General features: G+C 42.5%; 1 protein-coding gene across 1 annotated transcript; it reads left to right on the top strand.

Annotated features, from left to right (window-relative positions):
* The first annotated feature begins 1661 nt into the window (after positions 1-1661).
* On the top strand, positions 1662-54632 carry LOC106604912 (ras-GEF domain-containing family member 1C). The gene is made up of 14 exons (XM_014200037.2): positions 1662-2292; positions 33220-33458; positions 33585-33707; positions 33909-34046; positions 34927-35151; positions 38278-38352; positions 40211-40309; positions 40939-41041; positions 41132-41211; positions 42297-42392; positions 42556-42651; positions 42757-42880; positions 44403-44475; positions 54420-54632. The coding sequence occupies exons 2-14, from the start codon at positions 33231-33233 to the stop codon at positions 54478-54480; spliced, it is 1521 nt and encodes a 506-aa protein (XP_014055512.2). The 5' UTR covers positions 1662-2292; positions 33220-33230; the 3' UTR covers positions 54481-54632.
* Positions 54633-64529: the final 9897 nt, after the last annotated feature.

The following is a 64529-nucleotide window of genomic DNA, read 5'->3' on the forward strand; positions in this document are numbered from 1 at the left end:
ATTGTGATACAGTGAATTATAACTGAAATAAACTGTCTGCAAACTATTTTTGAAAAAATTACTTGTGTCGTGCACAAAGTAGATGTCCTAACTGACTTGCCAAAACTATAGTTTGTTAACAAGAAGTTTGTGGAGTGGTTGAAAAACTAGTTTTAATTTCTCCAACCTAAGTGTATGTAATCTTCCGACTTCAACTGTAGCTGTGCAGCAACGCTTCCCATCCAACCTGACAGAGCTTGAGAGAATCTGCAGAGAAGAATGGGAGAAACTCCCCAAATACAGGTGTGTCAAGTGTAACCGATGTGAAATGGCTAGTTAGTTAGCGGTGGTGCGCACTAATAGCGTTTCAATTGGTGACGTCACTCGCTCTGCGACGTTAAGTAGTTGTTCCCCTTACCCTGCAAGGGCCGTGGCTTTTGTGGCGCGATGGGTAACGATGCTTCGTGGGTGTCAGTTGTTGATGTGCGCAGAGGGTCCCTGGTTCAAGCCCAGGTTGGGGCGAGGAGAGGGACGGAAGCTATACCGTTACACAAGCAGACTCAATGCTGTAATCACTGCCAAAGGTGCTTCAACGAAGTACTGAGTAAACAGTCTGAACACTCACGTAAATGTGATATTTATGTTTTTTATTTTAATAATTTTGCACAACATTTAGAAAACCTGTTTTTGCTTTGTCATTATGGGGTATTGAGTGTAGATTGATGAGGGAGGATTTAAAAAAAAAAAAAAATTTAGAATAAGGCTGTAACATAACATGTAGAAATATTCAAGGGGTCTGAACACTTCGAATGCACTGTAGTGCCTACAAAAATACACCATTACTATTGCTCTCTATAACAACATCCAACAATACCATTACAACCAACCCCAAGCCCTGGCACAAGAGAGGGTTTTAACCATCATACCGTTGTCATCCTTAATTGGGTTAATGTTATTAATTAACTTTTCTTTTTCTTTCTCAGCAGCATCTTTAAATGTCAAAGGCATATTAACATATTAAGGAGCTAGCATAGTGGGCTTCTCTGAGGGGTCATGGGTAGAGAGCTATGTATTAATTAATTGCACTGAGCCCTGCTCTGCTCTGCCATTCACATGGGAGTCGATGATGATTAGGAGAGGCCATCTTATTATATATTAGAACATTAGTCTGGGATAACCTTGTTGACTTGTAGTCTGAACTCAAAGATAAGCCTGAAACAGAAGATATTGAAATAGTAGTATTGCTTTTCTCGCACTTGCTCTCTCTCTTCAATAGGCTAGATGTGGAGGCTCATTTTACGTTACTTATTGCAGAGAAACAATGCCCTCTATTGAATCCTTTCCTCTTTATTACTGGGTGGTGTTTTCTACTGACTCAGTGGCAATATCAACACACACATGAACTCAATTTGACAACAGTGAATCATTGTCGAATCTGTAAATAATTCACGTGAAAATGAATTGTCATTAATTTATTAAAATGATTGCTCACAAATACAACGGCAAACTAAAATGAAAGTGAATGTTTTTTTATGAATGTGTTATGATACATTTTAATTAAAAATATATATTGGATTTGACCTATTCAATAGCATAATGCACAATATGAAGAGGATGAAAGAAATAGCTTTAGGCTGCATAGGCTACTGTAAAGAGAGGCGGGGATGAGGACTGGAGCATGTGGGTGTGTGTACTGAAAGAGAAAGACAGAGCGAGAGAGAGAGACTTGCAGGCGACTTGTTTGCTGAGGATATTGGATTTCTCTATTCATCGTCGTTAGTTCTTTCTCCTCTCTTCCAGCGCTCTGAGGACGTCTGATGTGCTGTCAATCCCTGTTGTAGCCTCTCACTCTCGTTTTGTCTGGCCGTGGACACCGACTGGACAGCCGTGATCTGTTCGAAACGTACATTACCACACCTTTATTGTGCGTTGAAGCCATTATCTGAATAGTGAAGGGACTACCCGCGAACCGAATAATTCCTGAATGGTTCAGTTGGACTGTTTTTTTACTAGTATTTTTGTTCGTATTTTTAGGTTCGGCATGTTGCTCCAGAATAAGTGTGTCTTAGAAGACCAAGACAAGTGAATGGCTATACCAATATCAGTGCTACTGTAAACCAAGTCATAGCCCAGAGTAGACCCTAACATCATTCGATTGTGGCTTTCTTGGACCTTACTTTTGTGAGTGGGTTGTGGGATAATATTTTTTTTTTTCTCCCACGGATCTTTGGATTAGCAGAACTGTTGAATTGATATAGGCTAATACACGTAATACCCACCAAGAAGAACGATGGGGAAGAGTGTCTAGTATTGGTAAGTGAAACGAGGTTACAACACCATAAACAGAATAATCGATTGAAATTTCACTCACGCCCACGTGCGTCTGTGCCTCATTGCGCCGCGTGCGTGTGTTTGATAATGACTTCACCTGACAAAAAATAGCTTTTGACATATTTCAATCTTTATGTTTATCCAGTCATCGAATGTGCATAAAAACTTCAACATGCTGTCAGATTGTTTTATTTTATTGACTGAAGCTTAAATCCACTTGTCGTTGTTGGTTGTAGGCTAATCTATATTGTTCATCTCTACACACAAACCTATGGTCATATAATTGTATTTGTAGTATTATGTAAAGTAGTTATTCTATAACCTACAGAACTATATTTTCTGTAGAGTGCTGTAAAAAGTTTACCAAAGGGGATATCATTCCAAACAGCATCCCATTGGAGGTGGGCGACACTGGTCACGTTGCCTCTACTACGATGTGGGCATCAAAAACCCCAGATAGCATGAGTTAGCGGTGTGTTTTAGCCAGAACCAGTAGGACTATAAGGCCAGAACACAGGAAAAACCTTGGTACAGGCTTATATGCTTACAAAACCAGCCTACTAGGGGGATTTTAGGGGCTTTATTGCGCCTAAAATTTAGTCAGCTGTCATATGCTAATCTAACCCAACGCCAACGTGCGCACCATACTAATAGAGAGAGAGAGAGAGAGAGAGAGTTCGGCAGGTGTCACAGGCATGAAAACAACCAAGATTCTGTGTCGCAGTCTGGAATACACAGCTATCCTAAATAATTTAAATTAATTTGTATTTAAATTACATGGCTTGTAGGCTAAATTTACCTTTCTTATCTAGCCTTTGTGTAATCATTAACCCACATGGGGAATGTAAACTCAGAACAGGACTATTTCTCCAAACAGGGTGCTGTTTTTCTCTCCTGTTTCACAGCCTGGATATGCACTAGTAGTAGGCTAAATGCTAAGTGCCAGTTCCTGGACTGACATGATTATTTAGTTAAAAATATAGTCTTTCAGTGTAGTGCAATGGGTTTGAGGTCTGTTCCAGTGATGTGCGGGTTGAGAGTCATGAAATACTGTGTGGATAATATGGCGGGTTGTATAAAAAGAAAACAATGCAGAAAAAATCTATAAATGTATCATTTTTGTACAATTCATATCTATAGGCTACTTTGAGGTTTTTCTTTCATTATTGGCCCCCACAATGAAAATGTGTGTGGGGGGGGCTGTGGATCGGACTCCGTCCGTCTGTTCGTCCGTCCATTAGTTCATACAGTCACGTGATATCTCAGAAAGCACTGGACGATTTTGAGGAAATTTGGGTGAATGATGCGTCTTGCCATAGAGATCCGGCATTTACAAAATTACAGTGATTGGCCCAAGGCAGGAGCTTGAGTAATTAACAAACATTTGTGAGTCACACTAGAGAGGAAAAGGCGAAGCGAGAGGGATCTTCTCCAGCAGGTGCTGTTATTTGTTGTTGTTTTATTTACTCACCAAGCGAGGAGTTTTTGTATGGAGGTCAATGAGAATGTCGAATATGGTTAACAAAAAATGTAATGGCTTATTTTCTATGTGTGGCTTATTTGTTTGAATAGAAGTTTTGTAATACTTAGGTTGTTACAAGTGTACTGATATGTAGGACATGTGACATCCCGGCAACAAAACAAAACAAAAAATGTATATCGGAGTTGGGCCTGTTGTTCACATGCGTATGGTCCCACCTAGAGCTGTTATGGTGACTGTATTACTGCCACACTGGTGGACACGAGTCATGACGGCAGTCAAATTCCACGTGACCATTTAGTCACGGTAACTAGGTTTCTCCAAGCTCTGAGGCCGCTCATGGCCATCAGTAGCCTATCAAACTTGCTAACTGCCTGGTACCCCACCCTATATTGTCCCTCTAATCAAACTGACATCAATGCAAACATAATCGAAAATCTAATCAAACACTTAATGAGAGCCGATGAGCTGATGTTGCGCAACATTTCTATAGGCAATGCAATTGCGTGAGAAAACAGAGTGATGGCTTCTATTAAAAAGAGGAGGATCCCATATAGGGTAGGCCTACTATATTTATTTCTCAACTTTCCTAATATTAAGCACATTGCTTCTCTTTAAAACAGGAGTATAGCCTACCTGGTTGCCATGAAAATGAACCACGGGAAAAGCGTCCTCCATTCGCTATTTAAGTGCAAAGATGACATGTATTTTTTTCCGCTGCCCCTGTTTCGAAACACGTGATAATGGTCCATTCTAAATCAAAACAAATTTCACACATATATTATTTAGTATATGTAAAGACAAGATTAAATTAACAATAGTGTGATAGTATTAGCCTATCATTTGTGAATTATATATTAAACCGAATGATGCACAGCTTAATGGCAAACTGCGCACACTTTTTTTCACACCTCATGTAGCCTAGCCCATAGGCCTATATGTTTTGATAAGGTTTGTAGTATCACAACTAAAGTGGACAAATAACTTCTTAAAATAAAGCACATTAATTCTCTTTACAACGGGTGTAGAGCCTAACTTGTATACAGTACATACGCAGCGCGGGATTTTCAAGTTTTGGGAAAATAATTTTTACCATAGAAACGCACCTTTATAGTAAAAGCATTACATGCATAATCACATTTGTGGTCCATTTTGTTTTGGGAATGGTGTTTTCCTGCTAATGGAACATACGTGCTTATTGCCTACTGCCTTGTGCACATTGCTGCACTTATAAGGTGAAGAAATAGCCTAATAGTTTATCAACATTTTAAGCTAAACGTTCTCATCTGTTGGGTCAGGCTCATTGCTTTAACAGGTTTTTGGTTGCTAGTGGTTATATTAATTTGGGATCTATCGTATCCCACATCTGTCTCAGAATATGTTTGGTATCTGTGCTATGGGGGATAGTAGAGTTACATAGGCTAGTGCTTTTGCTGTTCTTTAGGTCTACTCATCTTGTTGGCAAATGAAAAGTAAATGTGGACAGTTCTTCCAAGATCTTCAATATGCACCTCGGAATTGAATAAACCCTCGTGCAGTTGCGTCCCCGATGTATCGGTCTTCACTTGTAGTCTGTGAGAAAGACCGGATCACATGACTGAGAGCCACGTGCGTGAGAGGTGCTTCGACATGCAGCTTGGAGAAGGGAATTGTATTTATTATATTCAGTCCAAGGGCACAATAGCCACAAAAGTCATGGATTTTTTTAGGGGGCATTACCGCCACACAGAGAGAGACTGATGAAGTGTGTACAGCATGCGGGAAAAAAACAAAGCAGAATTCATGCCTTTCATGCAACTTTTTCATTAGATGCAAATCATCATTAGAGTCGTATCATGTAACCTTAGAATGTATTACAAATCGAAAACATAGAGCCTAACATTTGTATCACAACTAAAGTTACATAAATAGCTTAAAATTAAGCATATAGGAATACCTATTTCTTGGTTAACAGCTCAACACAGAATAGCCGCATGTGCGCACTCCCTCAAATCGTTTTGGAGAAAATATCCTTTCTGTTTTATTCAATTGTACAATTGTTCAATTGTATTCTTCATACTATAAAATAATGCCACGGCATGCTAAGCAAATCTTTTCTGCTAAATTAACTAGTGTAGCCCACAGCCATATGGCATAGCCAGATCAGGTCCTAACATAAGGACAACTCAAGAGTATGCTATTCTGTTATTCTGAGAAAAACTACATTTTCTTCATATCATGTTTCTTTAGACCTGTCTAAAATAAATAATGGGTTTATTGTTATGATGTAGGCTATATTACATGGATTTATTAGGCTTTTTCAAATATAGATGTTCCGTAGGTCTGCATCAGTGCCTTGTAGGCTATGCGTGGAAGCCAGGAGATGCTAAATGTGTTTATGTTAATTAACAGTCAGTTACCGTGAGACCGGCAGTTATTTGCTAGACAATCACCTGCTGACAAAATTTCATGACCTCCACAGCCCAAGACTCCACCTAATCTTGCCTCCCGACTTCCTTCTAGTCTGAGTACCAGTCTCTTTAGCTAACATTCCACTCCTTGCCACTCCTTGCCATTGATAAATAGCTTTGGCGCATGATATGGAGTACAGGGAGTGAATTAGCTAAAAAGACTGGTACCTAGGCTAACTGCCTTCCATTTTTATAGAAATTTATTTTCACTTCAGTATCTGGTCAATATAATGTATAATATGTGGTCACACGCAATAACTGAAATGTGGGTGGGGGGGGGGGCTGCATAATAAGTGAGGGACGACATGTTTACTGTTGCCTTGTTTTTATCTGGCATTTGTACATAAGGCTAAGCTTTAGGGCCTTACTGTACATGCGCCCAGGGCCGGATTAAGAAATCCGTTTTTTTTTTTACTCACGGTGATGGCCGTTGCGCTCGTCGTGGCAATAGCCTATATCAAGATGAGCTACTTAGAAAAACAGTGATGCTGTTAGCTACAAATTGGGAGTTGTTGAGAATTTTTTTTGTATTGGTTCTACAGACAGATTACTCTTCTCTTTTCAGTAGTTGGCATTTGCTTTCCAAACTGTACGTTTTCCCCGCAATTGTATTTTGAAATCTGCAATAAGCAGACCTACAGCTGTAACCAACCATATAAATATAATCCATAGATGGCAGTTCCCATTTAAATCAGGACTGGCATCCATTGCTAGTGTACCCATGAGTTTAACAGTCAAATTGTCAGGATAAGAGGTTACAAACCCCTTCTATGGATTATATGTCTATGGACACAATGCAACAAGCTGTAGCTTATATTTGGCATGCATGCTGCCCAAACTGCGGCCTTGTAGGCATACCAGTAACTGCCGAAATAAAGGAAACACTTGAGTAAACAAGGAATGCAAAGTATTTTTTATGGTGTGGCGTGCGTTTTCCTGGCATGGTTTGGGGAATCTATGCCAAGGTGCATTGAAGCTGTTCTGGCAGCTCGTGATGGCGCAACATCCTTTTAAGACACTTTAAGTTGGGGCGGCAGCGTAGCCTTGTGGTTAGAGCGTTGGACTAGTAACCGAAAGGTTGCAAGATCAAATCCCCGAGCTGACAAGGCACACATCTGTCATCATTGAAAATAAGAATTTGTTCTTAACTAACTAGCCTAGTAAAATGAAATAAAAAAATGTTGGTGTTTCCTTCTTTTTGGCTGATACCTGTATGTGCTTGTGATAAAAATGTAATCCACTGTTATTTTTTTATAAACTATAATCTCTATATAAACTAACCGCACAGCACATTTTCTATATTTGCGGATTAGGATCAAGTCCGGTTCTCAGATTTTCACTTTACCACATATAGTCGGACGGTTGTGGATGGGTTATTAGCAAGCGGGTGAACAAACAGCTGACCCGCGCATCAGTAGTCTGTGGATCATCATAACCTGACCGAAGATTTCATAGCGAGCTTCCTAGGGACGTGTGTATCCCAGCTAGGATATTCTATTCTCGTATCTCATTATCTTGATGTTCATAAATCAAGTTTATTTAATATTCACACAAAAACTGAGGTCGTAAAGCGAGAAACATAATGGAGGTGGTGTGGCACCATTTGCAGAGAATGTGTTCCTTAACAATTTGATTTCAGTGGGAATGCAAACAGTATCCCAACCTTTGACTCGGTAAACAAACAGTATCCCAGCACATTATCTGTCACAATCTATAAATTATGGATTCCTTGTTACAAGAGTTTGCAGTGCATGATGGTTCCCCCATGAGGTAGTCTGATGATAGTAGGCTCTTGGGAAACCTCTTAGGTGGGCAGAGACACTCAAGACATTGTGGCTGCTGCAACTTTCCCACTTTCCCCTCAGCTCCAGTCCCCTCCACCCCTCCTTACTCACTGATCCTTCGAACTCCCCATGATCTGAGGAGGGGCTCGGATTTCCCACCCCACCTACCCACTGCTCCAGCCTCAGAGATCCTTCCCAGTGGGCCTAATCCTAGCTGCTCCTTTCACAGAGATGCGGCCTTCACTAACCACCAGACACCTGCATGCAGCCCTAAGCTTTTTCTGTGCTCTCTCTCTCTATCTCTCTCTTTCTCTCTAACGACACCTTGGGAAAAGGACTGAAGCCCAGCATCTGTGGCCTCTTTCACACTGGTTCACGTTTACTGAAGAAAGTGCTGCTGTGTACCTAGAGGGGTGAAAAACAAACTTTATTCCACTTCACGGTTAAGGGTGACATCATGGGGAATGGGAAAATACTGTATGTCTTCTGAGGCTCGTCTCCTTTCATTCCCTAGAACTTGAGCTTAATTTCATTGAAATGACGTGGAAACAACATTGATTCAACCAGTGTGTGCCCAGTGGGAATGCACTTTCTGCAGATCTACTGGTGCAACTAGCCTAGTCCCCATGGGCACACTGGTGATACAGTTGTCAAGTGAAACCTGGGCCGTATCCACAAAGCGTCTCAGAGTAAGAAAATAATGAATAAGATTATATGGACAGATTCTAGATCTGCCCTCCTACTCTGAGAAGCTTTGTGGATCAGGAGGATCACTCAAGAGTGACTTTGAAATTGGACGTCTATCCATTTTGGGGTGGCAGTTAGCCTAGTGGTTAGAGCGTTGGACTAGTAACGAAAAGGTTGCGAGATTGAATCCCCGAGCTGACAAGGTAAAAATCTGCCGTTCTGCCCCTGAACAAGGCAGTTAACCCACTGTTCATAGGCCGTCAGTGAAAATAAGAATTTGTTAACTGATTTGCCTAGTTAAATAAAAATAAAAACGTCCTGAAGACATCAGGAGATGGCTTCAAAACTGGCCACTAGGAGCAACAATAAGGGTTATTACCGTCAAGTAGGCTTGGGTTTCGCTAGGGCATTGTGGATGGTGCTAATCCCATGACTCTAGATCACAAGGTTGTGTGTACGATCCCAGTGGTGGACACGAGTAAAAAAAATAATTGTTTTAACCCTATCCCAAACCTTAACCCTTAACCTTCTAAATTTGACGTTGGAGGAACTTCTACATTTTATGTTTGAAGAAAAGGAACAATACTGAGTAGGAGGAGTCAATCTAGGGTGTTAAAACACTTGACGTTTGGAACAACTTCGGAATTTGATGTTTAGAGAAACGTCTAATTCTCCAGTAAGACAGAGCCTGTAGTGTGAATAAGGGCTCAAGTTCCTCTTAGATAAGAGTTGCTGTGAGTCACCAATGCAAGGGCAGTCATTCAACCTCTCCCAGGAAGACTCCTGCACATGTGCCCCAATCCAGGCCCAGCCTAGAGAGAGAAACAGGTGTGCGTTTAACACGGGCATCATTTATGTTGACATGGAGTGAAATGGAAAGGGGCTTCTCATAGCCTAGAACATGAGGTCACGGTGGGTAGTAGTGTATACTCAGGGTCTGAGTGTGTGTCTGAGGGGGTAACACAGAGAGGGGTTGTTAGTCTGGCTGCTATGACAGGTTTAGCACCTCTGAATGTTTATGGGTCTGTGTTGCCCTGTGTTGATGTCATGGTGATTTGGATGGTTCAGCCTTCAGAGAACAAATTCTAGACAGGTTTTTATCTGACAAACATGTTTTCAGATAAACAATCGTGGATTGAAATTGAAAAAGACAATGTGATGGTGTTGAAGGTCTTCATACATGACAGATCTACCAATCCCCTCAGGGGCCCTCTTACCTCGGGGGGGCCTCGGGACAAGTCCACCAGAATCCTATACACTGATGATTGTCGTTTTGGTAGTGACCGTCCAAATATATGCCATGGGCGAATCTCAAAGGACATCCTATTCTACATTTCACCGTGCACTACATGGGGAGTATTTGAGATTTGGCGATACGGACATGGTCCTGCAGTGGAATACGCACGTAATGGCCGTGAATGTTCTGTGTCCAGAGAAAGAGTGAAGAGAGAAAAAAGAAAGAAAAGAGGGATGGAGTAATGATAGTAATGTAATGATGGAGGGAGAGTGTGTCACTGTCAGGAATGAACAGACTTCGAATTACCTCACAAGTTAGATAGGACACCATGGCAACGCTCAGCACTCCACACTCTTCAATTTAGCTCTCTCGAATTCTGCACTGCAATAGTGGTGTCATTCAAGCAGAGCTTGTCAAATGTGATAGTTGCCTGTAGGTTACATTCAATAAATACTACACAAGGCTACACCTGGTTAGATGTAGGTATTCTACATCCTACATTTCCATAAAGTTCTATGTATTGGCCCAATTCAATTCATACCTAATCACATACATACTTCCCCTATGGTTACCATAAAACAAAAAGCAAGCCTTCCGAAAAGCCATAGCTGTATGTAGAGCTGCTATCTGTCTGTCTGTCTCTCATCCTGTCACAACACATGAGGCATGATATCAGAGTAGACAGAGCCAAGGCCTAAAAAAAGTTATTATCTCACCCTTCCTTCTTCAGTAACAATGACAGATCATGTATCTGTCTCTCTGTACAGTAGGGGTAATAAGGGATTCTGTAATATATTTTCAAAATCGTAACAGCTATTATGAAATTAGTAACACAGTGATATTAGATTTGCATCGGTTACCAATCACTTGTAACTGATTGGGTTGTATGTCAATTATGTCGCATGGTCGTGCAAAATCAATGCAACGTAAAGAACATTTGACAAGCCTGTTTGAATCGCGCCTAAAGAGCTCATATTAACTAGAAAGGTAACCTATTTCCATTGGGCAGAATCTGGTTGAATCAACGTTGTTCCCATGTCATTTCAACAACAAAAATCTATGTGTAAAACTGATTAAATTTGAAAAACAAACTTCAACGTAAGGGAATTTAGTTTCTTTTTCACATAACTTTGAACCTAAATCAATGACATGGTGATTTGTTTTGTTGATTTCACGTTTAATTCACAACTCAACCAAATATAAATCAAAACTAGATGTTGAACTGACATCTGTGCCCAGTAGGTTTATTCAAATATTTTCAGTGACATTTGATTCATCCATTCTATTATCCCTTCTCTCCCTCCATTTTATAAATTTCTGAGTATTGTCTTTCAACCACCTTTTTAAAAGATGATAATTCCCCTGTAAGTGCCTCCTCAGAATGATGTCTGTTCGGAGAAAACCTCTCCCCTCCCTTCTCTTCAATGCACCATTGCATCATGTGGCCGCTATGAATCTGAATGTATGAATAATTCAATACTTTTTAAAGTAATATGACCCTTCTGAATGACAGATTGAGGGCGTGTGTAGCTCAGACATGTGCCGGTGCCGTTCATTCGGAGAGACAATTTGTATACTCCCCTCCAATTACCTCTAAGTAACACTAGAGATTACCTATTAATCTCAATGATGGATTACCAGGACGTGTACTCCAAGCATGCACTGAACTGGCAAGTGTCTTCACTGACATTTTCAACCTGTCCCTGACTGAGTCTCACTCAACACTGCCCTTTCTCACCTGGATGAAAGGAACACCTACAGTTGAAGTCAGAAGTTTACATACACTTAGGTTGGAGTCATTAAAACTCGTTTTTCAAGCACTCCACAAATTTCTTGTTAACAAACTATAGTTTTGGCAAGTCGGTTAGGACGTCTACTTTGTGCATGACACAAGTCATTTTTCCAACAATTGTTTACAGACAGATTATTTCACTTATAATTCACTGTATCCCATTTCTAGTGGGTCAGAAGTTTACATACACTAAGTTGACTGTGCCTTTAAACAGCTTGGAAAATTCCAGAAAATGATGTCATGGCTTTAGAAGTTTCTGATAGGCTAATTGATATCATTTGAGTCAATTGGAGGTGTACCTGTGGATGTATTTCAAGGCCTACCTTCAAACTCAGTTCCTCTTTGCTTGACAGCATGGGGAAATCAAAAGAACTCAGCCAAGACCTCAGAAAAAATTGAAGACCTCCACAAGTCTGGTTCATCCTTGGGAGCAGTTTCCAAATGCCTGAAGGTACCGCGTTCATCTGTACAAACAATAGTACGCAAGTATAAACACCATGGGACCATGCAGCCGTCATACCGCTCAGGAAGGAGACGCGTTCTGTCTCCTAGAGATGAACGTACTTTGGTGCGAAAAGTGCAAATCAATCCCAGAACAACAGCAAAGGACCTTGTGAAGATGCTGGAGGAAACAGGTACAAAAGTATCTATATCCACTGTAAAACGAGTCCTATATCGATAGAACCTGAAAGGCCGCTCAGCAAGGAAGAAGCCACAGCTCCAAAACTGGCATAAAAAAGCCAGACTGCGGTTTGCAACTGCCCATGGGGACAAAGATCGTATTCTTTGGAGAAATGTCCTCTGGTCTGATTAAACAAAAATAGAACTGTTGGGTCATAATGACCATCGTTATGTTTGGAGGGAAAAGGGGGATGCTTGCAAGCCGAAGAACACCATCCCAACCGTGAAACACGGGGGTGGCAGCATCATGTTGTGGGGGTGCTTTGCTGCAGGATGGACTGGTGCACTTCACAAAATAGATGGCATCATGAGAGAGGAAAATTACGTGGATATATTGAAGCAACATCTCAAGACATCAGTCAGGAAGTTAAAGGTGGTTGCAAATGGGTTTTCCAAATGGACAATGACCCCAAGCATACTTCCAAAGTTGTGGCAAAATGGCTTCAGGACAACAAAGTCAAGGTTTTGGAGTGGCCATCACAAAGCCCTGACCTCAATCCTATAGAAAATATGTGAGCAGAACTGAAAAAGCGTGCGCGAGCAAGGAGGCCTACAAACCTGACTCAGTTACACCAGCTCTGTCAGGAGGAATGGGCCAAAATTCACCCAACTTATTGTGGGAAGCTTTGTGGAAGGCTACCCAAAACGTTTGACCCAAGTTTAACAATTTAAAGGCAATGCTACCAAATACTAATTGAGTGTATGTAAACTTCTGACCCACTGGGAATGTGATGAAAGAAATAAAAGATTAAATAAATCATTCTTTCTACTATTATTCTGACATTTCACATTCTTAAAATAAAGTGGGGATCCTAACTGACCTAAGACAGGGAATTTTTACTAGGATTAAATGTCAGGAATTGTGAAAAACTGAGTTTAAATGTATTTGGCTAAGGTGTATGTAAACTTCAGACTTCAACTGTATGTGAGAATGATTTTCATTGACTACAGCTCAGCGTTCAACACCATTGTGCCCTCAAAGCTCATTACTAAGCTAAGGACCCTGGGACTAATAACCTCCCTCTGCAAATAGATCCTGGACTTCCTGATGGGCCACCCCAGGTGGTAAAGTTAGGGAACAACATATCCACCACGCTGATCCTCAACACGGGGGCACCTCAGGGGTGCGTGCTCAGTCCCCTCCTGTACTCCCTATTCACTCATGACTGCACGGCCAGGCACGGCTCCAACACCATCATCAAGTTTGCTTATGTTAGGCCTGATCACCGTCAACAATGAGACAGCCTATCGGGAGGAGGTCAGAGACCAGGTCGTGTGGTGCCAGGACAACAACCTCTCCCTCAACGTGATCAAAACAAAGGAGATGATTATGGACTACAGGAAAGGAGGACCGAGCACGCCCCCATTCTCATCGACGGGGCTGTAGTGGGACAGGTTGAGAGCTTCAAGTTCCTTGGTGTCCACATCACCAACAAACTATCATGGTCCAAACGCATTTAAGACAGTCGTGAAGAGGGTACGACAAAGCCTATTCCCCCTCAGGAGACTGATAAGATTTGGCATGGGTCCTCAGATACTCAAAAGGTTCTACAGCTGCACCATCGAGAGCATCCTGACTGGTTGCGTCACTGCCTGGTATCGCAACTGCTCGGCCTCCAACCGCAAGGCACGACAGAGGGTAGTGCGTACGACCCAGTACATCACTGGGGCCAAGCTTCCTGCCTTCCAGGACCTCTATATCAGGCGGTGTCAGAGGAAGGCCCTAAAACTTGTCAAAGAATCTAACCACCCTAGTCATAGGCTGTTCTCTCTGCTACCGCACAGCAAGTGGTACCGGAGCGCCAAGTCTAGGTCCAAAAGGCTTAACAGTTTCTACTCCCAATCCATAAGATTCTTGAACAGCTAATCAAATGGCTACCCAGACCCCTCTTTTACGCTGCTGCTACTCTCTGTTTATAATCTATGCATAGTCACTTTAACTCAACCTACATGTACATGTTAGCTCAAATACCTCGACTAACCGGTGCCCCAGCACATTGACTCTGTACCGGTATCCCCTGTATATAGCCTCGCTTGTTATTTTACTTCTGCTGTTTAATTATTTGTTACTTTTATTTTCTATATATCTATTTTTTACTTAACACTTATTATTATTTTTCTTAACTTCTTAGAGCATTGTTGGTTAAGGGCTTGTAAGTAAGCATTTCACTGTCTTCCTCCTCTTTCAACCTAGACATGTATTTTGGTATATATTTATAATGTAAACGTTGTAAGCTTTTAATAGTTGCTTAAGTAAAAAAATATGTTTTTAATGGTGAGCAAGCATTGTGCCTTTTCCTTTTCAATTATGTAAACGTTGTAGAATTGGTGTGAAATGTGGTGTGTTGCAGGAGACAATATTACCCACCCTACGATCAGAGGTGGTGTTGAGAGTATACGATTTTCAACGTAATCCTTTTTAAGATAAGACTAAAGCTATACTGACATCTGATAAGAAGCTGTAGGTGTAATGGGAGTGAACGAGAGAATAAACTGGAAAATGAATAATCTATATACTCTATACAGAGTGGGTTTGATAGACACTAAGGTTTCACTGTGTGACCTTATGCTTTGCAAGTTGATCATTTCTTGAAACATTCGTCTTGAATTAATCTAAATGTAAATTATAGTAAAGTGGTAGTGTGAGCCGTGGAGCGTTTCTTTACAGATTGAAAGTGTGCTGCTTTTGTCCTCCAAGAGCCTTTCTCTCCCTCTCATTCGTCCCTCTCCCTCCGCCTCTCTCTCCCTTGTCTCCCTCTGTCCCTTGTCCCTCTGTCTTTCTCTCTCCTTCGTCCCCCTCCCTCTCTCCGTCCCTCTCTCCTTCGTCCCTCTCTCTCTCCTTCGTCTCTCTCTCTCTCCTTCGTCTCTCTCTCTCTCCTTCATCCCTCTCTCTCTCCGTCTCTCTCTCTCCCTCTGTCCCTTTGTCCTTCTTCCCTCTCTCTCCTTCGTCCCTCTCTGTCTCTCTCGCTCTCTCTCTCCTCCGTCTCTCTCTCTCTCTGGCTGATAGACAGGGCCTATGGGAATACAACCACACCTCTTGCTGATGAGAGAAAACTATTTTGTTTTCTCCTCTCTGGGATGACTTCATTGGGCTCCGCTGTGTCGAGGCAGTCAACAGCCTCAGTCCCCTCACTCACACACACACACACACACACGTACACTCACACACACAATGTCCTAACTTGCTCAGGAATGAGGCCGGCTGGCTGCCGCTCACACACACACTCCCAGGATAGGGTGTGTTTATCGGCAGATAATTCCCAAAGAGGTTTACGTTGGGGATTGATGAAGCTGATCCGGCATGGGAACAGGTGCCGGGATATGATTCAAACCCTGTCCATATGCCATGGTGGTGGCTGTTCAACAGAGGGATTTAGGGTACATGTTCATGTTTAGCTTGAAAGTCTCTGCCTCTCCTCTCTCACTGTCATGCCATACCACAGAAAGAGGGTGGAGTATGGATGGAAAAATGGAATACCGCAATGGTAACTCGATAGTCGGTGTGTGTGTGTGTGTTTATGTGTGCGCGCGTGCATGAGCTTGTGTGTGTGTGCCTGCACGTGTGAATGTGTGTAACACAATGCACTCATTTGTTTGCAACTGAACCCCCCCCCCCCCCCACACACACACCACAAACAAAGAAAGGCGGTTTATGGTTTGTTAGAAAGCATGCTGAGACATATGCTTGCTATTTTTCACTCTCTCTGTTGGAGTTGACTCCACTCAGCTTGGCAGAAGCGACCCTAGCCTTGCTCATTTTCCTTGGGCATAGTGCTGGACGCCAATAGACTTTTGGGGTCCTGTTGTGACTGGGGAGGATGGAAAGCCAAAAGGTCTCCTATGCCAGCAGTCCCCACTGGGAGGACAGGCTGTTGCAGGGCCATCTGTATAGGCATCCTGACATAGAGGGTTGGGAAGTAGGGCGTGGGCTCGGGCTCGGGGAGAGGAACGGATGGACTAGTGGAGGGGAAAGAGGAGAGATAGTGGAGATATTTTTGTTTTATCGTGAGGATCAATAACTACTGTGCTCAGGTGACATCTGATTGCAAAGACACTTTTATCCTGGGCTGAAATTGAGATAAAGCCCACAGAATCATTACAAAGCAAACAGCTTTCAAAGTATATCTCCAGTATAGGCCAGCAGTGCTACAACTCTGTGAAGTCTCACTCTCAGTCTCATTACGCCCAAAACAGTGTCAGCACTAAAAATACATAAATGTTTTTTTAGAGCAGTTCCTAAAAATGGAAAAGGCACTAAAATAAAGAGCTTCCTAATAGAGTTCAAAAGCAGAGCTGGAGGAGAGGAGGGGAGTGGAGGAGAGAGGAGGAGTTTCTAGTTCAGTCCGAGACAGAGAAGAGTTTGTCTGCTCTCTGCCCTGGGTTGGAATATCTCCTCCTCCTCACCCTTTCTCACCCTTCCTCTCACCCGCCTCCTCACCCACCAAAGGGATGGTAAGGGTCACATTTGACTTCTCCTTGTCCTGGGAGAGTGACCCTGAATGACCTTTGAACCAGGAAATTGAAACAACAACAAAAACAAAGCCTACTGACATACCCATGAAGTATGTTTAGAAACCGGACGTTAAGTGACAGCGGGATGTTTAGTGTCACCATTGGCATCTGAGAGGAGACTCGCTTTGAATATATTGAAAGGGTTTTGTAATATCTTTCTTATTCACAACCCACTTGAATATAAGGATCTTGTCCGCCCAATTGGCTGTCAATAATACATACAGTCTCTATAACTTCCCTCAATAGAACTCGGCTGTTCTTAGGAAGCTGATATGGCAGGCTATATAATACATTCTCTGTCCCCTCCCTGGTAGATACTGTGTTCCAGTCAGAGGATAACAGCTAGGATCTCTGCCTGCTGTAGATACACAACTGGCCTTGTCCTCGTGTCACTGACTTTGGAAGTGATAAATTGACAAGGAGAACAGGCTAGTGAAATAATCACTGTAAAACAGTCCGGGTGTTTTGTACTGCCTCAGTCTGTTGTTATGTTCAGCCACTCTAGGCTTTTATAAAGCCTCCAAGGTCTCTGGATAAGACCCACTAAAAAATATCCTGGCCCAGGCTGAATAAAAGAGGTGGAAGAGGGGCTCTGATACTTGGATTGACCCTGGTGTAAACAAAGCCCTGGCTGTACTCAGGAAGCATTGGATCTAACCCCCTGAACTCTTAACCCCTGACCCCTGTGTCTGAGAGGTCAGACAGAGATTTTCTACCTCACCGATCCGTCTGACTCTCCCCCTCTCCTCTTCAGCCTCATTGTGGATCCTCAATGGCCCTGAATCCTGCCCCCTTAACCCTTTAACCCTAATAGACTCATTAATCCTGTATGTCTGGGAAGTCAGACAGAGATTTGCTACTTCACTGATTCAGCCAGCTGCTCCCACTCCTCTCCCCACTACACTACAGTCTGATTTTAGTGTTGTCTCCAATGCCCCTGACCTCTAACCCCTGTCTCCCCCAGACTAGTAGCTGTGTGTCTCGCCATCCCTTCCTTTCTGCCTCACTGACAGCCAAGCAGGTGTGAGTAATCCAGGTTTATCTCTGTGTAAACGAGACAAAGCAAGAAAGAAAGATAGAGAACAGGTGAAGGAGAGAACGAGATGGAGGTGTAGTCTGACAGCTTCTGCACCCCAGTCATGCTAACAATGCCTTTGTTTCATCGCCACGGTGACAATGCCCCCCCCCCCACACACACACACAGTCACCCTGTGTTAAATCCTGGCAGAACAAAGCAAGCAGATCCGCTTGATGGTAACGATGTCAAAGCAGCCCCACAGGAACAAAAGGCAGTGTGCACAACCAGTGTTTAATTTCAGCTGGATCCTGCCTGAACAGGATCCTGTGCCTCTCCATTTTGGACTGTTTCGTTGGAACCTATTTGGCTGGAACCGGTACCTCTCATGGCATGAAAAATCATTTTTATAATAATTAAAGCCATCAACGTTCATTCGAGTTCTCCCCCACCCCCACCCCCAAAAAAAATGAATTATGAAAAAGTAGATTTTCAGCCTAGGCCTGATATTCTAAGAGTTGATACAAGTTGGGCTGGCCCAGGCTTATGGTTTGCGCAACATTGTAACCTATGTTTGAAACCAATGCATGGCCATGGTTGTGTGAGAAGCGCATCTGTATCTTTCACAGAACTAAAATGAGATTCACTTTTTATTATCTCTCTCCCACTCTGTTCTGATAGACATGAACCTGTAACTCATCTCTCCAGCATGGCACTTCATCATTTATTTCCTTATAGAATCATAGCCGCCTTGATTTTTTTTTGGGGGGGGAATATGCTAAAATTAAAGTACTGCTTTCTTTTCATTCAGAATAGGCTACTACACCATGAGTAGGCCTATAAATTAGCCACTGAGGATCAATGACTTTAAAAAAAAAAATTGCCTAGCTGTGGATTGATTGTGTGCAGACCAATAACAAGGCATGGCCTACGGTCGGGAGCGCGTGGCAAATCTGTCAGTGAACACTATGCAGACAAATCCATTTTTTTTCTCCAACGATTGTATTTGAAGACACATGTTGGAATTAAATAGCTCCTGCTGAAAAGAGAAGCCTAATCTGTCTTCTGTAGGCTACCAAAATATTTGATCCACTTCCAAATATTGTTTTGCAAAGAATTAGCACTTTGTGATATCTGGTGATGTAAAAAAAGGCTTTTATAAATACATTTGATTGATAGGCTTTTGACACTAATGCATCGGCCATCGCCGGCGAGCGAGTCATTGGGTGAGTAAGTGAAACTGGAAAGCCTTTATAAGACTATAATTTCTTCAAATTGTAGCCTACAACACACCTAGGCCAAGGCTATTGATGGATTCAAGAAAATGTTTTTATTGACCTCAGATTGTCAGTGCCATTTCAATCATTTGTTTATTTATTTATTTTTTACCCCCTTTTATCCTATCCAATTGGTAGTTACAGTCTTGTCCCATTGCTGCAACTCCCGTACGGACTCTCGTGAGAGGCGAAGGTCGAGAGCCGTGCGTCCTCCGAAGCACAACCCCGCCAATCCGCACTGCTTCTTGACACAATGCTCGCTTAACCCAGAAGCCAGCCGCACCAACGTGTCGGAGGAAACACCGTATACCTGGCGGACCTTGTGGCCCGCCACAGGAGTCACTAGAGCGCGATGGGACAAGGACATCCCAGCTGGCCAAACCCTCCCTATCCCGGACGACGCTGGGCCAATTGTGCATCGCCACTCCCGGGTCGCGGCCAGCTGCGACACAGCCAGGTATCGAACCAGGATCTGTAGTAATGCAGCTAGCACTTCGATGCAGTGCCTTAGCCGCTACGCCACTTGGGAGGCCCCATTTCGATCATTTGTGAGGTATTAAAGAGGATTCTGCCAAAGTCTCCAGTCTTGTATAATTGCGTAGAATTGCATGAAATGCGTTTATAAAAGACCACATTTCTCCCGGACCCTAGGCTACTTAAAATGTTCTCCATGGTGTGCAACTTCTGTAAGTGCCTTTACTTTTATGGTACTTCGGAGTTCCCCAGGTTACCCCCCTCTCACGCTAATTTTTTGTTCCAGCACCTCCCGATTGACCAACAATAGCAGCTGAAACCCCTAGCTGTGTGTCTAGACAGATGTGTGACTAGTGTCATTGTGTAAGAGAGCATGCAGACAGCCACCTACAGTTTGACAGTGTGTGTGCTTAATTTGTAAATTAAGCACACACACATTTGTAAATTAAGCACACACACATTTGTAAATTAAGCACACACACTGTCAAACTGTAGGTGGCTGTCTGCATGCTCTCTTACACAATGACACTAGTCACACATCTGTCTAGACACAGCTAGGGGGTTCAGCTGCTATTGTTGGTCTCGGGCAAGTAGTTTGATCAGCATAACCTACTGTGTTTTAGTGGATGTGATGATCAAGGCTCTATAGGAAAGGGAGTGTGAGTGAAGAAAACCTGATTGTACAGAAGGTTACTGCTTATGGGTGTGTCTGTATTGAACTAGATCTCATACCTATGTCGCACGAAATCCTGCCCATAATCCTGCATTGCAGCATAATTCACCATCATTTTTGTGCAACTCAGCTAAACGTGTCTGATACTGTTGGTTGACGTAAGCACTACTGTAATACACAGGCTGAGACAGGATGTGTATATTATTGTTTACTGACCTCTCTATTCTTCTTGACCATGATGCATTAACTGACCATGATGTGTGTGTGTGTGTGTGTGTGTGTGTGTGTGTGTGTGTGTGTGTGTGTGTGTGTGTGTGTGTGTGTGTGTGTGTGTGTGTGTGTGTGTGTGTGTGTGTGTGTGTGTGTGTGTGTGTGTCTGTGAAGGGGGGATACGACTAGAGTGAATACGGAAGCGAATCACACTTGTGTGAATAAGCGAGGTACCCACTGAGTACACACACGCTCATCCGTCTCTGGAATAGTGCAGGGGCTTAGAGTGTGTGTACACACAGAGTGGTGACTCATGGTTGAACTCAGATGTTCTCCCAGACTCACCATGGCCCTAGAGCTGTACAGCCTTAACTCCACAGCCAGTCAGCCAGTAGCCAGCCAGCCAGCCAGCCAGTCAGCCAGTAAGTCAGCCAGCTAGCCAGCCAGTCAACCAACCAGTCAGCCAACCAGCCAGCTAGTCAACCAATCAGTCAGCCAGTCAGCCCTGCCTTACAGAGGAAATGCTTCCTCTAGGAATCCCTGTGTACTGTATCTTTAGGACAGCATCATAGATGTGGCAGTGCCAGAGTAATCTACACCACAGCAGGGGTACTACAAGGACACACTGGGCTTTCCCTAGCATTATCACATCTAGACCATTATATACATAAGATACTGAGTGAAAGAAATGGCTTCTTATTATGTACATTCTCATTATAATAGAATCAAACCTCACAATACATGTTTTGTTTAATTCAATTTGATTCACTTTGTTTGCTCAGTCCACTTGCTTTTTCATCTAATTAATCACCAAATGTAACCGATGTGAAATGGTTAGCGGGGTGCGCGCTAATAGCGTTTCAATCGGTGACGTCACTCGCTCTGAGACCTTGAAGTAGTTGTTTTGCGGCTTTTGTGGAGTTATGGGTAACGATGCTTCGAGGGTGGTTGTTGTCGATGCGTGCAGAGGGTCCCTGGTTCGAGCCCAGGTAGGGGTGAGGAGATGGACGGAAGCTATACTGTTACATTGGTGCCGTGACCCGGATCACTGGTTGCTGCGGAAAAGGAGGAGGTCAAAAGGGGGGTGAGTGTAACCGATGTGAAATGGCTAGCTAGTTAGCGGGGTGCGTGCTAATAGCGTTTCAATCAGTGATGTCATTCGCTCTGAGACCTGCAAGGGCCGCGGCTTTTGTGGAGTCATGGGTAACGATGCTTCGAGGGTGGCTGTTGTCGATGTGTGCAGAGGGTCCCTGGTTCGAGGCGAGGAGAGGGACGGAAGCTATACTGTTACACAAACAATCAAAAAGGTCTGAGACTGAAGTGGTGACAGTGACGGTCACAGCGTGTGCGTGCGTGCGTGCATTCATGCATGTGCTCGTTTCTGTGTGCGTGCGTGGCCGCATATGTGTGTGTGTGTGTGTGAGTGTACATGCTTTGAAATAGATGCATCTCTGTCAGAGGAGGTGAGTTATGGCATTAGAAGACTAGAATGTTTTCTGTCTGGTCAGGTCTTAGACAGTATAAGTGGACTGTGATAGCTAATGAAAGGACCGGGGTGTTAACTACTGTGCTAAATGTCTCAATGGATACTGTTATTTATGTGACTGTGTCACAGTTGGATCACACTGGCCTGCGATGACAGCCAAAGACAAAGACGAGGAAATGTCATCTGCTTTCCAGTGGTTTTTATCACAGATGTAGCTCGACGGCTGATGAAGGGATACGGGGTAGAGTGACAGCCACCCTCTTCCGCCTCCACTATTCCCTGTCAAGATCTCACAGTTGAACGAATTTGACTTCAGATTCTGATGGTTATCCACGTTTCTCCAAACGTCAAATTCTCAAGTTTTCTTGACACCATGGGTTGCTCCTCCTGCTCCGAATCGTTCTGTTTCTCGAAACATCAAATTTAGAAGTTACCGAATGGTTAAGTTTATGGTTAAGGTTTGGGATATGGTTAAAAATAAAAACTAGTATCTACCACTGAGATTGAACAGGCGCCTTTCAGATCCAGAGTCATGGGATTACCAACAAGACTACTTTATGGTAATAGTGCTCACTGTTACCCCTAGCGGTTTTGAAGTCATACAGGGCACCCCAAATAGCATGTGAGCGACTGGCTCTATTCTGTATTATGGAGCAACATTTGAAATTGTATATTTTTTTTTACATTGGATAAAAGTAGAGACAGAGCTGGAAAATGGTTTATCATACACTAGTGTTGAGGAACAATGGGAAAGTAATTCTGCTTTGAAAGTTGATGGCCCTTGAATGTTTTGGTAAACCTACTGGAGACGTCTTCTTTGTCTACACTCATTCAGCATCGTTCACACCCTCTTAAGCCTTAGCCCCACCATTCTCTTTAAGGATTCACATGTGAGGCCATGCGCTCAACAACCAAATATTCCAAGACTAAAGGCTGGTTTGTAGCAAGGGTGTATTTGTTAATTCAATCTGGAGTGCCAGAGGGCGCTCTGGGCGTTTGTAAACTCAGAGAGTTGTCAGATTGTCAGTTCGTAAAATTCAGAGCGTTTCACTCTCTGAGCATTCAGAGCGCACACTGGATGCTCTGGCCGAGAAGTAGGGTTGATCTGAGCATCCTAACCTAACAACCTCAATCAAGCACCCAAGCTAACTGACTAACTTGCTAGCTACTGCCAGAAAAAATGAGAGAACAGCTCACTCTGACCATTTTACTCACCCTAGCAGAGTTGGTTGGGCTGTTTTCATGTTATCCAGAGCACTGGTGACTGTAACTGTGCTGCTGGCTACAATTTAATTACGTTTTTTTGCCAATGTGTACTGACACCGGCCATATTCAACAGGCGTTGAGCGTTCGTGAATTCGTCAGTTATTCTGTGCTCTGGCACACTGATGACGAGAGTGCTTTGAAATTGGAGTAGATAGCCAGAGCGAATTTACCAGCTACGTCTATTGACAGTTGTCACAGTGTCATCATGAACATTCCATTGAAATGGTTAATTTCATAGTGGAGTTTTTTGTTTAGACATGTAGCTAGCTAAGCAATGAACCATAATCCCAATTCATAATGTTATCACCCTGCATGAATCTGCAGGGAGCTAACCAACCAGGTTCACTGTTAGCTAGCTAGCTAACATTAGGATATAACTAGCAATGCAAATGGCTCTGAGTTACGAATAATATTACTACACAGATCATACACATAACGTTAGCTAGTGAGCAAGCAACATAATATTAGCTAGCTAGCTAACAGTATGCTTTAACTTGAAATTAAAACGACTTTTTGATAAAATTAGAAATGTGTAATATCTGAAAATTTAGCTAGCTAGACTATTTTACCCGTATACATGGATGGACGCTTCTCCCTCTCTGTCATGGATGCCATGGTTGCCCTTTATACAATAGCCTTCTGTGTGTTCTCTTTTCGACTCCCTCTGCATATTTGCAATCAAATGTCAGAATTTTCTCCATCTCCTCAACTATCAAACTCTAATTCCATAGGGCATTCCACTGACTTCAGAACTCGATCCTCCAGAAGAGAGAGCAACATTTTTGAAGTTCTACTATGTGATATCTTTTTAAAAAGCAGCGTTAAAAAGGATTACCTACAAATACTGACCAGCTCATGTTATAGACAGAAGCCTGCTACATGGCAGACCAATCCAAACTCATCTCATGGGATGTCTAGCCCAAACAATATCTCAGCCAATCATGGCTAACGGAAAGGTTTTTTTCCCGTGGATAAACCAATTAGGCTCGTAATTTAGCAATCATATCTGTATTTACGGATGGCATACAAGTTTGTTATTAAGGCACATGAAAGTTCACATGTTCCAAAAGACATTTCTGCCAAAAACACATTTTGATTTAAAAAATTGTTTACGATCAAGTAACTCTCCTGTGATGTAGTGACGCATGACATACGCCTGGTTTCCTGAAACGAGTCACATATGAACACATCTTATTAAGCCATGCAAAAAAAAAACATTTAGAATGACAGAAAATTAGCTTTAAAACGGAAAAATGTGAAGAATAGCAGGACATTTATATCAGGAAATGTAAATTTAGGGGTATTTTATAAGGGAAAGTTTTTTGGTTGGGAATTTCCAAAATACTTTCAATATTATTAATTTCAATGTTGCCTCTATGTCTGGAAATGCCATTGTCCGGAGCAAAGGAACCCAATTTCAAATTCCCCAAAAAGTGTTTAAAATAAAGAAAACTGGAAAAAATTGATATTAACTGAAAAATTATTGTATGTAGTTTCTTTCAATATCCCTCTGTAACTTTAAAGAATATTTCTTTCAAAAATGTTGATTCCTGCGACCGGGAGACGCATGAGGCGGCACACAATTGGCCCAGCATCGTCCGGGTTAGGGGAGGGTTCGGCCAGGATGCCCTTGTCCCATTGCGCTATGGCGACTCCTGTGGCAGGCTGGGCGCATGCACGCTGACACGGTCACCAGGTGTACAGTGTTTCCTCTGACACATTGGTGCGGCTGGCTTCCGGGTTAAGCGGGCATTGTGTCAAGAAGCAGTGCGGCTTGGCAGGGTTGTGTTTTGGAGGACACATGGCTCTTGACCTTCGCCTCTCCCGAGTCCGTACGGGAGTTGCAGCGATGGGACAAGACTGAAACTACCAATTGGATACCACGAAATTGTGGAGAAAAAGGAGTAAAAAAAGTTGATTCCTAAAGAATGTGTCTAGAGATTTGGTTTACTCCATCAGATTTGTCTAAAATCCTAAATGAATTAGGAATGAGCAGGGTTAGCTGTACCACAAGGACCCCTTATTCATGTCCTCATTACATGTAGTGAAACACGACCACTCATGGTCTGTAAAGTTCATTACTTTTGATTGTTTGTTTAAATCTATGTTGTAATCACCATCACAACCATAAAGTCAACTCCATCTGCCGGATAGATTAAAAAATAAAATGAATTGTGTTTCAAATATGTTTAGGTTTTAGAGTCAAACATTTATTTAGGTTTTAGAGTCATAAAGCAACTGAGGAATAATAAATAAAGAAAAACACAATTTTTGTCAACTCCGTAAAAAATCTACTCTGTCAGATTTTTGTCTAACGTCAACTCCGTCAGAGAGGTAAAAGATCTGATAGAATTGTAATAATTTTATTGCGTATTTTAAAATGAATAATTTTCTATATTTCATTTTTGTTTGTATTGACCTTTTATTAGTAGAGGCAAAGATACAGTTGAAGTCGGAAGTTTACATACACCTTAGCCAAATACATTTAAACTCAGTTTTTCACAATTCCTGACATTTAATCCTAGTATAAATTCCCTGTCTTAGGTCAGTTAGGGTCACCACTTTATTTTAAGAATGTGAAATGTCAGAATAATAATAGAGAGAATGATTTATTTCAGCTTTTATTTCTTTCATCACATTCCCAGTGGGTCAGAAGTTTACATACACTCAATTAGTATTTGGTAGCATTGCCTTCAAATTGTTTAACTTGAGTCAAATGTTTCGGGTAGCCTTTCACAAGCTTCCCACAATAAGTTGGGTGAATTTTGGCCCATTCCTCCTGACAGAGCTGCTGTAACTGAGTCAGGTTTGTGGGCCTCCTTGCTCGCACACGCTTTTTCAGTTCTGCTCACAATTTTTCTATGGGATTGAGATCAGGGCTTTGTGATGGCCACTCCAATACCTTGACTTTGTTGTCCTTAAGCCATTTTGCCACAACTTTGGAAGTATGCTTGGGGTCATTGTCCATTTGGAAGACCCATTTGCAACCAAGATTTAACTTCCTGACTGATGTCTTGAGATGTTGCTTCAATATACCCACATCGTTTTCATACCTCATGATGCCATCTATTTTGTGAAGTGCACCAGTCCATCCTGCAGCAAAGCACCCCCACTGCTTCACGGTTGGGATGGTGTTCTTCAGCTTGCAAGCCTCCCCCTTTTTCCTCCAAACATAACAATGGTCAATATGGCCATCAGACCAGAGGACATTTCTCCAAAAAGTACCATCTTTGTCCCTATGTGCAGTTGCAAACCGTAGTCTGGCTTTTTTACGGTAGTTTTGGAGCAGTGCCTTCTTCCTTGTTGAGCGGCCTTTCAGGTTGTGTCGATATAGGACTTGTTTTACTGTGGATATAGATACTTTTGTACCTGTTTCCTCCAGCATCTTCACAAGGTCCTTTGATGTTGTTCTGGGATTGATTTGTACTTTTCGCACCACAGTACCTTCATCTCTAGGAGACAGAACGCGTCTCCTTCCTGAGCGGTATGACGGCTGAGTGGTCCCATGGTGTTTATACTTGCGTACTATTGTTTGTACAGATGAATCTGGTACCTTCAGGCATTTGGAAATTGCTCCCAAGGATAATCCAGACTTGTGGAGGTCTCAAATTTTTTTTCTGAGGTCTTGGCTGATTTATTTAGATTTTCCCATGATGTCAAGCAAAGAGGAACTGAGTTTGAAGGTACACCTCCAATTGACTCAAATGATGTCAATTAGCCTATCAGAAGTTTCAAAGCCATGACATCATTTTCTGGAATTTTCCAAGCTGTTTAAAGGCATAGTCAGTTTAGTGTATGTAAACTTCTGACCCTCTGGAATTGTGATCTAGTGAATTATAAGTGAAATAATCTGTCTGTAAACAATTGTTGGAAAAATTACTTGTGTCATGCACAAAGTAGATGTCCTAACCGACTTGCCAAACTATAGGTTGTTAACAAGAAATGTGTAGAGTGGTTGAATAATGAGTTTTAATGACTCCAACCTAAGTGTATGTAATTTTTTTACTTCAACTGTGTCTGTTTTGAGTATCTGTTGTCAACTCTACCAGTGGCTTGTCAACTCCGTCACTGATGGCTAACCACCTTAACATCGATTATTTTTGTCAATATTAAAAAATATTTGAATCACTGTTCTGCAACATATGCTTAAACAATTGAAGCATTTTCTGTGCTAGGCATAAGGGTTAATGTTTGCTTTATAAATGTCTAATGTTCTAAATCTAGAAAAACATGCCAAATGCTAACGTTTTAGCCCTAGAGCTAATTTATATATTTGTGCATCTGTAACTTTCTCAGTCATCCTTATTCATGATTCATTCAAGACTATACATAATAATGGTAACATCCACATTAATTTAGAAGTGTTTATAAACATATTCTATTCTTATTTACAATAGAATTGACTCCAAAATGACACAATACATGATTTACCATTAATTTCTATTGGGCACAAAATAATGTGTATAGTCACCAAGCTTGATGTAATCATTGTGTGCTAGGAATATGGGACCAAGTACTAAACTTTTGTCTACTTTAAAACACAAGTTTGGACACACCTACTCATTCCATGGTTTGTCTTTATTTTACTAATAAAGACGGATGAGGAATTTTACGAATGGTGAACGGATGATCTCCGTATGTGTGGCTCCCACCGTGAAGCATGGAGGAGGAGGTGTGATGGTGTGGGGGTACTTTGCTGGTGACACTGTCAGTGATTTATTTAGAATTCAAGGCACACTTAACCAGCATGGCTGCCACAGCATTTTGCAGTGATACGCCATCCCATCTGGTTTGGGCTTAGTGGGACTATCATTTGTTCTTCAACAGGACAATGACCCAACACACCTACAGGCTGTGTAAGGGCAATTTTACCAAGCAGGAGAGTGATGGAGTACTGCATCAGATGACCAGGCCTCCACAATCACCTGACCTCAACCCAATTGATATGGTTTGGGATGAGTTGGACCGCAGTTTTTAATTTTTAATTTTACCTTTATTTAACTAGGCAAGTCAGTTAAGAACAAATTCTTATTTTCAATGATGGCCTAGGAACAGTGGGTAGTTAACCCACTGTGTTGTTCAGGGGCAGAATGACAGATTTGTACCTTGTCAGCTCGGGATTCGATCTTGCAACCTTTCGGTTACTAGTCCAACGCTCTAACCACTAGGCTACGCTGAGTGAAGGGAAAGCAGCCAACAAGTGCTCAGCATATGTGGGAACTCCTTCAAGACTGTTGGAAAAGCATCCCAGGTGAAACTGGTTGAGAGAATGACAAGAGTGTGCCATGCTGTCATCAATGCAAAGGGTGGCTACTTTGAAGAATATAAAATATATTTAAAAATGTTTTTTTACTACATTATTCCATATGTGATATTTCATAGTTGTGATGTCTTCACTCGTATTCTACAATGTAGAAAATAGTAAAAATACAGAAAAACCCTTGAATGAGTAGGTGTGTCCAAACTTTGACTGGTACTATATATACAGCACATTCGGAAAGTATTCAGATCCCTTGAATTTTTCCACATTTTGTTACGTTACAGCCTTATGGATACATTTTTTTCTCGCTCTTCAATCTACACACAATACCCCATAATGACAAAGAAAACCTGTTTAAAAAATATATATAATTTAATCACATTTACGTACGTATTCAGACCCTTTACTCAGTACTTTGTTGAAGCACCTTTGGCAGCAATTACAGTCTTATTGGTTATGACACTACACTCTTGGCACACCTGTATTTGGGGAGTTTCTGTCATTCTTCTATGCAGATCCTCTCAAGCTCTGTCACGTTGGATGGGGAACATCGCTGCACAGCTATTTTCAGGTCTCTCCAGAGATGTTTGATCGGGTTCAAGTCCGGGCTCTGGCTGGGCCACTCAAGGACATTCAGATAAAGCCACTCCTGCGTTTTCTTGTTTGTGTGCTTAGGGTCATTGTCTTGTTGGAAGGTGAGTCTGAGGTCCTGAGCGCTCTGGAGCAGGTTTTTATCAAGGATCTCTCTGTACTTTGCTCCGTTCATCTTTCCCTTTCTCCCAGTCCCTGCCATTAAAATGATCAACACAGCTGCCATTACCATGCTTTACCGTAGGGATGGTGGCAGGTTTCTTCCAGATGTGACGCGGTTTCATCAAACCAGAGAATCTTGTTTGTCATGGTCTGATTGTCCTTTAGGTGTCTTTTGGCAAACTCCAAATGGGCTGTCATGTGCCTTTTACCGAGGAGTGGCTTCCGTCTGGCCACTCTACCATAAAGGCCTGATTGGTGGAGTGCTGCAGAGATGGTTGTTCTTATGGAAGGTTCTCTCATTGCCACAGAGGAACTCTGGAGTTCTGTCAGAGTGACCATCTGGTTCTTGGTCACCTCCCTGACCAAGGCCCTTCTTCCCCAATTTGCTCAGTTTGGGTATTGTGTGTAGATTGATGAGAATTGTATTTTATTTTAATCCCTTTTAGAATAAGGCTGTAACGTAACAAAATGTGGAAAAAGTTAAGGGGTCTGAATACTTTCCGAATGCACTGTATATATAACATTTTGGGGGAGTTGGGGGGGCCCCTTGCGAGGTGGCCCTGTGAAACTGCACTACGCCACTGTGTATGTATATATGTGTGTGTGTGTGTGTGTGTGTGTGTGTGTGTGTGTGTGTGTGTGTGTGTGTGTGTGTGTGTGTGTGTGTGTGTCTGTGCGTGCGTGCGTATGTATGCATGCTTGCAATTTGGGCAGAGGAACAAAGAGAAGCTGAAGGCTTGAAGTGGAAACTTGAGACACCCGTCACGATCTCGCACAGCGGTGTCGGCTTGACCTCTCACCTCCTAGGCAGTAGTGACACCAGTCAGTCAAGAAGATCCGGTGGGAGAGAGGTTAGCCAGTTAAACATGACCTTAGTTTTCAGTATATTGTGATAGGAATCCTAACACTCCATTGCTCCCAAATGATTTAGCACGGTCGTTCATATTGCCATTCAACGCTCAGAATACGCTCAGAAGTGTACTTTTCTAGTCAATGATCTACATGGGAAAGCGAATGGATTTGAATGCTTTTGAACAGTCCCTGCCCTGAAGGGCCATTTTGAGTGTGTAGGCTAGCTATGCTATGCTTCATTTATACTGTAAGTATTGATCTCTCCCTTCTCCTATGAAAGTCAATAGGACAAGAGATCTGCATTGTCTTCTCCTGAACACAGCGAAAAGCCTTGTCACACCCAGCCCAGCCCAGCCTCGTCTCACACACACACACACACACCTGCCTCTGTTTGTTTAGGCTGCTTGCATACGTTTTGAGATTGGGTCGGCAAAGCAGGAAGACCAAGGAATGTTTACATCTGAAAGAGAGTCCTCTTCTTTTCTCTGCCAAAGGTTTCACCGTTGGCACTGCGTGTTTACTGACTTTCTCTCACAACACTGCTGGGGAATAAGACACTGGCTGTGGGTTTGTTTTCCAAACAGTCTAAAGACATTACTTTTCATAAGAAAGCCAATGAATGGGTCAGGGAGAGACTGCAAATAGGCTTGCTCGGCCGCACCTTTTTGTTACCTGATGCCAGTGATTCACAATAAATACCTGGAATTGCCATGCTACTGTTCTTCCTTCTTTGGAGGCTGCTTAGTTTATTGCTAACACTGACTAAATCAGTGTCACACAACCATCTATAGACTCAATATAATATACTGCTCAAAAAAATAAAGGGAACACTTAAACAACACATCCTACATCTGAATGAAAGAAATAATCTTACTTTTTTCTTTTTTCTTTACATAGTTGAATGTGCTGACAACAAAATCACACAAAAATAATCAATGGAAATCCAATTTATCAACCCATGGAGGTCTGGATTTGGAGTCACACTCAAAATTAAAGTGGAAAATCACACTACAGGCTGATCCAACTTTGATGTAATGTCCTTAAAACAAGTCAAAATGAGGCTCAGTAGTGTGTGTGACCTCCACGTGCCTGTATGACCTCCCTACAATGCCTGGGCATGCTCCTGATGAGGTGGCGGATGGTCTCCTGAGGGATCTCCTCCCAGACCTGGACTAAAGCATCCGCCAACTCCTGGACAGTCTGTGGTGCAACGTGGCGTTGGTGGATGGAGCGAGACATGATGTCCCAGATGTGCTCAATTGGATTCAGGTCTGGGGAACGGGCGGGCCAGTCCATAGCATCAATGCCTTCCTCTTGCAGGAACTGCTGACACACTCCAGCCACATGAGGTCTAGCATTGTCTTGCATTAGGAGGAACCCAGGGCCAACCGCACCAGCATATGGTCTCACAAGGGGTCTGAGGATCTCATCTCAGTACCTAATGGCAGTCAGGCTACCTCTGGCGAGCACATGGAGGGCTGTGCGGCCCCCCCCAAAGAAATGACACCCCACACCATGACTGACCCACCGCCAAACCGGTCATGCTGGAGGATGTTGCAGGCAACAGAACGTTCTCCACGGCGTCTCCAGACTCTGTCACGTCTGTCACATGCTCAGTGTGAACCTGCTTTCATCTGTGAAGAGCACAGGGCGCCAGTGGCGAATTTGCCAATCTTGGTGTTCTCTGGCAAATGCCAAACGTCCTGCACGGTGTTGGGCTGTAAGCACAACCCCCACCTGTGGACGTCGGCCCTCATAACACCCTCATGGAGTCTGTTTCTGACCGTTTGAGCAGACACATGCACATTTGTGGCCTGCTGGAGGTCATTTTGCAGGGCTCTGGCAGTGCTCCTCCTGCTCCTCCTTGCACAAAGGCGGAGGTAGCGGTCCTGCTGCTGGGTTGTTGCCCTCCTACGACCTCCTCCACGTCTCCTGATGTACTGGCCTGTCTCCTGGTAGCGCCTCCATGCTCTGGACACTACGCTGACAGACACAGTAAACCTTCTTGCCACAGCTCGCATTGATGTGCCATCCTGGATGAGCTGCACTACCTGAGCCACTTGTGTGGGTTGTAGACTCCGTCTCATGCTACCACTAGAGTGAAAGCACTGCCAGCATTCAAAAGTGACCAAAACATCAGCCAGGAAGCATAGGAACTGAGAAGTGGTCTGTGGTCCCCACCTGCAGAACCACTCCTTTATTGGGGGTGTCTTGCTAATTGTCTATAATTTCCACCTGTTGTCTATTCCATTTGCACAACAGCATGTGCAATTTATTGTCAATCAGTGTTGCTTCCTAAGTGGACAGTTTGATTTCACAGAAGTGTGATTGACTTGGAGTTACATTGTGTTGTTTAAGTGTTCCCTTTATTTTTTTGAGCAGTGTATTATCCATTAGTGTCTATTGTGGGCTAAGAAGTCCCATGATGCCATAATGCAGTCTTGATGTGGGCCTACCCTTCCTGACCTCTATAACACCTCACTTTAATATATATGCTCCAGTGTAAGTGCTTATTCACACTACAACTACCTTGTTGGCCCGTTGAGAGGGATGTGTTGAATTTTTTAAAACGTGTAACGGAGCACGGTCTAAGAGCAGAGAGAGAGAGATGAGGGTTGAGAGAGCGATGAGGGGTAGAAAGAGGACACGGAACGCTTTCTCACGGCAACGGTCTCCACGGCGACGGTGTGACCCACATATCCCATCTCTCTCGTTGTCCTTGGAGACGGGCAGCTGTTTTTGGGGCGAAGACGGCGGCTGCGGCGGGCGGGTTGTAATGGAAGGAGTGTGTAGTGGAGACTGAACTAGAGATAATGCTCTGAGAGGGTAAACATCTTGCCTGCTGAATGTGATATGGCAAAAGGAGAGAGGAAGAAAGTCGGTGTGTGTATGGTGTGTGTATGCACGCCTGTGTTTGTGGTTTTTGTGTAGTTGAGTGGGTTTGTGCGGTATCTGTCTATATGTATATATCTGCCATGTGTGTGTAAATAGCCTTCATCCATTACACTTTCACTCTCAAGCCAGGAGAGGAATGCCCCAGACTGTGTGCCCAGCAGCAGGCACCATGTTCACCCCCAGTGGCTTCAGCCCCCACCTGGACTCCACCTGCTCTGAGGCTGACCCAGTGATCGAGGACGAAGGGGGCCCTCAGGAGGCCCGGGGACCTGGGGCTTGCCTGGCCGAAGGACCCTCCATCACCTCCGCCTCCCTGGACACTCTCATCCAGCATCTTGTGCCCACCACAGACTACTACCCAGAGGTAAACAACTATTAGAGTGCCAGTAATCTATCCTGGTTGTACAGCCACAGCATCAGTAGTAGAAATGGGAATAGTAACAGCAATAGTAATGTTAATGATAATGTAAATATGTGTTTCCTTCCACAGAAAGCCTATGTGTTTACGTTCCTGCTGAGTGCTCGTCTGTTCATCTCTCCTCCTGAGTTACTGGCCAGACTCTGTGAGACCTGCATCAAACAACAGCAGCTGGACCAGAGTCCACTGGACATGGTCAGTACACACACACTGACAACACGCACCTACTGACCACTTATACACAGAGTCCTCTCAACACGGTCAGTACTGCTTACACACACATACACAGTCACTCAACACACACAGCTACTGCTGGTCACTTCTACACACCTACTGAAAGCTTTCCTGCCCAGTGTCTCTGACTGTGTCTTCTTCTCCTGCGTCTCTCCCCCCCAGGCTAAAGTGAGGAAGTTTGGTCCCAAGATCCTGCAGCTGCTAACAGAGTGGACAGAGACGTTCCCCACAGACTTCAGAGAGGAGAAGATGGTGGGCCTGTTCAAAGACATTATCCACAGGATAGCACCCTGTGATGAGGTGAGGAGTAGAGAGGGAGGGAGGGAGGGAGGGAGGGAGGGAGGGAGGGAGGGAGGGAGGGAGGGAGGGAGGGAGGGAGGGAGGGAGGGAGGGAGGGAGGGAGGGAGGGAGGGAGGGAGGGAGGGAGGGAGGGAGGCTACCCTCCATAGTCTCAAAGATGAGACTGAGAGCAGGGTGAAGGGGTGTGGTGCTCTGAATGTACAAAACAGTGCAATGTTATACAATCCTGTTCCACTGCATTACAGGTGAGAGAGCGGGATAGGGAGAGAGTGAAGTGAGAGAGAAAGAGAGGAGGGAAAGAGAGAGGAGAAGAGAGAACAAGGGGAGGGGTTTTGGCATTGGCTCTGGAGCCTCAGGGAAAGAGAGAGAAAGAGATGGATGATGATGATGGAGGTAGAGAGAGGGATGGAGGATGGAGAGCAGGAAGGGGAGGAAGTGAGGGGAGGTTGGATGCGAGGGAGGAACAGGGATGGAGAGAGAGAGCGTGAGGAGGCTAATGGTGATGAATGTGCAGTTATTTGTGGCTGCAGAGCAGAGCTGGGCCCGGACAGTGTTCTCGCTCTGGGTCATTTATGGCACGCTGTGGGTGATTTACTGAGACCCGACCTGTTGGCCCCAACCAACAGCCTACAGCCACACAGCTCAGTGGGGGCTGGACACACATACACACACTGGGGGGAACACACACACACACGTCCATGCGCACAGAAGAAACAATGGTGTGAAAGAGGTGCGTGAACTGTGAAGGAGAGGGATGGAGTCTGGGAAGATGAGGATGATGATGATTTTTGTTATCTCCTGATGATGATGCTAATGTTGAACATCATTAATATGTTTATGATCATTATTAGCTGTCTAATCATTATAATGTCCTCCCCAGGCGTACTGGAAGACACTGAATCAGGTCCTGCAAACCCTGAGCCAGAAGCTGGCAGCCATCGCCCAGGGAGAGGAGTGCATCGTCAAAGTGAACGCCTCCTCAGTCTCCTCAATCTCTGACAAGCTGGTGGCCTTCAAGACCAAGTCTCCACCCATCCAGAAGGAAATGCTGTCTATCTGCAACGACCCTTACACACTTGCACAGCAACTCACCCATATAGAACTGGTAAGGAGAGGGGGAGGAAGGATAGGATGGGAGGCGGGGGTTAAATAGAGGTCATGGGGAGAGAGAGAGAGAGAGATGAGAAGGGAAGTGGAAGGGGAAAAGAAGGAGAGAGAGAAGCAGAGATGAAAGAGAATGAGAGAAGGGTGTGATGTAAGGGAGAGAGATGATGAGAAGGGTAGAGAGAGAGATGACACTAAGAGAGAGAGAGAGCGAGCAGAGGGGAGAAAAGAACAGACACAGCAATAAAGTGTAGATTAGGATAGCTGTAGAATCAAAAGAGAGAAAGAGGGAGAGGAGAAAGAGCGAGAGAGAGCACTGAAATCTTCCAAACAACCCAGAGGACCACTAGTTCTCCCATTGGCTTGATTACCAGCTAACTATTCCAGTATTAGTTTTAAATGCTCCCCTGTTAGCTCTAGCCTACAGCTGACTAATAGGTGTAGAAAAAGGTGCGCTAAAGACACGTGAACAGACGGGGCTGAGCAACAAATGATCGGAGGAGGACGACCTACTCTCACTGATTGAGTGACGTGTGTTCATGTGTGTGTTTATGTGTTCGTGTGTATTGTTTTTTTGTATGCGTTTGTGCGATTCTGTGTCTGTGTGGGGGGGAAGGGGGTTGTGTGTCTGTTTGTCCGTCCGTCCGTCCGTCTATGTGGGTCGGTGTGTGTGTGTGTTTGTGTGTGGACGGGGTGTGTGTGATTGTAAGGGCCGTCCACCGCAGGCCTGAGTAAGCATGTGCTCTCATCTGATAAGTATGACATCATCTCAGAAGTCAGTGGTTTGCCCAAGGCATTTAACAAAGGGAATAAAACCGCAGTGGATATATGCGACCTGACAGCATTACAATCCACAGCACACACACACACACACACACACACACACACACACACACACACACACACACACACACACACACACACACACACACGCACACGCACACACATCCTGACTAATGTGCAATCTCAGACATACTGTAAAACTGACAAACTGTGAAGTGCTTATCACAGTACCGAAATGCCTGCATTCTGGCATTCACTGAGTCCTGGCTGACAGAGCAGGACTGAGACGCTGATTTAGAAATCGACGGCTTTGGGGTTCCTGTGCTCTAGGACTGTGATGCATAAACAATGGGCAAAGCACAAGGTGGAAAGGTCCGCCTCTACATTAATAAACGATGGTGCAACACGGTGGTCAGACGTGAGAGTGTGTGTCACCCAGATATTTTACCTTTATTGGTCTCACTTCGGCCCGTTTTCTTACCATGGGAGTTCCCCCAGATATTTGGCACGCCGGTCTACATCCATTCTAGAGCTAACGGGGACAAGGCGACGGACACCATCTCCCGGACCGTACAAAGGTTACAGTACAACTCCCTGACGCTCCGAACCTCTTTATGGGTGACTTTAATCACTGTTTGCTGAAAAAGTATCTCAATCGCTACCAATACGTCACCTGCCCTAAAAGACATGGCAACGTGTTGGATTTGTGTTATGGGACAGTAAAGGGGGCATATAAATCCATTGCCAGAGCTCCACCGGGCTCGTCTGACCATAGCACTGTTTAACTCGTTCCCACCTTAAAAACCTGTCCTGAAGAGAGGCAAAGTTGAACGAAGAAATGTTCCGGTGTGGACGGCTACTGAGCGTCTTCAGGACTGCTTTGATAATACATGTTTCCTAGCTCCTGCACTGACCTTAGTTGACTGACACTGTGAACAGCTATCTTTCATTCGGTGAAAATGAGGAAATACCCCAGAAATCAGGCTAAATATTTCCAAATAACAAACCTTTGGTAACCACATGTCTTAGCAGAGAGGCTTTTGTACAGTTTAACATAGTCAGCTTGTTGATGGAATTTTTAACCAATAGAACTCAAAGGGTGAATGAAAGTCAACAGTGTCCCTATCCTCCACTGATTCACCACAAGGGTGCGCCCTTTCCCATCTGTTGTTTGTACTGTACACTAATGATTGTCAGAGTAATCACGACTCCGGACACGACAGTAAGTTTGCAGACATCGTGAGTCTTTTACAGGATGAGGAGGTGAGCCAGGGCCCAGTGGTGGAGGAGTTCTTTGGATGGCGTGATCGCTCCTACTTAGAACAACTTAATGTAAGGAAAACCAAGGGTATGGTTATTGATCTCCAGGAGAGCTCACTGCCGCCAATGCAGACTCTTATAGATGGTGAGCTAGTGGAGACCGTTGACCGATACAAATATCTTGGCGCTTTCCTTGACAGCAAACTGAGTTTTGAGCACAATATGTATGCCATCTTCCCGAGGAAACTCTTTTACAGATCGTTCATGGCATCCATTTTGACATTCAGTATGATCTGCCGTTTCGGTAATCTAAACTTAAAGAGTAAGAACAGGCTGGGGAACATTGTGAAACAAAGTAGTAGGATCGTTGGTATGAACTTAACCCACCTTTTCACCCGTATCAGACACGAGTCGTATGTAAGGCGCAATCCATTGAGGGACTCCCAGCATCCCTTGTTTGTTGAATTTATGTTGCTTCTCTCGGCGCACCGATGCAGGCTCCCTAAGTTTAAAACGAACAGGTCTAAACTCTCCTTCATGCCAGCTGTTATCAGCTTTTTCAATAGGCTGTAGTAGTACTGGTAGTTGTGTATTGCTGTATATTGTTTTTGTGTATATTTATTGTCATGTGTTCAATGTGTTTATAACTACGTGCTGCGAAATGAATAACCCGTCCGGGGATAATAAAGACTACTCTACACGCACACGTGCACAGCTATCTGTGCTGTGGACTACCCCGCCATGCTTGGATTTTTTATTAATGTTGCCCTATTTCTATGCCCCTATGGCTGCATTTACACAGGCAGCCCAATTCGGATCTTTTTGCCACTAACTGGTCTTTTGACCAATCAGATCAGATATTTTGTCAAAAATTGGAAAGAATGTCAGAAATGGGCTGCCTGTGAAAATGCAGCCAAAGTAAACGTGTGAGCTAATATAGCTGCATACCAGGGGTCATCTGTTATTCCAAGGAAATGTGATATCTTGTCGATGATTCATGACTTCCTGTATTGATTGGCTACCATTACTGATATTAATTTAATATCCATGGCCATGTCGCTATGCTCTGCTCTGTGTGTTTCAGGAACATCTGAGTCACATCGGCCCTGAAGAGTTTGTACAAGCCTTTGTTCAGAAAGACAAACTGGATAGCACTCAGGTATAGTATACGGCACTTTGTCAGTGGAAATAATATTACAATATACCGCTGTGTGAATCATTTTTTTGCCTTTTGAAAAGAGTGTGAGAGAGAGAGAGAGAGTATGAGTGTTTCAGCATCACTAATTAGAAGGCAGTTCTATAGGGCCACTCAGGGGCCAGCAGGTCACTAAGGCCCCGCTCTGCCTGGGGCTCACTTTAATGATGATGACTGGACACAACACACAGTCATACACACAGTTGCACGCACGCACGCACACACACACACACTACGTTATTTTTATCTCTCCATCTCTCTCTCCATCTCTCTTGCACACACTCCTTTGCTCTCTTTCATTCTTGCAACTTCTCTCTCTTTATTTGCCTGTCTTTTGTTGCTTTCTTGCTCTCTGTGTGCTTCTCTCTTCTTCTCTCCCTCTCTCCCTCTCGCTGCAGTAATTGCCCTATTTCCATTGTCTCTGCCAGCTGCTGATGACATTAACACAGGGAGGGGATGTGTCTGTCTGTCTGTCTGTCTATAGTTAGATAGATGCCTCCATAACATCAGACAAAACCCCTATAGCACCTATAGCTTCAACCCAGTCAGCCCACTGGGAACACACTGGTTGAATCAACTTTTCCACGTGATTTCAATGAAATTACGTTGAACCAACATGGAATAGATGTTGAATTGAGATCTGTGTCCAGCTAAAAGTTATATTATCATGGTGAAATTGTTTACTTTCAACCCACATACAATGACAATAATGAACTCCTTTATTGATCATTGAGGGCCTGATTCAGACTTAATAGAAGGAGAAAAAAACGGGGGAAAAGGAAGAAACCCATTGAGACACAGCGTAAACCGAGCCCGTGCACTTGGGCAGTGACAGTGTGAGAGCGAAGTCTTGCATGTCACTCATCTCAAAATCTGCGGCACTGCTCGTGGCAACACCATTTCGCTGAGTCTACCTTTAAACATACGATGCAAACAGCAAAAAAAACGCATCATTAAGAGATGATCGGCCTACAGAAAACATTTACACCTCTCGTCAACCGTTTTGGGCCAGAGTTTTAAACTCACTAAGGGGAACTAGTACATCTAGGTGAAGCATTTTTTACAGAGTGTTCCATGTCTCCGGTGCACATTGGGAAAAGGCAGTCTTGCCTAACTCGGTAATGACCCTGGGGACTTTAAGTAGCTACCACCTAGTAGACCAAGTCTGATAACTGCTAGTGGTGAAGGAGAGCAGGCTACCAAGGTAGAGAGGGAGTTTACTCAGATGGGCTTTGTAGATAAACACATACAAATGTAGCTGTCTGCGCATGTAAAGCGAGGTCCAGCCCACCATTTGATACAAGATGCAATGGTGGGTTTGCAACTTGGCATTTGAAACAAAACGCAAAGATGCATGATAGTCCAGTCTCTTTAACACAGAAGAGGCTGCATGCATATACAATAAGTCACCATAATCAATTACAGAAAGAAACTGGCTTGAACAAGCTTCTTTCTAGCCTCAGAACGGGAGGCAAGCCTTGTTACGAAAAAAATTCAAATCCGTTTAAGCTTCCTCACAAGATTACCTACATGAATTTTGTAAGACAGCTTATCGTCCAACCAAAGACCAAGGTATTTGTATGATGACACCTTTTCAATGGGTGTGCCCCAGACATCAAAGTGCTAACCTTCTCTGGCTGAGCGGGAGCTCTGGTAAAGGTCATGAAGTAGACTTAACATGGACTTAGTGTAAGTCGATAAAACATGGACTTAAGTCCATGTTAAGTCTACTTATCTCAAGTCTGGATAGGGACCTGAATGCCTAGTAAGATGGCCCTCTGTGGTCCTGATGTACAGTATTGTTTGCTTTTGTCTCTTGCAGCCGTGTTTCAGTGAGCAGAAGAAGAAGACCACTAACTTGGAGGCTTATGTCAGGTGGTTCAACAGGCTGTGCTACCTGGTGGCCACTGAGATCTGCATGGTAAATGATTTCACATGTTATTCTCATCTTTGTTGTGCAATGTAGTATTACTACCCTCCGATCCCCATTATGAGTAGCATTACTACCCTCAGATCCCCATTGTGAGTAGTATTACTACACTCAGATCCCCATTGTGAGTAGCATTACTACCCTCAGATCCCCATTGTGAGTAGCATTACTGCCCTCAGATCCCCATTGTGAGTAGCATTACTACCCTCCGATCCCCATTGTGAGTAGCATTACTACCCTCCGATCCCCATTGTGAGTAGCATTACTACCCTCCGATCCCCATTGTGAGTAGTATTACTACACTCATATCCTCATTGTGAGTAGCATTACTACCCTCCGATCCCCATTTTGAGTAGCATTACTACCCTCCGATCCCCATTGTGAGTAGTATTACTACACTCAGATCCCCATTGTGAGTAGCATTACTACCCTCAGATCCCCATTGTGAGTAGCATTACTACCCTCAGATCCCCATTGTGAGTAGCATCCCTACCCTCCGATCCCCATTGTGACTGTGAGGCAGTATACTTTCTTCCCAGAACTGGGCCAAATATATTTAGTTTTGCATCTAATTTACATCCAGTATATCTCACTACCAGCTTGTTTATGTCTCCTCTCAGCCTGCTAAGAAGAAGCAGAGAGCCCAGGTGATTGAGTTCTTCATCGATGTTGCCAGAGAGTGCTTCAACATCGGCAACTTCAACTCCCTCATGGCCATCATCTGTGAGTGTCACGGCTGTATCCCACACGATACAAGATCATACACTGATATTTGGCAATATACTGACATTTGACATGTGTCTGCTACTCTAGCTGGTATGAATATGAGTCCTGTGTCTCGGCTGAAGAAGACCTGGGGGAAAGCCAAGACTGCCAAGTTCTTCATTCTGGAGGTACAACTCACTAATATGGAACAGTATGTCCTTGGTAGAATATGGAGAAAACACTTTACCTGCCTATTAAATTACAATTTAATGGTGGCTGAACTTCCTGATTTGGCCTTGTTTTTAGGCTTGGTCATTAAGAAATGCAGCAGCTATGACTGAAGCTAAACGAGAGTTGTCTTGGGGGGTGGTTTAATATACGTGCCTCTTGTGTGTTTGTTCGCACGTGGTAAGCGTTTGCACATTCACTCTAACAAAACAGTACACAATTAAGGTCACTCACCCCTCTAAATAACTCGAAATAGTCTAACCAGATCTTGTCTTGAAGTTGCCTAGGCCAGTTAGTACCAGCCAACCTCTTTCGCCAATTAGCTTTAGCCAGCGGGTGTGCGACCAGGGCAAAGTGGGTTTGACATTGGAAAGCCTATCCCTGGGGCTAGTTATGGACTATCAATAAATTACACAATTTAAAGGGGACAATATTTTCATGTTTCTCATGTTTTAGTTGTCATATTAAATGCTTTAAATATTTATATATGAATTTTTACAATTTATAGTTGGTTTGAGGTTTTTAAGTCATTGAAATGTGGACCTATTGACCTTTTAAAATATTGCCCCATGTGCATTGTGTAATTTAATGATAGTCCCTAACTAACCCCATAGGGATATCGAATGTCATACCAAATTGACCATGGGCGTTACGTTCAGGTCACACACTGCGTTACAAATTGATGATTACTTGGATGCTGCCAGTCGTGAGCATGTGGGAAGGATTGAAATAAACCCATGCCAAGGAAAACTGTTACGGTACCCTTCATTGCATGACATACAATTTTTTCTTATAATCGTATAAATCTCTATTTTGGATGAGACTGACTTTACTACCAAAATCATACGATTTACACTGTGTAGTCAATTTTGACACTAGAATAAACGTTTCTGACTCATATAGATGCCACATAGGCCATTTTCAAAATGAGAAGTTTCTTTTTAAGGGCAGTAGCTCTTTAAAAACATGGTTTTAGTGCCACAGTAAGGTGGGGCCAATGCTTATCATGGACAACTTTGTAATGCTATGTTGTTCTCCCATACAGCATCAGATGGACCCTACTGGAAACTTCTACAACTACAGAACAGCACTGAGGGGAGCTGCCCACAGGTCCCAGACTGCTAATAGCAACAGGGAGAAGGTAGCCTACAGTTCAACCCAGTATTCTCTATTTCATCTAACTCTGACCTAAACTATTGGACTCACCTGACTCACCTGACCCAGTTTCTTGCATCAAAACCCAGTGCACTAAACTTTAAATTAATATTTGTCTATATCTCTCTTTCTATCTCTCTTTTTTTTAGATTGTGATTCCCTTCTTCAGCCTACTGATCAAAGATATCTACTTCCTGAATGAGGGATGTGCCAACCGCTTGCCCAATGGCCATGTCCATTTTGCGGTAAGGCTACAAATATTATACTGATACTTAAAAATGTAGGATGTTCTTTTATTCTCTCTCTCACTCTCTCTAATGGGGTGTGTCCTTTGTTCATTTTGTCTTCAGAAATTTGTGGAGTTGGCTCGTCAGGTGGGAGAGTTTATGACGTGGAAACAGATGGAGTGTCCATTTGAGACAGACAGGAGCATCCTACACTACCTCCACACTGCTCCCATCTTCAGTGAGGACGGTAAAGACACACAGTCGCACCTAACATGAGCCGATGATAAAAAAAAAATGTTTTTGCAGCATTAGCAATCGTTGCTTCAACATTTCTCCATTGAAAATTAGCAACTTTTTATAATCTGGGGAATTTTGATTGGCAGCACCACCTAGTGGGCAATTTTTTGTAATCCTCCAATCAGAGCACAGATATTGGTAATGTGATCAGTCTGCCGTTCAACATTTTTTGGGAAAACATGGTGGCTATTTTGAGCTGAAGTGAGAGAAAATCATCTCCCGTTATGAAATTAAATGTTGGCCATTCACATCTAAAATGTTTCTTCACTATAATATTTGATCATGATACATTAATACATACATACAGTGTTCAGTTTCATGTTTATCTGACAAAAATATCCACGCTGGGGGTGCATGCTAATCGATTAGCATGCTAATCGTAGCCCATGTATAGTCAATGTGACAAACTGTCTAAATTAGCTAGCTAGCTAGCAACATACATTGTTACCTAGCTATACCCATTTACATTTTGTTTTTCATTTTAGTGTTTTGTATGTTTAGCTAGCTGGCTAGCTAGCTTAATACCATTCACATCTTTCTAGCTTATGATTGTGAAGTTAAGACTGCTAAATCTAGTCTTTATCTTTATGTCTGCATTGCCATTTACTTGACTGGCAGCAGGTTGAGTGGATGAACAGGGCAGAGACAACATCTCTTTATTGCTTGATTGTTAGCTGATTATTTTCAGTACAGCTGTGGCAGTCAACAGGCAATAACAAACTATAGGAGATAAGCAAATAAATGGGGAGATAAAGTTTGGAATTGATCTACAGTGCCTTTGGTACCCTTCCCGAGATCTGTGCCTCAACACAATCCTGTCTCGAAGCTCTACGGACAATTCCTTCGACCTCATGGCTTGGTTTTTGCTCTGACATTAACTGTCAACTGTGGGACCTTATGTAGACAGGTGTGTGCCTTTCCAAATCATGTCCAATCAATTGAATTTACCACAGGTGGACTCCAATGAAGTTGTAGAAACAGCTCAAGGATGATCAATGGAAACAGGAGGCACCTGAGCTCAATTTTCGAGTCTCATAGCAAAGGGTCTGAATACTTATGTAAATTAAGGTATTTGCAAAAATGTTTTCATTTTGTAATTATGGGGTATTGTGTGCAGATTGCTGAGAAAAAAAATGTATTTAATCCATTTTCTAATAAGACTGTAACATAACAAAATGTGGAAAAAGTCAAGGGGTCTGAATACTTTCCGAAGGCACTGTATGCTTTATATGAAATGTATTTTTCATGTCTATGTTACTCATAGCTAATTAATGCTCTAATGTCTCATACGCCACTCCGTTGCCTACAACATTGCTCTGCAATATTTCCCCCCCCCCAGAAATTCTAGTGTATCATAATTTTTACAGTTCAAAATTATAGTCACACATCACAGTGAATACACGGCTGAAACTGATACAAAGTATCAGATTTGAATATGTAATTGATGCTTTCTTGTTCTCTGTCATCCCTAGGACTCTATCTGGCATCCTATGAGAGTGAGAGTCCAGAGAACCAGGTGGAGAAGGACAGATGGAAAGCACTCAGGTAAGATAGATATTTCTATACTGCATGCATATTTATATACTGCATGTATATTTATATACTGTATGTATGTATGTATGTATGTATGTATGTATGTATGTATGTATGTATGTATGTATGTATGTATGTATGTATGTATGTATGTATGTGTGTATGTGTACAGTTGAAGTCAGAAGTTTACATACACTTAGGTTGGAGTCATTAAAACTCGTTTTTCAACCACTCCACAAATTTCTTGTTAACAAACTATAGTTTTGGCAAGTCGGTTAGGACATCTACTTTGTGCATGACACAAGTCATTTTTCCAACAATTGTTTACAGACAGATTATTTCACTTATAATTCACTGTATCACAATTCCAGTGGGTCAGCAGTTTACATACACTAAGTTGACTGTGCCTTTTAAACAGCTTGGAAAATTCCAGAAAATGTTGTCATGGCTTTAGAAACTTCTGATAGGCTAATTGATATCATTTGAGTCAATTGGAGGTGTACCTGTGGATGTATTTCAAGGCCTTCCTTCAAACTCAGTGCCTCTTTGCTTGACATCATGGGAAAATCAAAAGAAATCAGCCAAGACCTCAGGAAAAATAATTGTGGACCTTCACAAGTCTGGTTCATCCTTGGGAGCAATTTCCAAACCCCTGAAGGTACCACGTTCATCTGTGCAAACAATAGTATGCAAGTATAAACACCATGGGACCACGCAGCCGTCATACCGCTGAGGAAGGAGATGCGTTCTGTCCCCTAGAGATGATTGTACTTTGGTGCGAAAAGTGCAAATCAATCCCAGAACAAGACCTTGTGTGGCTCAGTTGGTAGAGCATGGTGTTTGACGCCAGGGTTGTGGGTTCGATTCCCATGGTGGACCAGTAGGGAAAAGAAATGGATGCATTCACTACTGTAAGTCGCTCTGGATAAGAGCGTCTGCTAAATGACTAAAATGTAAATGTATACATACATACATACACACACAGTGCATTCAAAGTATTCAGACCCCCTGACCTTTTCCACGTTTTATTACATTATCAAATCAAAGTTTATTAGTCACGTGCGCCGAATACAACAGGTGTAGACCTTACAGTGAAATGCTTACTTACAGGCTCTAACCAATAGTGCAAAAAAGGTATTAGGTGAACAATAGGTAGGTAAAGAAATAAAACAACAGTAAAAAGACAGGCTATATACAGTAGCAAGGCTATAAAAGTAATGAGGCTACATACAGACACCGGTTAGTCAGGCTGATTGAGGTAGTATGTACATGAATGTATAGTTAAAGTGACTATGCATATATGATAAACAGAGAGTAGCAGCAGCGTAAAAAGAGGGGTTGGGGGGCACACAATGCAAATAGTCCGGGTAGCCATTTGATTACCTGTTCAGGAGTCTTATGGCTTGGGGTAAAAACTGTTGAGAAGCCTTTTCCTAGACTTGGCACTCCGGTATCGCTTGCCATGCGGTAGTAGAGAGAACAGTCTATGACTGGGGTGGTGGGGGTCTTTGACAATTTTTAGGGCCTTCCTCTGGTGTAAAGATCCTGGATGGCAGGCAGCTTAGCCCCAGTGATGTACTGGGCCGTACGCGCTACCCTCTGTAGTGCCTTGCGGTCAGAGGCCGAGCAATTGCCGTACAAGGCAGTGATGCAACCAGTCAGGATGCTCTCGATGTTGCAGCTGTAGAACCTTTTGAGGATCTCAGGAGCCATGCCAAATCTTTTTAGTTTCCTGAGGGGGAATAGGCTTTGTCGTGCTCTCTTCACGACTGTCTTGGTGTGTTTGGACCATTCTAGTTTGTTGTTGATGTGGACACCAAGGAACTTGAAGCTCTCAACCTGCTCCACTACAGCCCCGTCGATGAGAATGGGGGCGTGCTCGGTCCTCCTTTTCCTGTAGTCCACAATCATCTCCTTAGTCTTGGTTACGTTGAGGGATAGGTTGTTATGCTGGCACCACCCGGCCAGGTCTCTGACTTCCTCCCTATAGGCTGTCTCGTCGTTGTCGTTGATCACTGTTGTGTCGTCTGCAAACTTAATGATGGTTTGGAGTCGTGCCTGGCCATGCAGTCGTGGGTGAACAGGGAGTACAGGAGGGGACTGAGCAGGGAGCTCCAGTGTTGAGGATCAGCGTGGGAGATGTGTTGTTACCTACCCTTACCACCTGGGGGCGGCCCGTCAGAAAGTCCAGGATCCAGTTGCAGAGGGAGGTGTTTAGCCCCAGGATCCTTAGCTTAGTGATGAGCTTTGAGGGCACTATGGTGTTGAACGCTGAGCTGTAGTCAATGAATAGCATTCTCACATAAGTGTTCCTTTTGTTCATGTGGGAAAGGGCAGTGTGGAGTGCAATAGAGATTGTATCATCTGTGGATCTGTTTGGGAGATATGCAAATTGGAGTGGGTCTAGGGTTTCTGGGATAATGGTGTTGATTTGAGCCATTACCAACCTTTCAAAGCACTTCATGGCTACGGACGTGAGTGCTACGGGTCTGTAGTAATTTAGGCAGGTTGCCTTTGTGTTCTTGGGCACAGGGACTATGGTGGTCTGCTTGAAACATGTTGGTATTACAGACTCAATCAGGGACATGTTGAAAATGTCAGTGAAGACACCTGCCAGTTGGTCAGCACATGCCCGGAGCACACGTCGTGGTAATCCGTCTGGCCCTGCAGCCTTGTGTATGTTGACCTGTTTAACGTGTTTACTCACGTTGGCTACGGAGAGCGTGATCATACAGTCGTTCGGAACAGCTGATGCTCTCATGCATGCCTCAGTGTTGCTTGCCTCAAAGCGAGCATAGAAGTGATTTAGCTCGTCTGGTAGGCTCGTGTCACTGGGCAGCTCTCGGCTGTGCTTCCCTTTGTAGTCTGTAATAGTTTGCAAGCCCTGCCACATGAGACGAGCGTTGGAGCCGGTGTAGTATGATTCAATCTTAGCCCTGTATTGACGCTTTGCCTGTTTGATTGTTCGTCGCAGGGCATTGCAGGATTTCTTGTAAGCTTCCGGGTTAGAGTCCCGCACCTTGAAAGCGGCAGCTCTACCCTTTAGCTCAGTGCGAATGTTGCCTGTAATCCATGGCTTCTGGTTGGGGTATGTACGTACAGTCACTGTGGGGACGACGTCCTCGATGCACTTATTGATAAAGCCAGTGACTGATGTGGTGTACTCCTCAATGCCATCGGAAGAATCCCGGAACATGTTCCAGTCTGTGATAACAAAACAGTCCTGTAGTCCTGTAGTTTCATTTACAGCCTTATTCTAAAATTCATTAAATAGTTTTTTTCCCTCATCAATCTACACACAATACCCCATAATAACAAAGCAAAAACTGGTTTTTAAACATTTTTTCAAATGCCTACACTCTGACAGAGCTTCCGAGTTCCTCTGTGGAGGTGGGAGAACCTTAAAGGAGGACAACCATCTCTGCTGCACTCCACCAATCAGGCCTTAATGGTAGAGCGGCCAGAAGGAAGCCACTCCTCAGTAAAAGGCACATGACAGCCCGCTTGGAGATTGCCAAAAGGCACCTAAAGGACAATCAGACCATGAGAAACAAGTTTCTCTTGTCTGATGAAACCAAGATTGAACACTTTGGCCTGAATGCCAAGCGTTATGTCTGGAGGAAACCTAGCACCATCCCTACGGTGAAGCATGGTGGTGGCAGCATCATGCTTTGGGGGTATTTTTCAGCAGCAGGGACTTGGAGACTTGTCAAATCAAATCCAATTTTATTTGTCACATACACATGGTTAGCAGATGTTAATGCGAGTGTAGCGAAATGCTTGTTCTTCTAGTTCTGACCATGCAGTAATATCTAACAAGTAATCTAACCTAACAATTTTACAACAACTACCTTATAAACACAAGTGTAAAGGAATGAATAAGAATATGTACATAAAAATATATGAATGAGCGATGGCCGAACGGCATAGGCAAGATGCAGTAGATGGTATAGAGTACAGTATATACATATGAGATGAGTAATGTAGGGTATGTAAACATTATATAAAGTGGCATTGTTTAAAGTGGCTAGTGATACATTTATTACATCAATTTTTCCATTTTTAAAGTGGCTAGAGATGAGTCAGTATGTTGGCAGCAGCCACTCAATGTTAGTGATGGCTGTTTAACAGTCTGATGGCCTTGAGATAGAAGCTGTTTTTCAGTCTCTCGGTCCCCGCTTTGATGCACCTGTACTGACCTTGCCTTCTGGATGATAGCGGGGTGAACAGGCAGTGGCTCGGGTGGTTGTTGTCCTTGATGATCTTTTTGGCCTTCCTGTGACATCGGGTGGTGTAGGTGTCCTGGAGGGCAGGTAGTTTGCCCCCGGTGATGCGTTGTGCAGACCTCACTACCCTCTGGAGAGCCTTACGGTTGTGGGCGGAGCGCTTGCCGTACCAGGCGGTGATACAGCCCGACAGGATGCTCTCGATTGTGGATCTGTAAAAGTTTGAGTGTTTTTGGTGACAAGCCGAATTTCTTCAGCCTCCTGAGGTTGAAGAGGTGCTGCTGTGCCTTCTTCTCCACGCTGTCTGTGTGGGTGGACCATTTCAGTTTGTCCGTGATGTGTATGCCGAGGAACTTAAAACATTCCACTCTCTCCACTACTGTCCCGTCAATGTAGATAGGGGGCTGCTCCCTCTGCTGTTTCCTGAAGTCCACAATCATCTCCTTTTTTTGTTGACATTGAGTGTGAGGTTATTTCCCTGACACCACACTCTGAGGGCCGTCACCTCCTCCCTGTAGGCCGTCTCGTCGTTGTTGGTAATCAAGCCTATCACTGTAGTGTCGTCTGCAAACTTGATGATTGAGTTGGAGGCGTGCATGGCCACACAGTCATGGGTGAACAGGGAGTACAGGAGAGGGCTGAGAACGCACCCTTGTGGGGCCCCAGTGTTGAGGATCAGCGGGCTGGAGATGTTGTTACCTACCCTCACCACCTGGGGGCGGCCCGTCGGGAAGTCCAGGACCCAATTGCACAGGGTGGGGTTGAGACCCAGGGTCTCAAGCTTAATGATGAGTTTGGAGGGTACTATGGTGTTAAATGCTGAGCTGTAGTCGATGAACAGCATTCTTACATAGGTATTCCTCTTGTCCAGATGGATCGAGGGAAAGATGAACGGAGCACAGTACAGAGAGATCCTTAGTGAAAACCTGCTCCAGAGCGCTCAGGACCTCAGACTCACCTTCCAACAGGACAACAACCCTAAGCACACAGCCAAGACAACACAGGAGTGGCTTCGGGACAAGTCTCTGAATGTCCTTGAGTGGCCCAGCCAGAGTCCGGACTTTAACCCGATCGAGCATCTCTAGGGAGACCTGAAAATAGCTGTGTATCGATGCTCCCCATCCAATCTGACAGATCTTGAGAGGATCTGCTGAGAAGAATGGGAGAAACTCCCCAAATACAGGTGTGCCAAGCTTGTAGCGTCAAACCCAAGAAGACATGAGGCTGTAATCACTGCCAAAAGTGCTTCAACAAAGTACTGCGTAAAGGGTCTGAAACGTATGTAAATGTGATATTTCTGTTTATTTAGTTATTTTCTGTAAGAATGTCTAAACCTGTTTTTGCTTTGTCATTATGAGGTATTGTGTGTAGATTGATGAGGGGAAAAAACAATTTAATCAATTTTAGAAAAAGGCTGTGAATGTAACAAAATGTGGAAAAATGTAAGGGGTCTGGATACTTTCTGAATGCACTGTACATACATACATGCATGCATGCATGCATACATACCTACATACATACCTCCATACATACATACATACATACATACATACATACATACATACATACATACATACATACATACATACATACATACATACATACACTGAGTGTATAAAACATTAGGAATACCTGCTCTTTCCATGGCATAGACTGACCAGGTGAATCGAGGTGAAAGGTATGAACCCTTATTGATGTCACCTGTTACATCCACTTCAGTCATTGTAGATAAAGGGGAGGAGACAGGTTAAAGAAAGATTTTTAACCCTTGAGACAATTGAGACATGGGTCGTGTATGTGTGCCATTCAGAGGGTGAACGGGCAAGTTTCAAGTTTGGGGAAGATCATTTTCACCATAAAAATGCACCTTCATAATAAAAGCATTACATGCATAAATTGCGTTTGCGGTCACATTTTATAATGGTGTTTTCCGCTAATGGAACATTCACACTTATAGCCTACTACCATGTTTGCATTGCTGCGCTTATAATGTGAAGAAATAGCCTAATAGTTTAGCAACATTTTAAGCTGTTGCGTCAGCCACATTGCATAAAAAAAGGTGTTTTGATGCTAGTGATTGTATTAATTTAGGATCTTTCGCATCCCACTACTGTCCCAGACTATGTTTGGAATATTTATTTCTCGCACAATATAGAATAGGTAGACTTTTGTATTATGGGGGATAGTAGATTGACATAGGCTAGTGCTTTTGCTGTTCGTTAGGTCTACTCATCTTGTTGGCTGACAAAATATAAATGTGGACAGTTCTTCCAATTTGCACCTCGGAATTGGATAAGGACGCACGCAGTTGTGTCCCGGATGTGTCTGCTTCATTTGAAGCCTGTGAGAAAGACCAGATCACGTGACTGAGAGCCTTGTGAGTGAGAGGGTTTCCGATTGCGCAGCGCACTCCGGGAAACAAAAGGAATGGATTTTTTAAAGGGTGCGTTACGGCCACAAAGGGGGATGCCGCCGTGAAATTCGAGGCATTATCAAGTGCTTGTCAAATTGTGAATGAGGGATTATCGGAGAGTGTACAGCCTGCGCAAAACACAAAGCAGAACTCATGCCTTTCAAGAGACCTTTTTTCAAATCATCATTATAATCTCATCATGCAGCCTTACAATGTATAAAAAATCTAAACATATAGCCCAACGTTTGTAAAGTTACATTAACAACTCTAAATTAAGCATATAGGAGTACCTATTTATTTGTTAACTGCTCAACACAGAATAGCCGCATGTGTGCACTCCCTCAAATCGTTTGGAGACAATATTTCAAGTTTATTCAGCTTTGTTCAATTGTATTCTTCATACTATAAAAGAATATAAAATAATGCCACGGAATTATAAGCAAACTTGTCTGCTAAATGAACTAGTGTAACCCACAGCCATTTGGCATAGCCAGATCAGGATCTAATATAAGGACAACTTAGAGTATGCTATTCTGTTCTTCTGAAATAGACTACATTGTCTTCATATCATGCTTCTTTAGACCTATCTAAAATAAATAATGGATTTATTGTGAAGGTGTAGGCTATAATACATGGGTTTATTAGACTTCAAGCTATCTCCTGAAGCCAGGAGATGCTAAATATGTTTATGTTAATTACCGGTCAATTACCATGAGACCAACAGTTATTTGCTTGACAATCACCGGCTGACGAAATTTCGTGACCGCCACAGCACTACATGGGCCAGCGTTCCTGTGGAATGCTTTCAACAACATGTAGTCCATGCCCCGACAAATTGAGGCTGTTCTGAGGGCAAAAGTGGCACCCTTCCCTCCCCCCTTTTGAGGCATGGAATCTACAAGGTGTCAAAAGCGTTCCACAGGGATGATTGCCTGGCATCTACTACCATGCCCCGTACAAAGGCGCTGGTCAGTCGATGTCATGGAAAGAGCAGGTGGACTGGTAGTCACTGTCATTTCTCTTTGCTTATTTGAGCTGTTCTTGCCATAATATGGACTTGGTCTTTTACCAAATAGGGCTATCTTCTGTATACTACCCCTAACTTGTCACAACATAACGAATTGGCTCAAACGCATTAAGAAGGAAAGAAATTCAACAAATTCACTTTTAACAAGGCACACCTATTAATTGAAATGCATTCCAGGTGACTACCTCATGAAGCAGGTTGAGAAAATGCCAAGAGTGTGCAGAGCTGTCATCAAGGCAAAGGGTGGCTACTTTGAAGAATCTATATTTTGATTTGTTTAACACTTTTTTTGGGGTACTACATGATTCCATGTTTTATTTCATAGTTTTGATGTCTTCACTATTATTCCACAATGTAAGAAAAACCCTGGAATGAGTAGGTGTGTCCAAACTTTTGACTGGTACTGTATATAGCCAGATCCGACATTTGTTTTTGTTTTCAAAAAGACTTTGAGATTCTTGATTGTAATGAGAAGTGCTACAGTGGCTTGCGAAAGTATTCACCCCCTTGGCATTTTTCCTATTTTGTTGCCTTACAACCTGGAATTAAAATAGATTTTTTTGTGGGTTTGTATCATTTGATTTACACAACATGCCTACCACTTTAAAGATGCAAAATATTTTTATTGTGTAACAAACAAGAAATAATGCAAAAAACAGAACTTGAGCGTGCAAAACTATTCACCACCCCAAAGTCAATACTTTGTAGAGCCACCTTTTGCAGCAATTATAGCTGCACGTCTCTTGGGGTATGTCTCTCTAAGCTTGGCACATCTAGCCACTGGGATTTTTGCCCATTCTTCTTGGCAAAACTGCTCCAGCTCCTTCAAGTTGGATGGGTTCCGCTGGTGTACAGCAATCTTTAAGTCATACCACAGATTCTCAATTGGATTGAGGTCTGAGCTTTGACTAAGCCATTCCAAGACATTTAAATGTTTCCCCTTAAACCACTCGGGTGTTGCTTTAGCAGTATGCTTAGGGTCATTGTCCTGCTGGAAGGTGAACCTCCATCCCAGTCTCAAATCTCTAGAACACTGAAACAGGTTTCCCTCAAGAATTTCCCTGTATTTAGCGCCATCCATCATTCCTTCAATTCTGACCAGTTTCCCAATCCCTGCCGATTAAAAACATCTCCACAGCATGATGCTGCCACCACAATGCTTCACTGTGGGGATGGTCTTCTCGGGGTGATGTGAGGTGTTGGGTTTGCGCCAAGCAACGTTTTCCTTGATAGCCAAAAAGCAACATTTTAGTCTCATTTGACCAGAGTACCTTCTTCCATATGTTTAGGGAGTCTCCCACATGCCTTTTGGCGAACACCAAACGTGTTTGCTTATTTTTTCTTTAAGCAATGGCTTTTTTCTGACCACTCTTCAGTAAAGCCCAGCTCTGTGGAGTGTACGGCTTAAACTGGTCCTATGGACAGATACTCCAATCTCCGCTGTGGAGCTTTGCAGCTCCTTCAGGGTTATCTTTGGTCTCTTTGTTGCCTCTCTGATTAATGCCCTCCTTTGCTGGTCCATTAGTTTTGGTGTGCGGCCCTCTCTTGGCAGGTTTGTTGTGGTGCCATATTCTTTCAATTTTTTAATAATGGATTTAATGGTGCTCCGTGGGATGTTCAAAGTTTCTGATATTTTTTTATAACCCAACCCTGATCTATACTTCTCCACAACTTCTTCCCTGACCTGTTTGGAGAGTTCCTTGGTCTTCATGGTGCCGCTTGCTTGGTGGTGCCCCTTGCTTAGTGGTGTTGCAGATTGTGGGGCCTTTCAGAACAGGTGTATATATACTGAGATCATGTGAAAGATCATGTGACGCATAGATTGCACACAGGTGGACTTTATTTAACTAATAATGTGTCTTCTGAAGGTAATTGGTTGCACCAGATCTTATTTAGGGGCTTCATAGCAAAGAGGGTGAATACATATGCACGCATCACTTTTATGTTTTATTATAATTTAGTCATTTTTTTCATTTCACTTCACCAATTTGGACTATTTTGTGTATGTCCATTACATGAAATCTAAATAAAAATCAATTTAAATTACAGGTTGTAATGCAACAAAATAGGAAAAACGCCAAGGGGGTTGAATACTTTTGCCAGGCACTGTATATAAAATACATGTATTACTATTATTATTATTATTATTATTATTATTATTATTATTATATAGTCTAATGAGTGACATAGTCAGCCCAATCAAATATGAAATGAAAAGCTGCAGTTGTAAAATCTTATTTTGTCGTACCTTATTTAAACCACCTGTGTCTTTCCTCCTATCTTTCTCCAGATCTAATATTCTGGGGAAGACAAAAGAGTTAAAAGAGCTAAGAGAGCACCATGGCAGCTAACCCTCAGGCCAGCCCAGCGAGGGAGGGAGTCGGTGTACTGCACTACAACAAACTGTGAAGGAGCCTAGCTGGTACTTAGGTGTTTTTCTACACATGAAGAATAGAAATGAGGAAACAATCACGATGAACAGGATTCATCACCCACATGACCAGTAAAAACAAAAAAAGAACAAACGTCAACAAGCGGTGAAAAGTGAAGCTATCATGGACACTGACTGGAGTATAAGGCCATTACTTTTGGTTGGACTATTGTACATTGGCTACATTGGGTACTGTATGTTAGTGAGGGATAGATCTATCCCTCCATCTTGTTGTATATTTACTCTTTGGGCTCATGTTTGCTACCAGAGTGTTCAGTGACAGGGAAATCTACTGCTTTTTTAAATGAAATTCCTACTGAAATTGTTGTTATATTATCCTATTTCTCTATCCTTTCTTTCACACCCCCACTTCCTCACTCCCCTTCTCTCTCACACATACACCTTATTTTTGTTGTGTAAGTTTTCTATTGTACTGTAAGAATCTAGTAAAAGTAAGAGTTACTATGATGTGAAGGGCACTGGCTTGCCCACTTGTGTTTGGTCCTCTAAAGACTACTAATGATGACTACTACTGAGTATTTGCAATTACTGGAGAGGCCTACAGCATTATATCATTCCACATACAGTACATAAATACATAGACTGCATAGTGTGTGTCTGCAGGGATAGCTCCAGGCATAAGTGGACGCTTAGGACACGCGATTGCTAGGGGGCACCCGGCCAAAACATTTTAATATATTTTTTTACAACTCCATCGGGGTCTCAACTTTCTATTGAGAGTTAAACTAGTATAATACACCAGGTGCAATTTAGAAATGTGGTTGTGCATCAACAGTGTTTCTCTTGTTATGTCAGTCACTCAATTAGCTGACAATTAGCCATGCCAATGTTTTGATTGGTAGTAAGTCTAGCCAGCTATCTAAACTTGTAATAATCATGGCTGAATAATGACCGGGCATGTGCCCAGAGGCCTTGATCTCCAGGGGACCTCCATTGATTTTGTTAATCATTATCACTCAGATATCATATTAACATGTCATAAGTCATGGCAAAATATGTAGAATTGCAGGAAATTTGCTTTAAAACTGCTAACCTTTCTCTCCACCCCATTGGAAAATGGGTAGAATTGCAGGAAATGATGTGTAAAACTGTAAATGTTTTCACTGCCCCATGGCAAAATGGGTATAATTGCATTAAATGTGTTGTAAAATTGCACAATTTTCTCTCCGCCCCATGGTAAAATGTGTATAATTGCAGGAAATGAACTTCAAAGCAGACATTTTCTCTCTGCCATCAAGAGAGGAGCCACTAAAATGTTTTGCCTCTCTCTTAGGGCCCCCAAAAGGCTAGATTTAGTCATCTGTGTGTGTGTGTGTGTGTGTGTGTGTGTGTGTGTGTGTGTGTGTGTGCGTGCGTGCGTGCGTGCGTGCGTGCGTGCGTGCGTGCGTGCGTGCGTGTATAATTCCCTCATCTCGTTACATTTGGATTGGTCAACTGTTGTGAAATCAACAAAAAATGTCACCATGTCATTGGATTTAGGTTAACTTCTATGGGCTACGTCACCTGCGGGACACAGCCAGTGAAATATCAGGGCGGCAAATTCAAAACAACAAAATCTCATAATTCAAATTTCTCAAACATACGACTATTTTACACAATTTTAAAGATACACTTCTCCTTAATGTAAGCACAATGTCCGATTTCAAAAAGGCTTTACAGCGAAAGCAAAACATTAGATTATCTTTGGAGAGTACATAGACAAAAATAACCACACAGCCATTTTCCAAGCAAGGATATATGTCACAAAAACCCAAAACACAGCTAAATGAAGCACTAACCTTTGATGATCTTCATCAGATGACACTCCTAGGACATCATGTTACACAATACATGTATGTTTTGTTCGATAGAGTTCATATTTATATCCAGAAACAGCATTTTACATTGGCGCGTGATGTTCAGAAAATGTATTCCCACCAAAACTTCCGGTGAATGTGCACATCAATTTACAAAAATACTCATCATAAACGTTGACAAAATACATAACAATTATTTTAAGAATTATAGATACAGTACTCCTTTATGCAACCGCTATGTCAGATTTTAAAATAGCTTTTCGGCGAAAGCACATTTTTCAATATTCTGAGTACATAGCTCGCCATCAAAGCAAGCTGCCAAGTTCTGGGGTCACCTAAACTCAGAATTAGTATTATAAATATTCTCTTATCTTTGCTGATCTTCGTCAGAATGCACTCCCAGGACTGCTACTTACACAAGAAATGTTTTTGTTTGAAATAATCCATATTTATGTCCAAATACCTCCGTTTTGTTCGTGCGTACAGAGCACTATCCAAAGGCATAACGCGCGAGCGCTGTACCAGAGACGAAAAGTCAAAATGTTCCATTACCGTTCTTAGAAGCATGTCAAACGTTGTTTAAAATCAATCTTTATGGTATTTTTAACGTAAAATTGCGATAATATTCCAACTGGACAATAGCGTATTCATTCCAGAAGAAAAATAAGGAAAGGCGCACTCGCGGGATCTCGCACATCCAATCCCTTTGTCCCCAGGCAGTCTACTGATTGACTAAGCTCCTATACTCTGCCCGGATACAGGAGATGGATGAAACAACTTTCTGAAGGCTTTTGACAGCCAATGGAAGCCTTAGGAAGTGCAACGTGACCCCACAGACACTGTAGTTTTGATAGGCATTCAAAAGAAGAACTACAATTCTCAGATCTTCCACTTCCTGGTTCAGATCTTCCACTTCCTGTTATACTCACAGACACCATTCAAACAGTTTTAGAAACTTCAGTGTTTTCTATCCAAATCTACTAATAATATGCATATTCTAGTTTCTGGGCCAGAGTAGTAAACAGTTTAATTTGGGTACGTTTTTCATCCGGCCGTGAAAATACTGCCCCCTACACCTCAACAGGTTAAAGGTCAGGAGAAAAAAAATACAAAATGCCCTGACATTGATTAAATCCAATGAGTTTTCCACGTTGATTCAACATCATCACATATATTTTTTTGATTGAAATGACGTGGAAACAATGTTGATTCAACCAGTTTTTGCACAGTGGGCAGGGTATTCTCATCGCCATGTATTAATCTACTGTACATGTACATTTTACGATTGGGGGCTTAGGATATCAGTGTTGTTTACTCCTATGTGAAAATGAATTGTGCCATGAAAACGACAGCAAAACAATCAATCATGTCCAGAGCCAGGCCTGTGTATAGATTGTGTATATATGACTACTTTTCCCATGTAGCCCCTGACATCTTTCTGCTCTCCAGGAAGTAGTCTCTCTCTGACTGATGTTCAGTTGTCTGATATTTATGGAGATTTCTGTAATGACAGATGTATATGGTTTAGTTTTGTTATTATTTTATTGTATTCCTCTATTAAAAACAAAGTCTTCTAAATGGCATGCTAAAGACAGTGTTTTAAAGGGGCATTATATGTAGGGCTCCACCAGTGAAATACTGGAGGGATTTTAGACCACTTTGGAATATGAGCTATGTGATTCCATGTTTTTAAGAGACATTTTTGATTCATTTTCATATGATTGATGTTCAAGTGATGCATTTATAGCCCTTTCCTTCTTTAAACAACAATCTCTCGCTCACTCCTCTCTCTCTCTCTCTCTCAAAACAGTTTTGAAATAGTCATTTAACTCTTCCCCTACCCAATTACCTACACCCATGTCATGCAACACTGTGCTGTCCTGTAGGATCAGGAGTTATCCAAGGTAGTTGTTTTCAGTGCAGTGTTTTCAGTGAAGTGTGTGTGCGTGTGACATCCTGAAGCAGGCAGATCACTGATACCATTTTATTTACTGGCCAGTTTACAAGATTCTGACTTAAATAAATGGCTTTTAATAACATGTAACCCTGCTCAATGTGTTGATTTCATAGTACTGTAGGTCCATAGGCCTCGCCTATGAGCTGACCATGCCAGACGATGAGGGTAAGAATTCAGTAAGGAGGAAGTAGTAAAGCTCTTGTGTTCATTTTAGGGACAATTTATGTGCATGTACTCTTGACTGTGTGAAAAAGGAATGTATATTATCATATTTTGGCTAAATGACAAATAGCATCTACTAGTGTTTACCTATGCTCTTCTCACGTCCTCCTCTCCACCACCATTGGTTGTTTGCACTGTTGTTATGGAGTGGAAACAGTTTTCAGCTCTTTACAGCTTCTACTGTACTGCATGTGGCTCTTTCTATAAATAAAGGGGCCAATGTGTAACTTCAGGGTGAAAATTTCAAAATGGTTTAATATACATGTAAATATAATTTTCTTGCAGATTCACATCTGTAGTTACAAAGGTAGGCACAATGAGACCATAACTCCACCAAGCAACAACAAAACATCTACATGTCATTCAAAATATCACTAGAAACATGGCAATGTCATTTGGTATTTGGAATTTTATTAGGATCCCGATTAGCTTTTGCAAAAGCAGCAGCTACTCTTCCTGGGGTCCACACAAAACATGAAACAAAATACAGAATGACATAATACAGGACATCAATAGACAAGAACAGCTCAAGGACAGAACTGCATACATTTATTTTAAAGGCACAAGTAGTCTACATATCAATGCATACACACAAACTATCTAGGTCAAATAGGGGAGAGGCGTTGTGCCGCGATGTGTTGCTTTATATGCTTTTTTAAAGCAGGTTTGCTGATTAGTTGAGCAATATGAGATGGAAGTTCCATGCAATAAGCGCTTTCTATAATACTGTACGCTTTCTTCAATTTGCTATGGATTTGGGGTCTGTGAAAAGACCTCTGGTGGCATGTCTGGTGGGATAAGTGTGTGTGTCAGAGCTGTGTGTAAGTTGACTATGCAAACAATTTGGGATTTTCAACACATTAATGTTTCTTATAAAAAGAAGAAGTGCTGCTGTCAGTCTCTCCTCAACTCTTAGCCAAGAGAGACTGGCATGCATAGTATTTATATCAGCCCTCTGATTACAATGAAGAGCAAGACGTGCCACTCTGTTCTGGGCCAGCTGCAGCTTAACTAGGTCTTTCCTTGCAGCACTGGACCACACGACTGGACAGAAATCAAGATTAGACAAACCTTTAGCCTGCAGAACTTGCTTTTTGGAGTGTGGTGTCAAAAAAACAGCATCTCTTTATTACGGCTAGACCTCTCCCCATCTTTACAACCATTGAATCTATATGTTTTGACCATGACAGTTTACAATCTAAGGTAACGCCAAGTAATTTAGTCTCCTCAACTTGTTCAACAGCCACACCATTCATTACTAGATTCAGCTGAGGTCTAGCACTTCTAGGATGATTTGTACCAAATACAATGCTCTTAGCTTTAGAGATGTTCAGGAACAGTTTATTACTGTCCACCCATTCCAAAACAGACAGCAACTCTTTGTTAAGGGTTTCAGGGACTTCTTTAGCTGTGGTTGCTGATGCGTATATGGTTGAATCATCAGCATACATGGACACACATGCTTTGTTTAATGCCAGTGGCAGGTCATTGGTAAAAATAGAGAAGAGTAGAGTGCCTAGAGAGCTGCCCTGCGGTACACCACACTTTACATGTTTGACATTAGAGAAGCTTCCATTAAAGAAAACTCTTTGAGTTATATTAGATAGATAGCCCTGAATCCACATTATGGCAGAGGTTGAAAAGCCATAGCACAGGTTATGGTCAATAATATCAAAGGCTGCACTGAAATCTAACAGTACAGCTCCCACAATCTTCTTATTATCGATTTCTTTCAACAAATCATCAGTCATTTGGGTTTGCTAAGAGCTGGCAGAAAGCCTATAGGTCTGCTGTTAGAACCAGTAAAGGCTGCTTTACCCCTCTTGGGTAACGGAATTACTTTGGCGTCCCTCCAGGCCTGAGGACAAAGACTTTCCTCTAGGCTCAGATTAAAAATATGACAGATACGAGTGGCTATAGAGTCAGCTACCATCCTCAGTAGCTTTCCATCTAAGTTGTCAATGCCAGGAGCTTTGTCATAATTGATCGTTAACAATACATTTTCCACCTCTCCCACAGTAACTTTACAAAATTCAAACTTGCAATGCTTTCCTTTCATTATTAGTTTTTTTGTGCATGAATACAATTGCTCACTGTTCGTTGTTGGCATTTCCTGCCTAAGTTTGCCCACTTTTCCAGTGAAATAATCATTAAAATAATTGCTAACATCAAATGGTTTTGTGATGAATAAGCCACCTGATTCGATGAAAGATGGAGTTGAATTTGTCTTTCTGCCCATAATTTCATTTAAAGTACTGAAAAGTTTTTTCCCATCATTCTTTATATCATTGATCATTGGCTTCATAATAAAGTTTCTTCTTATTTCTGTTGAGTTTAGTCACATAATTTCTCAATTTGCAATAAGTAAGTCAGTCAGATGTGCAGCCAGACTTATTAGCCACTTATTATTGCCCCATCTCTTTCAACCATACAGTTTTTCAATTCCTCATCAATCCATGGAGCCTTAACAGTTATAACAGTCAGTTTCTTAACAGGTGCATTTTTATCAATAATTGGAAGAAGAAATTTCATAAATTCATCAAGTGCAGTATCTGGATGCTCCTCATTAATCACATCAGACTAACACATATTTTTAACATCATCCACATAAGAGTCACAGCAACATCTTTTGTATGGTCTCTTATACACTATTCTAGGCCCAGCTGTTGGAACTTTGGCTTTCCTGGATATAGCCACTATATTGTGATCACTGCCTCCAATTGGTACGGATACAGCTTTAGAACAAAGTTCTACAGCATTAGTAAAAATGTGATTGATAGATGTGTATGATCTTGTTCCTGTAGTGTTTGTAAACACCCTGGTAGGTTGATTAATAACCTGAACCAGATTACAGGCACTGGTTACAGTAAGAAGCTTCCTCTTGAGCGGACCGCTTGATGAAAACCAGTCAATATTCAGGTCCCCAAGAAAGTAGACCTCTCTGTTTACATCACATACTGTACACTATCAAGCATTTCACACATATTATTTAGATACTGACTGTTAGCACTTGGTGGCCTATAGCAACACCCCAAAAGAAAATGCTTTAGATGTGCCAAGTGAACCTGCAACCACAACACTTCAATAACACTTGATATAAGATCTTCTCTAAGCATTACAGGGATATGGCTCTGAATATATACAGCAACAACTCCCCCATAAGCATTTCTGTCTCTTCTATAGATGTTATATCCTTGTATTGCTACTGATGTATCATCAAATTAATTATCTAAGTGGATCTCAGAAATGGCTAATATATGAATGTTATTTGATGTTAGCAAGTTATTGATTTTATGAACCTTATTTCTAAGGCTACATATATTAATATGGGCTATTTTCAGCCCTTTCCTGGGTAGCTTATCAGAGATAGACATAATACTGAAAAGAGCAGACAAAGCAAGTGTTAGGGGTGTGTACGGGAGGCGGAGTCAGGTGCAGGAGAGCAGAGTGTAGTAAACAGGCGCACTTTAATTCCAGTCCAAAAATGACAGCACATAAAAACAATAACGTGCCAAAAACACGGAACATAGCAAAAGTAAAGCGCCTGACAATATCCACATAACAATAAACAATTACACACAAAGACATGGAGGGGAACAGAGGACTAAATACATGCAGTGATTATGGAATGAAAACCAGGTGTGTAATGGAACAAGACAAAACCAATGGACATATGAGAAATGGAGCGGCGATGGCTAGAAAGCCGGTGACGTCGATCGCCGAACGCCGCCCGAACAAGGAGAGGAGCCGACTTCGGTGGAAGTCGTGACAGCAAGAGAAAAAAGATACATTCAGCAGTCCATTAATCAATTGGTGTGTGTGTGTGTGTGTGTGTGTGTGTGTGTGTGTGTGTGTGTGTGTGTGTGTGTGTGTGTGTGTGTGTGTGTGTGTGTGTGTGTGTGTGTGTGTGTGTGTGTGTGTGTGTGTGTGTGTGTGTGTGTGTGTGCGTGCTGTGGGGTTGAAGCTACGAACCCATAGGCTTTCTCATCCCTTTATGTTTATTTGTCATGCTTAGTTTCCATGTCTTTTTGTGCTTTAGTCAACTTCTCTATCATTTATAGCCATGCTAAACATTCCCGAAGAGTGAAAAGATAAACAACAGCATTTATATATGTTTTAATAGTTAATAATATAACAATAATACTGTATAATACAATGGGTTCTGTCAACAAAATCATTGACAATAATAATAACCAACAATAATATCATTATTATCAGTCAATTCTTCAATTATTGATTGTGCGTGTGCGAGTCTGTATCTGAAAACTAGCCTTCTAATTCTTGCTCCCTCTGTCCTTGTTTCCTCGACTCTTTGCCTCTCCTTGAAAGTGCATTGTAGCCTGAGGGGAGGAACCTTCACTCCTCTCCCCCAATGTGCTTTGAGAGGGAGGAGAGGAATGGGGGAATTAAGGGGAGAATCCCAATTGCATTTCCTTGATTCCTCACGTCCTCTCTCCTCGCCTCCTTCTCAAAACCCATTGGATGAGAAGGTGAAAGGGAAAGGACCTCTGACCTTCTCATCCAATGGGTTTTGAGAAGGAGACAAGGAGAGAGGATGCGATGAATCAAGGAAATGCAATAGAGATTCTCCCAAGGACAGAGGAACCAAGTCTTTGACAGCTATTAAAGCCCCCATGCAGTCTTTGTAATTGTATTTTTAAATCATCCCTGTATGTCTAATAAATCACTGTGTGTGCTTATTTAATGAAAATAACAGTCATCGGTCTATTAGAATCAGATCACATTGTCATGATGTGTGCCAAAAGTTCCATTCCAACTGAACATGCTGAAATTCCAGGCATTTTATTCAAACAGCTCTTACACAAAAACGGCTTTATCATAATTTTCACGTTTTTAGAGTGTTCTTTTGACCTCATTGTAGGGCCGGGATGATACCAGTATTGCGATACTCATTAGTATTATGGTAAGGAAACTAAACACATAGCTGATTTAACTTCTTTAGGAAAACAGCCCTAATATTGGAAACAAACATCATTATGTTGTCATCCAGTCACATTTTCCAAGCTACAGCAGATAATATTTTACAGTGCCATTCCACATTTAACCCCACCTACATGTGAAAATCTAAATATCAAGTTGTTGTTTTTTGGTTTTATATGCAAAAACAAAATATTATCACATCCCGATTGCTCCATTTTAACCCCGAAAACAAATGATCAAAACGTACATGGACAGTAATCTTCCCTTAGGAATCTTGACATAATGTTGCTCATGACATAGGCTAATTGTTCGACCGGCATAACAACATAGACTTCAAAATGTTCTGTATATTCTCCATTAATTCCTGCACTTTGGCTGTTGTTCAATCGCATGTAGTATCACACCAGCTCTTTATCACTTGAAAGTCATTCAGAAAATTCTTTCCTGAATCAGTGATCATTTCCCCATGTAACTAAACAGCTATACATCAAATGCATATCAAACAACTATTATGCATAATTATTGAAGAACTCGGTTAATGTCAATATCAATTTTTGTTTGATTAATCTTGTTAAATATACTATTTTCTGTTAGAAGCATTCGATTTTGCAATCAATACATTATTTTGGATATGTGTGCCAATTAAACTGTTTTGACAGCGTAACATAGGGGGATAAATGTTACAAGGTTACAGTACGCTTCCGAGATACAAAAAAAGAGTCTGACAGCAATATCCAGGAATTTTACAGGATCAAGTTCAATGTGTTCTTCATTGGTTAAATGCTTAGTATGTGATATAATGACAAAAAGCAGTATCATAAATGTAAGAAAAGAAAGGTAATGTTTTATGTCACATGATTTTTGACAAATCTGTAAAGACTCAAAGCATGAGAAAGGGTTTAAAAAAACACTACCATTCAAAAGTTTGGGGTCACTTTGAAATGTCCTTGTTTTTGAAAGAAAATAATATTTTTTGTCCATTAAAATAACATAAACTTTATCAGAAATACAGTGTAGTCATTGATGATGTTG

Source organism: Salmo salar, chromosome ssa05 (assembly GCF_905237065.1).
Source record: "Salmo salar chromosome ssa05, Ssal_v3.1, whole genome shotgun sequence".
Taxonomy (NCBI): domain Eukaryota; kingdom Metazoa; phylum Chordata; class Actinopteri; order Salmoniformes; family Salmonidae; genus Salmo; species Salmo salar.

Excerpts from the sequence above, each read along its gene's own strand:
- LOC106604912 (XM_014200037.2), top strand. The coding sequence starts at position 33,231 with ATGCCCCAGACTGTGTGCCCAGCAGCAGGCACCATGTTCACCCCCAGT. Across the intron at positions 35,152-38,277 it reads AACTCACCCATATAGAACTG|GAACATCTGAGTCACATCGG; the intron begins GTAAGGAGAGGG and ends TGTGTGTTTCAG. Across the intron at positions 44,476-54,419 it reads GACAGATGGAAAGCACTCAG|ATCTAATATTCTGGGGAAGA; the intron begins GTAAGATAGATA and ends ATCTTTCTCCAG.